A 72,089-nucleotide genomic window follows, 5' to 3' on the forward strand; every position below is an offset into this window, starting at 1 on the left:
GGGATCCCAGCTGTCCGGGCGGTTTGTGCACCTAAAAAATACTAGAGTCCGCCGTAGCTGAGTCAACGGTTCACTGCCCTGCATTTTAAATCGTAGCTCTCCTATTCAGTATAAAAATTGCAATTTAAGTTCAAGACACGTAGGCAAAGAGAGTCGTTCTCTCACCAAGTCATCTGGAAAAATTCATTACTTTTGCATAGACTCAGATACTATACTCAGTGTTCTGATTGGATCGATGCGGCCCGCCACTAATTCCTCTATCTCACCAACACCGCTTGCAGTGAAAGTCCTCAAGTTTTTGTTGCATGTATGCCATCCAGTGTCTGTCTTCCAATAGGTTTTACCTTTTGTGGCTCCATGTAGTAGCAAGGAAGTTGTTCCCTGATGACTTAACACATGACCTATCGTCCTCTACCTTCATCTTGTCTGTTTATTCCATATGCCATATACTCCTTTGTTCGTCGTTTCCGAGAAGAAATTGCTCTTTCCTTATCATAATAAAATTCTAATTTACAACATCCTTCTATAGTACCACATCTCAAGCGCCTCAATTCTCTTCTTTTCCGGTTTTCCCAGAGTCCTTGATTGACTACCATACAACACTGTGCTCCGAACGTACAGCCTCACATTTTTTTTCCTTAGATTAAGACCTAAGTTTGACACTAGTAGACTTATTTTGACCAGGGATTCCATCTTTTCTTTTATTCGTCCGCTTTTTACGTCCATCTTGCTTCGTCCACCATGTGTTACTTTGCTTCTAAAATAACAGAATTACATAAATACGTCTATTATCATCGTCTCCAGTTTTGGTGTTAAGTTTATAACTAATCTCATTTCTGCCACTATTCGTTGCTTTTGTCTTTCCTCGGTTTACTCTTAAACCATATTATGTACTCGTCGTTCATTCCGTTCAACAAGTCCTGCAAGCCTTCACTATCAATGAGGACACAATGTCATCAGTGATTCTTTTAATTGATATCTTTTCAGCCTGAATTTTAATCCCACCCTTGAATCTTCCTTTTACTTGCATGATTGATTCTTCAATATATCGACTGAAGAGCCGGGGCGACGGACTACATCCTTCTCCCACATCATTTTGAATCCGAGCTCTTCGTTCTTGGTCTTCCATTCTTATTGTTCAAGCTGGGTCTTGTACCAATCGATTCTTGTCCAAATTCTATATTACCCATCTTTCCCTGTACGTTACATCCATTTTTCACATAATTTCGAGCGTTTTCAACCATCTTACATTATTGAACGTTTGCCCCAAGTCGACAAATTCAATAAACGAATCCTGATTCTTCTTAAGTTTGGCGTCTATTATCAATCGCAACGTCATTACTGCCTCGCTGATGCCCTTACCTTCTCGCAAGACGAACCGATCGTCATCAATCAGAGCCTTAATCTTTCAATCTATAACGTGACATTAAAAGCTATAGGGCGTGGAAGATGGTACAGGATTCTGAATGGCTGACACAAATATTAGTTGCACGAACTAGTCGGAGATGTTATCATTATGAAAGGCACTTCCTAGTGGGCACTGGAGACTACTGGACGTACAAGAACTCTTTCTCGGCACTCGCAGGATGGAGAATTGGTTTGATTATAGTGGTGAAAAACATTGGTGAGATGCTGTGTAAGAGTTACCTTGCTCTCAAGGCTTTCGTTTCCCCTACTATGTAACAACTGGTGGCTTAGTTGTTTTAGTGTAATTTTTATAGTAAATGAAATGACAATCATGGAACAGCGATATGCACGTGTACAGATGACAGTAGTATCGCGTGCACGTGGTATAAAAGAGCAGTGCTTTGGTAGAGCTGTCATTTGTTCTCAGCTTATTCATGTGTAAATGTTTCAGACGTGATTATGGCCGCACGACGGGAATTAACAGGCTTTGTACGCGGGCCGGTAAATGGAGCTAGACTCATGGACCATTCTGTTTCGGAAATCGTCAGGGAATTCAGTATTCCGAGACCCACAGTGTCAAGAGGGTACCGAAGCATTACCTCTCACCACCGACAACACAGTGGCCGACGGCCTACACTTAACGACCGAGAGCAACGGCGTTTGCGTAGAGTTGTCAGTGCTGACAGACAGGCAAACGGACAGCACTGAGTGAAATGATTGCAAAAATCAGTGTGGGACGTATGATGAACGTATCCGTTAAGATAGTGCAGTTAAATATGGCGTTAATGGGCTATGACAGAAGAGACAGACGCCAAATCCTTTGCTAATAGCAGATCGCCTGCAGCACCTCTCCTTGGCTCGTCATCATATCGGTTGGACTCTAGACGCCTGGAAAACTGTGGATTGGTTGGATGGTTACCGATTTCAGTTGGTAGGTTCGAGTGTAACGCACACTCCTCGAAGCCATAGACCCATGTTGTCAACAAGGCACTGTGCAAGCTGGTGGTGGTTCCATTATCGTCTGGTCTGCGTTTACATGGAATACACTGCATCCTCTCGTCGAATTGAACCGGTCATTGACTGGAAATGGTTATGTACGGTAGTTTGGAGAACATTTTCAGCCATTCATGGACCTAATGTTCCCAAATAACGATGGACTTTTTTTCTGGATGACAGTTGTTCGGCTGGTTTCAAGAACATTCTAGACATTTTGAGTGAATGATTTGGCCACCCAGATCACGCGGCATGAACCCCAACGAAAATTTACGGGACATGGTCGAGAGGTCCCTTCGTGCACAAATTCCTGCACTGGTAACACTTTCGTAATTATGGACGCATTATTTGTGGAGGGGACTACCAATGACTTGTTGGGCCCATGCCACGTCGAGTTGCTGCACTGCGTCGGGCAGAAATGGGCTCGACACGGTAATAGTAGATATCCCATGATTTTTGTCAGCTCCTTGTACACTGCGAATTAGAAGAACACTTTTTCGATAAACTGTAATGAACTGTTATTGTCTCCTGCGGCTCGACGACGCTTCGGACAACAAGGTGTCGACACTTGCGAAAAAAATTCCATACCTCAGAAGCTCATGTGACGTATGAAACGGGTTAATGATGTCACATAGGTACCAAATTTCACCAAAATTCTGCCCAACACCACCATGGACGTGTTACACGATGTGGAGGTCGTCACAGCGCCTCTAACCTACATTTCATCCATGTGACCCTTTCCTTTGACACCTTTGGAATAGAAACTGAATGTTCGCAGTGCGACGAGTAACAGAAAGACGTTCTTTACAACCTTTGACACTACTGATATCCTCAGACGATTCAGACATTCTCTGTGGATATTGTTGGTCTACATCACCGTTGACCGTGATTGCATCCCTTTGAAGTGCAACTAAACAGCAATTTTTGCTGTCGTGTACACGTTGGAGTCACTAGGGACTGTTCAAAACCATTCGACAAGATTTGAATGTGATCCAAAGCTGCAAAGGCTACCTATGGTTTCTCAACGCTTCTGTTTCAAACCTTCCTGTGGCGTGATCATGGAGTGGTGCGGCTTTGACACATGCGAAAACAAAACGGCAAAAGGTCCCTTTAAGTCCCCACATGTTTGCCAAAACCCTCGGTGGTACCAACTCAAATTTATTGAGAATTTTAGAAACGTACCTTTGTAGAGAACTGTGAAGCATTCGGAGGCAACTGAAGGCGGATCACCACTTAACACGCCTCCGGGCTAATTAAATATGTCACATCCCTCCTGATCACGCCATAAGAGGGCATGAAACCGAGCACTGAAAATACGTAAGGACCATTTACTGCTTTGGACCACGTGAAAATTTCGTCGAATTGTTTTGAAAAAATCTCTAGTGGTCCCACGCTGTACACCAAAGTGAAAACTGCAGTCGCACAGCACTATAATGGGGTGAGATCACTTTCAATAGCAACTTAACGTCCGTCGAGAAGTGGTGAATGGCTCAAGTTGTGTCAACAGTGCCAAAGGTAGTCAAGAAGGAAGTCATTATGCTCATCGCACTGCGAATTGTCGTTTTCGACCGCGAAAGGTGTGAGAATCAACACCCCAGGGAAGGAAGGGGTTACGTCAACGCTATTTCCGCCACTCCCTGAGACATTTTCGTTTTGAATCTGAAAAACATGGTCTCTGAAATGTTCCCTTCGGGTGTTGTTGTTGTGGTCTTCAGTCCAGAGACTGGTTTGATACAGCCCTCCATGCTGCTCTATCCCGTGCAACCCTCTTCATCTCCGAATAACTTCAACCTACATCCTTCTGAATCTTGGTCTCCCTCTAAGATTTTTACGCTCCACGCTTCGCTCCAGCACTAAAATGGTGATCACTTGATGCCTCAGAACGTGTACTACCATCCGATCCCTTCTTCTAGTCAAGTTGTGCCACCCCCTTCTCCCCAATTCTATTCACTGCCTCCTCATTAGTTATGTGATCTACCCATATAATCTTCAGCATTCTTCTGTAGTACGAAGGGGTTAAAAAAGTTTTGCACAGTCGTCTCTAATTCTTTTATTTTTTGCAGGAGGAGAATGAATTTTTTGTGAACATTCTTGGAACATTTAGCTATACATTGAGCCTACTCAATGTAGCCTCCATCAGCTGTGACGCATCTGACCCAACGTTCTTTGGAAAATTGGAAATTTGTGATAAGTTCTATGAGACCAAACTGCTGAGGTTTTAGGTCCCTAAGCTTAAACACTACTTAAACTATCTTACGCTAGGGACAACACACACACCCATTAAAACGAGCAAAGAGTTAAAAATCAGATGGAGCCAAGTCCGGACTATAGGGAGGATGAGGAACAATTTACCAACCCATTTTCCTGACTTTCTCCTGCGTCATAAGGGCTGTATGTGGTTCAGCATTGTCATGGTGTAGTCTGATGAGCTGAACCTGAAGCTGTGGTCTGTGGGTCTTAATGGCACATCATAGCTTGTCCAGTGACAAACAGTAACGGTCCCGGTGAATTGTGGAACCAGGTTCCAAAAAGTCAATGAAAATTACACCACACTGATCCCAGAAGAACTAGGCCATCACTTTTCAGCCTGCTGTTCATGAAAATCTTGGTTTCTTCTTCCGAGGGGAACCCAGATGACAACAGCTTTGCATGGATTGTTTTTTGTTCTCAGGTTCGGAGAAAAACAACCATGTTTCATCCTGGGTAATGATCCCGTCAAAACACCGTTTCCACTCTTCAGTAAAGGTCTTCATGAGACCGTCGCACACATTCTTCCTCTTCGTTTTCATTTCTCTTGTCAATAATCTAGGCACCCATCGTGCACAGATTTTTCTGTGTCCTAGTGACTGTACCAGTGATACCACACTACCCAATGACAAACGAGTCATTTCAGCATGCTGTCGTGTCGTCATACATCTGCCATTCTGGATGATTTGATCAATGGTCGCGTTATTCACATCACTCACTGCCGTCGATTGTCTACCGCATCGTGGATTGTCCAATAGAGCGAAATCACCCCCTTTAAACCTCTGCAACCATCACTGTATGCTGCTGCGATCCACTGTGTCCTCCCCATTAACAGGGACAACTTCCTGTGAATCGATGTGTCACAGTCATCGCCGGTCTTGAAGAGCATCTCCATCACCGACCGTTGTCGCAACCTGACATCTACTTCACGGTCCATTATGGCTCACCTGTAAAAAGAAAGAAAATGCTTTTATACACCAACTTATAGTTAAATGTTCCAAGTATGTTCACAAAAAATTTCTTTCTCCTCCTGCAAAAAATAAAAAAATTAGAGACGACTGTGCAAAACTTTTTGAACGCCCTTTGTTCCACTTCGAAAGCTTCTACGTATTCTCTTCTAATCTAAACTAGTTATCGTCCATGTTTCATTTTCATAAATGGCTACACTCCTTACATATACTTTCAGAAAGGACTTCGTGACACTTAAATCTGTATTCGATGTTAACAAATTTCTCGCCAGCCTTGTGCCCGAGCGGTTCTAGGCGCGTCAGTCCGGAACCGCGCTGCTGCTACGATCGCAGGTTCGAATCCTTAGGTTAGTTAGGTTTAAGTAGTTCTAAGTCTAGCGGACTGATATCCTCAGATGTTAAGTCCCATAGTGCTTAGAGCCATTTGAAGCCATTTGAAACAAATTTCTCTTCTTGAGAAACGCTTTCCTTGCCATAGCCAGTCTACATTTTATATCCTCCCTACTTCGACAGTCATCAGTTACTTTGCTTCCTAAATAGTAAAACTCATCTACTACTTTAAGTGTCTCATTTCCTCGGGTACCCATAAGAATATCGCATGATTTCAGCGCTGGGTGTCACAGCTCTGACCTTCATCACAGAGGCGTCAAAACAAGTGGTAAAATGTGGGTAAGAGGAGCTGTGACGACCTTGCTGTAGTATGAAACTTCACGGTGGTCTTGCGCAGAATTGTGGTGAAAATTTTTGCCGTTTTGACATCACTAACTCACTTTGCACTGCACACAAACGTCTGAGTTCTGTTCTTTTCTCTGAGTGTATCGACATCTTGTTGTCTGAAGCTTCGACGAGCCCGATGGTGAGGTTGCAGGACGACATGCTTTTGCACCAATACAAGGTAAGGTTGTACGCATCTTTCAGCCAAATTTCAAATTTATGCGTTTGCAAGGGAGATGATTATGGGGTTCCAATGAAGTGGTCCTTTAATTCTGTTGCAAAGTGTAAATAGTGCTTCCGAAAAGTTAATCAAAATGTATTGTTGTCAGGATGTGACAATTCTGATAGAGAAACAGTCTTATCCTGACACAACTTGTTTCTTCTGGGACTGGAACCAGGTAGCGAGCTTTGCGTTTTTATGCTGATGTTGTTGCACATTCTGTATGCAGAGTATTGTGTGTATACGCTCTGCTACAGGGCACAGAGGTGAAGAGATAGGTAGAGGTCAGTTGTGTCTGAGTAGTACAAATAAAATCTCTGTCTGCTGGTTTCCATAGTTAACAGAGTCCTCAAGTGCAAGTTCATTACAACAACAGCATTTTAAATCCATAATGCACACGCCAAACACCATGGCAATGTCAATGAAGAGGTTTCTGTGTAGTACAGCAAAGTGCAAAGTGCATCGGTTGAGAGTATCTAACGATTAATATTTAATTGCGGAAAATTTCGAAAGTATTTAATAAAATGAAAATTATTTACTTTGGAAATTTTCAATGAAAGGCACTTTGAACATTGACAGTATTAAATGAAACTAACCTTGTCATGGAAATGCTCACTCATGGTAGTTATACATTAGGTGTCGAGAAACGTGTTCACGTCCAATTTATTTCACAACAGGCAGCTGATGAGTTCTGTAATTAGGCCGTGATAATGTCTTACCTGCAATGGACGTTCGTTTCTGTCCTGTATCAGCGTGACTGCCAATAGCAATGCTGTTGCGACATAACAAGCTGAAAGAGAAAAGCGCTGCGATGCTTGGTATAATTTGCCGTTTGTCAAGGAAAAGAACACCCTATCCACTTGTCATTCTACTCATTTGCTATCAGTGCACTTAGTTCTCATTGGATGTGTTCTAAATGTATGTCATTTAAGAAAAGGGAGAGGGTGATTACAAATGAAACATAAAATTAAATCGAAATTTATTTAATTTTCTCAAAATTGCAAATCTAGCATTTAAACTCCTTTTAACAAAATTACTCATCCCTTTTAACCCTACAATACACACCAAGTATTACTGAAGTATTAAATTGCTATCAGTTTTACTTTTAAATTATCATATCAAACTCTCATTTAAACTAAGAGACGTGCATTGGACATATGATTGATAAATCGTCTCCTTCACCTAACAGTCGAAATCACTGAACATTGAAAATCAGTAAATTACAATAATACTTAACTGTTCGCAAAGAAATGTGACAAACTTGTTTTGGTCGACGAGTCGTTTCTGCGTCACAATAAAAATTCCAAAACTCTTTCCTCCAATAATATTTAAATTCTTAGCTATTGTTCCTCAAAATTTCTCATTTTCAAAAGGAGACCACTTGCTCTGACACAGAGCTCGTCAGGTAAGCCAACCGATCAGCGTCACATTTCGCCCAAGACACGACTACAGCTGCCTCTCCCCCTATTGCTGTTCTATCTACCGTGTATTATTTTACTCAACGATGCGTTTCTTAATACTCAACGACAACGCACCATTTCATGTGTCCAAGCTTTACAAATGTATCTGTGAAAGGTAAAGTCTTTGCAATCGATCTGTTAGACAAATGACTGATAATCTCGTTCTGTGGAAAATTATGTCTCAGTAAATTGATACATTACCGATACAATTGACAAACTATTTTTATGAATAAAATTTCTTCGTGATGTGACAAACAGTGTGTTTCTCTGAGATTCCTCTACAATATGTGTGAAATTTATCTTTAAAATGTTCCTGTAGCATTTAAAGTAGGTGGCTTTCCCCTTATGAAAACCTTTCACGGTGCAGCTTCTACCTTCCATAAGACTCAGCATGAAGTAACTGACATTTTCCATGCCATATGGCACTAACATATTATCAAACTAAAGTCCAGTAACTCGTCATTCAGCAGTTGAAGAGGTTGCTTCCAGTTACAATAATGACTGATAGATAATATCATCGTCTAGAGGCGTTTGTTGTAGTCCAGGAATCAGAGTTTTGAAACTGTGCCTCTAACGAAGCAGGGTCACACTTCCTTTTCAAGTAGCTCTACACTTTCATTATCACCCACAGTACTCAGTTAGGTAATTCATTTTTATACAAATCATGTAACACAAATTACACTTCATTTAGCTGGTAATAAACTGAATAATTTTCAGTTTTAGACAAAGTTATATAAATAAAACAATGTTCAGTGTCACACTCAGTTTTATTCGATTCATTATGCAATTATGAAGCATCGTCATCTGTCGATTACATTGTGTTTTACATTGTTTGTTGCTTTACTTGAATACAAATGCAATAATTTCTTCTGGATCGGCTGTGTAACGGTAAGTTTCATGAATTCCTAGCAAAATACTACAGTTATTAACAGCAATAATGGACGATAAATCTGTATATACACACATACACGAGAACTTAAAGTGAGAGACAAGCATAATCCTACGGTAGCTATTTCAGCCTCCTATAAAGGTGTTAGACGTTGCAGCAAACTATTTCTGAGAAGACACGCACTACTTAATGTGTTCCTTTACATACATTTTTTTTTCATATTTCTTAGCTTGTTTGTAACATTACTGAAACATTAAAGCAATTTGTTATCATTTTTAATGCAAGCAGGATATGATCCAAAGGAATGTCGGAAATCCTAAATGTACAATATCGCGGAACATACGCAGACATTCTGCATATAATCCATTACTTTTAGAATAATTACAAATATTGTCTTTTGGATCAAGTAATCATTATTATTTTAGCGTCTCTTAAGTTTTTTTTTGAAAAAGTGTCTGACAGAAGTAATTCGTAATTTCTCACATACTAAATTCCGGTCATTCTGCTTTTCTTTATGTAAGTTTTTGTCATAGGATCATCGAAGGGCATTTGTTACTTTTCTGCAGAACTTTTCTCTATGTAAATTCTTGTCATATGATCATCATAGAGCACTTGTTACATTCCTGCGAAACGTTCGTGTTGTTCTGCATGTTTTCAGTTTTTTTCCGTAGATGTAAATTCAAATAATTACAGACTCTGTAGTGATTCTAAATATTAAAGCAGTTGCAATTAGATTCTCCAAATTATTACAATAAATAAATGGGAAAATAAAATGCTGCAATAACAGTTTGCACGTGAAAGTCGAAAGTCTCTTCTACGGACCTTGAAATAAACTGCCACTGCCGCGTTCCGGAGTTTGATAATTCTGACGTCTTCCAAGTTTTTTGTTTCCTTCATTTTTTGTGCTATCAGTGTTCATCTTCGTTCTTACATACTCGGTGAAGAAGAGGACAGAACTTAGGAAGTAACCAAGGAAGAGTAAGTAAAATGGCATCTGAAGATGGGACATAGTTATGCGTTCCGGATCAGCTTTTCCTTCACGGTTACTAATAAGCAGAAGGTCTCCCGCTGCTATCGATTCGTCCAGCGTATTTTGCTGCCACTTTTTGTAAAGCCCGGCTTCTACGATGCGCCTTATCAGCGAGTCGAATCTAGGCTGTAGCGGGGAATACTTCTGAGTAGCAAAAGCAACAACTGCAGGCAGAGGACACTCCTTCGTCAAATGCAGTAACGGGAAACCGTTTCTCACGTAATGTCTACTTCGTATCAAAAATTGGCCGACGTATGCGTTCACCAAAGCACACGTGCCGCCATCACTCTGGATTTTCTCTGGGTATCCCTCCATGTCAATGTCAGGTATGAGATTACTGTTGAGTGCATCTATCACGGGGTTCCCCGTGTCTAGTTTGAAAACGGGCAGCAGCTCCGGATGTATGAGGATCTTTAAGCCCGATCTGGACAACTGTTCCATCGTGTCGATGTCTGGCATGTACTTTGGAATTGTGAGGTAGCTCGTCAGCGATCCCTGAAACGTGTTAGTGATTATGAGACTGAAGAACGTCCACATGACGAACAGTATGCGCTCGCGGCCAACGGATGGAAGCGATGGTACAGCTACTGACAGAAACACAGAAAATATTTTAAGAAAGCTAGTAATGTACACGCACGCAAACTTTTCTGCCCTTGATGAATCACTGCCAAAGCGACGAATTAAACTCCAGAAAAAAGCTGTAAATGGCATACTTAAAAGAATTGTCATCCAGGCTATTGTGGCAAACGGCAGAATAATGTTGAGGTACTGAGGAATACGAGATGACTTATTCACAAGGATGCACAGGTCTTCTTTGTCGTGAGGGTAAGTGTACCCGTGGACTTTCAGTCTCTCAACAATTATGTACCGAGTATTTGGTGCGATGTCTGCTCTTTCAAACATGACGTCGCCATCCGTTCCGGTGTTAACAGTACCGTTCCATTTCCCAAAGCCTGACCCGTCATTTGGCAACATCACAAGAGTTGCATTCATGTATTTCGCCAACGTTTCTGTCATCTGGGCGTCGCAGCCACGAAATTTAGAAACGGTGGTATTGTCTTCAATCGCGCTGGGGTTTACAGTAAACATTGAGGCGCGAACATCGTTGCCGTTAAGATTCATGAATTTTTCGTAATAAATGTTATTCATGTCTTCGATCTCTAATAGTGTTGGGGTGTAAGAGTCGCTCCATATGCTATCTTTAACCAAAAAAGGATCATAAGTCAGAACACTTGTAGAAGAATAGTTCATTTCTCTACATGTAACTGCCACGACAATGTTTAAAATTTTCTTTTTCCAACACAGTTTAAAAATTTCTGCAATTTCTTCTTTAAAGTTAACACTACACACATCGTCACCAACCAGAAGGAACTTTGCAGCTGGGTTCCAAAGTGACAGATGTTGTAATAATTGGAAACATTCATTGAACACACTTTCCGAAAAATCTTCAGCAGTTAATATGTAAACATCTGGCTTTGAATAATTAGCTTGGTTTTCGCTAGAGTTCACCAAAGGAATTATTTCTGAATCGGGGGGTAAATACGTAACTGTCAATGACGCATTGCTGTTGAAACCGTCAGTAATATGAGAAATGATATGGCCAGCTATCTGGCTAGTGTTCAAGCCTTGTCTCATTAAAAGAACGTGACTGTGTTTGTTGAAGAATCTCGAAGAAATTTTTTTCACTATCTGTAATAATTGTTGCGTTGTACTTCTTCCGTCTTCCAGTTCAATGAAGTGTGTGCGTGGGGGCCAGGGTATTTTGGCTTCGATCAGCGATGGTGCAGAAAGCAGAAAAGCAATCAAGATTCTTCCTATAGTCTGCATGCCCTGTTAAAGAAGGGAAAGGAATAACATCATTAAACTTCACAACGGAATACTAACAAAGTCTGCCACTTACAATGCAAGTTTACCGAGTTGTGAAACTGGATTTATTTGACTATTTGTACTGACCAGATTAATGCTTCCCTCACATATACCTAACGATTCTTCATATTTTATTACTACACTCATCATGACACATGTTACAAGCTGCCTTACATTTAATATGAGATCTAATCTTAAAAACAGTTATGATATAAACAGTAAAATTGGAATGGCTCTAATGGAATAAACAGTTATGTTTGCTTGTGAACAAAAATAATAGAGATAATGCACAGGAAGTAAGAGTCGGACGATAGCCGTATGTCGTGGCAGTAATAGATATAAGAGAAGAGGTGGGACAGAGGCAGATATATGTAGGAAAGATGCAGAAAACAACTTACGAAGAAACGAAGAAAAAAATTATGTGTCGCCACTAACAGAAACACTGAGATATCAGGGTGAGTTAAATGAAAAAATTAAATATTTTTAAAAATATTATTTATTGTGCAGAAGTGGTACAAAGCTTTATCACTTTTCAACATAATCTCCCCGACGCTCAATGCAAGTCCTCCAGCGCTTACAAAGTGCATAAATTCCTTTAGAAAAAAAATCATTTGGTAGTCCACGCAACCACATATGCACCACGTGGCGTACATCTTCATCAGAACGCAACTTCTTTCCTCCCACTGCGTCTTTGAGTGGTCCAAACATACGGAAATAACTTGGGGCAAGGTCTGGTGAGTATGGTGGATGAGGAAGACACTCAAAATGCAGATTTATTATTGTTGCAGCTGTTGTACAGGCAGTGTGGGGCCTTCCATTGTCATGTTGCAAAAGGACACCTGCTGACAGCAATCCACGTCGCTTTGATTTGATTGCAGGCCGCAGATGATTTATTAGGAGATCTGTGTATAATGCACTGGTGACAGTGGTCCCTCTAGGCATGTAATGTTCCAAAATGACGCCTTTTTCGTCCCAAAAGAGAGTCAGCCTACTGATTGTTCTGCTCGAAACTTCTTTGGTTTTGGTGATGAGGAATGGCGCCATTCCTCGCTCGCTCTCTTCGTTTCCGGTTGGTGGAAGTGAGCCCAAGTTTCGTCCCCAGTAACGATTCCTACAAGGAAGCCATCACCTTCTCGTTCAAAGCGCCGAAGAAGTTGTTCACAAGCATCAATGCGTCGTTCTCTAATTTCAGGAGTCAGCTGCCGTGGCACCCATCTTGCAGACACTTTGTGAAACTGGAGCACACCATGCACAATGTTGCGTGCTGACCCATGACTAGTCTGTAAACATGCTGCAATGTCATTCAGTGTCACTCGGCGTTTTCCTTCACTATGGCTTCAACTGCTGCAATGTTCTGTGGAGTCACAACATCACCGCACTGAACCTTCATTCGTCGATGAGTTTCAATAGGTTTCACACTTTCACTACGCAGAAACCGAATAACAGAACGCTGTTCCTCCCTGGTGCAAGTCGCAAGTGGGGCGGCTGATACTGCGACGGTATGTGTGCATCTGCACTATGCTGCCACCTACAGGTCATTCTGCACGTTTTTTGTAGCACGCTTACCAGCTTACAGGATAATGGCGCGAAATTTCGATTTGTTAATACAAATTTAAGGTTTTCATTTGACTCACCCTCGTATAACGAAGCGTAACTGGAAAAAGTAACGAGGTTGTGCTTCACCGTTTGACAGAGTAAAATGGTGAGCCGTTCACGTTAATTTTCAGAGAAACATATTAATAATAACAAAAGGAAGTCGCTTTTTCTTAACATCTACTGTGTATTGACATAAACGCCTGGAGCCGGGTAGTTTCAGTCTGAGGCAGACTTGTATTTGTTGCTGTCTGTGGGCCTGTTATTAACATTACAGATCATGTTTGCAAGATGTTTAAACTTTGTTACGTGGTCTGACTGGTAACAAGGTTCTGTTTCACTAGTGCGCTACTAGTGATAATAATACAACAATACGATTACATAATAGTACTAACATTGTGTATTACCGCTATTTGTTCGCAACGTCCTCGACCAGGGTTCACTAGTTCTGGATGGACAGAAGTCGGTCGACTTCGGTCGCTAACGTTTCGTGTCCTTCCGTTGCCAACATGGCGATTTAACAAGTACCCATGTGTACCATGGCCGTTATGAGGTGTCTGTCCAGTCGCGCATTGCCAAAGCAAAAAGCACATGCGTAGTTCCAGCTCTGTGTGACGAACGCGTGTCTTCATCCCGTTGCAACTCTTTACCCCTTCAGCTGTTGATGTTTTGGGTGTCGCGCCACAGCCCCTGAGAATTCGTTCAGGACGTTTTGAACGAACTACATTAATATCAATGGAGACAAATATATGTATGTATTGGATACAGATAAGAAAGGGGAAAATTAGAAGAAGAATACACTAAACATGTGAAATATAAAAATAATAAGCATTATAGAGGCTGACAGCAGCCACAGAGTGGAAGTTTAAGATTGTTTTCCTTTTACGTGCAAGTATCGCTAGGACGTAGATAAGAAGAAATGAAGGTTAGAGTGAAACAGGACGTCGACAACGTCACCAGAGACGAAGTACAAACTCGGATAATGGAAGGACAGAGAAGGAAATCGGCCGTGCCCTCTCAACCGAACCATCACGGCATTCGCCTTATGCGACTTAAGAAAAAAAAAAAAGTACGGAAAACCTAAGTCTGGGTGGCCAGACAGGGATTTGAACAATCGTCCTCCCGAATGCGAGTGCAGTATGCTAACTACTGTGCCACCTCGCTTGGTGAAACAAGATAAGTGAGACACTGTATCGCAGTTATGATGCAATGATAGATAATTGATCTGTGATGGGAGACATTCAGAGGCACTACCACTGAGAAGCTAGTGGCGCAGGCAGACCGAATGGTTTGACGCATGTAACGATACAATACACTTGTAAGTAGACTGTTTAGGTTTTATGTTGGTAACGTCACGTAGCGCTCTGTATGAAAAGCACAGTCTGTGACTGGGTGGCATTGTTGAAATATTCGCAATTGTAGTGTTGGGCAGTTGGATGCGAACAGCGCGTATTGTTGCGCAGTTGGAGGTGAGCCGCCAGCAGTGGTGGATGTGGGATGAGAGATGGCAGAATTTTGAGAGCGGACGATCTGGACGTGTGTCCATCAGAAAGAGTAAATTTGTAATATGGACTTGACTAATGTCTGAAGTAGTGCTGGAGGGAACTGACACCATGAATCCTGCAGGGTTGTCCACAAATCCGTAGAAGTACGAGGGCATGGGGATCTCTTCTGAACAGCACGATGCAAGGCATCCCGGATGTGCCCAATGTGGTTCATGTCTGGGGTATTTGGTGAGCAGCGGAAGTGTTTAAACTCAGGAGAGTGTTCCTAGAGCCGCACTGCAGCAATCCTGACGTGTGGGGTGTCGCATTGTCCCGCTGGAATTGCCCAAGTCCGCCGGAATGCACAATGGACACGAATGGATGCAGGTGTAGTATGTGTCCCCTGTCAGAGTCATATCTAGACATATCAGTGGACTTATATCACTCCAACTGCACACGCCCCACACTATTTCAGAGCTCCATCAGCTTGAACAGTCCTCTGCTGACATAAAGGGTCCATGGATTCATGAGGTTCTCTCCATATCCTTTCACATCCATCCACTCGATACAATTTGAAACGAGACTCGTCTGACCAGGTAACATGTTTCCAGTCATCAACAGTCCGATGTAAGTGTTGACGGGCCCAGGCGAGGCTTAAAGCTCTATGTTGTGCAGTTGTGAAGGGTACACGAGTGGGTCTTCGGTTCCGAAAGCCCGTATCCATGACGTTTCGTTGAATGGTTCGCATGCTGACACCTGCTGATGGCTCAGTACTGAAATCTGCAGCAATTTGCGAAAGGGTTGCACTTCTGTCAGGTTGAACGATTGCTGCAGTCGTCGTTGGCCCCGTTCTTGCAGGATCTTTTTCCGGCCGCAGCGATGTCGGAGATCTGAAGCTTTACCGGAGTCCTGAATCACGGTGCACTCGTGAAATGGTCGTACGGAAAAATCCCCACTTCATCGCTACCTCAGAGATGCTGAGTCCCATCGCTCGTTCGCCGACTATAACACCACGTTCAGACTCACTTAAATCTTGCTTACCTGCCATTGTAGCAGCAGTAACCGATCTAAGAACTGCTCCAGACACTTGTGTTATAAAGGCGTTATCTTCCGCAGCGCCGTATTCTGCCTGTTTACATATCTCTGTATTTGAATACGCATGCGTATACCAGTTTCTTTGACGCTTCAGTGTATGACCACCACTTGCTACAAAGACTAGCACCTGATCACCAACATAAAAATATAGTTGGTGGGAAAAATTAAACTAGCTGTTATAATGGTTTACAACAAGAGTGAGCGCGATCGACCTTTGCTAATGCACATCACGCCTTTTATTCTCTACAGATACTATTTTGCGCCATTTTTCCACTAACTCTTGCACTTCAGAGTTTTATGTAGGTTTTCCCAAAACAGTCTTAAACCCTCGTGAAAGCAGCTCAGAGAATGTTTGCCGCGAATTATGCTTCGCATAGCACTCAGCAGTAAAAACGGATTATTTTATCGTGAACACTATATGCTGCAGTCAACTGGTCACTAACTCCTTCATTTCTGCGTACGTGTATATACAGGGTGTTTCAAAAATGACCGGTATATTTGAAACGGCAATAAAAACTAAACGAGCAGCGATAGAAATACACCGTTTGTTGCAATATACTTGGGACAACAGTACATTTTCAGGCAGACAAACTTTCGAAATTACAGTAGTTACAATTTTCAACAACAGATGGCGCTGCGGTCTGGGAAACTCTCTAGTACGATATTTTCCACATATCCACCATGCGTAGCAGTAATATGGCGTAGTCTCTGAATGAAATTACCCGAAACCTTTGACAACGTGTCTGGCGGAATGGCTTCACATGCAGATGAGATGTACTGCTTCAGCTGTTCAATTGTTTCTGGATTCTGGCGGTACACCTGGTCTTTCAAGTGTCCCCACAGAAAGAAGTCACAGGGGTTCATGTCTGGCGAATAGGGAGGCCAATCCACGCCGCCTACTGTATGTTTCGGATAGCCCAAAGCAATCACACGATCATCGAAATATTCATTCAGGAAATTAAAGACGTCGGCCGTGCGATGTGGCCGGGCACCATCTTGCATAAACCACGAGGTGTTCGCAGTGTCGTCTAAGGCAGTTTGTACCGCCACAAATTCACGAAGAATGTCCAGATAGCGTGATGCAGTAATCGTTTTGGATCTGAAAAATGGGCCAATGATTCCTTTGGAAGAAATGGCGGCCCAGACCAGTACTTTTTTAGGATGCAGGGACGATGGGACTGCAACATGGGGCTTTTCGGTTCCCCATATGCGCCAGTTCTGTTTATTGACGAAGCCGTCCAGGTAAAAATAAGCTTCGTCAGTAAACCAAATGCTGCCCACATGCATATCGCCGTCATCAATCCTGTGCACTATATCGTTAGCGAATGTCTCTCGTGCAGCAATGGTAGCGGCGCTGAGGGATTGCCGCGTTTGAATATTGTATGGATAGAGGTGTAAACTCTGGCGCATGAGACGATACATGGACGTTGGCGTCATTTGGACCGCAGCTGCAACACGGCGAACGGAAACCCGAGGCCGCTGTTGGATCACCTGCTGCACTAGCTGCGCGTTGCCCTCTGTGGTTGCCGTACGCGGTCGCCCTACCTTTCCAGCACGTTCATCCGTCACGTTCCCAGTCCGTTGAAATTTTTCAAACAGATCATTTATTGTATCGCTTTTCGGTCCTTTGGTTACATTAAACCTCCGTTGAAAACTTCGTCTTGTTGCAACAACACTGTGTTCTAGGCGGTGGAATTCCAACACCAGAAAAATCCTCTGTTCTAAGGAATAAACCATGTTGTCTACAGCACACTTGCACGTTGTGAACAGCACACGCTTACAGCAGAAAGACGACGTACAGAATGGCGCACCCACAGACTGCGTTGTCTTCTATATCTTTCACATCACTTGCAGCGCCATCTGTTGTTGAAAATTGTAACTAATGTAATTTCGAAAGTTTGTCCGCCTGAAAATGTACTGTTGTCCCAAGCATATTGCAACAAACGGTGTATTTCTATCGCTGCTCGTTTAGTTTTTATTGCCGTTTCAAATATACCGGTCATTTTTGAAACACCCTGTACATCCTGCTCCGACGTTCTCCAGGTTCGGTCGACGTGTATACGTGCACCGCTTGGGTTTTTCTACAGTGCTGTTGACGTCGGTCTGTGTCCTGAGCCGCCGACCTCTCAATGCTGCTGACGAATTACTTCCATACCACGGAGAACAAGGAAGTTTCCAGCATTTGTTATATAACGTCTGTGTCTCTTTTGGTGTTACAATTTGCAAGAAACCTTGTTTCGATATCTTGAACCGTTCATGAAATACGAAGATTGTCACGACCACATAAATCGTCATTCCCAGGCACGGAAACGGGCGCGTTGCGTGTCACCGTTCATCGGATATAAAAATCAATAACTCTAGAACGAAATGAGGTAACATTCTTCTCTCAATTTTAAATAAAATTGCGATAGCGTACCCACATTTTATATACTGCAATGTATGAACTAAAATCAACCACACATAACGTTCACGCAATGCGTTTTTACCTCAGTAAACCCTTTAAAATAGTGTGCAATGTATTAATTAATTTGATGCACCGCTACGATTAGTAGGGAAAAGAAAATCAGTCCTTTACCAAGTTAAGATATCAGACTGTAAGATGTGCGAAAACCGATTTATTGTCAGTGAAAAGGTTTCTTAAAATACACTGAAGAACCAAAGAAATTTGTACATCTGCCTAATGTCGTGGAGGGCCTTCACGAGCTCGCAGAAGTGCCACAACACGACGTGGCATGGACTCAACCAATATCTGAAGTAGTGCTGGAGGGAACTGACACAATGAATCCTGCAAGGTTGTCCTTAAATCCGTAACAGTACGACGGGGTGGAGATCTCTTCTGAACAGCACGTTGCAACGTGTACCAGACATGCTCAATAATGTTTGGTGGCCAGTGGAATGTTCCTGGAGCTACTTTGTAGCAGCTCTGGACGTGTGTGGTGTCGCATTGCCCAAGTCCGCCTGAATGCACAATGGACATGAATGAATGCAACTGATCAGACTGGATGCTTACGTACGTGTCACCTGCCAGAGGACGGCGGTTCAATCCCGCGTCCGCCCATCCTGATTTAGGTTTACCGTGATTTCCCGAAATCGCTTCAGGCACATGCCGGGTTGGTTCCTTTGGCAGGGCACGGCCAAGTTCCTTCACCATCCTTCCCTAATCCAATGAGACCGATGACCTCGCTGTTTGGTCTCTTCCCCAAAATCAGTCCAATCCAGCTGCACACGCCTCACACCATTACAGAGCCTCCACCAGCTTGAACGGTCTCCTGCTGACGTGCGGGGTCCATGGATTCATGAGGTTGTCTCCATATCCGTACTCGTCCATCAGCTACATACAATCTGAAACAAGACTCGTCCGACTAGGCAACATATTTCCAGTCATCACCAGCCCAATGTCGGTGTTGAAGGAACCAGGCAAGCCGTAAAGCTTTGAGTGGTGCAGTCATCAAGGGTACACGAGTGGGCCTTCGGCTCCTAAAGCCCATATCGAGGTTGTTTCGTTGAATGGTTCACGCGCCGGCCGTTGTAGCCGAGCGGTGCTTGGCGTTTCAGCCCGGAACCGCGCGACTGCTATGGTCGCAGGTTCGAATCCTGCCTCGGGCATTGATGTGTGTAATGTCCTTAGGTTAGTTAGGTTTAAGTAGTTCTAAGTTCTAGGGGACTGCCGCGCGGGATTAGCCGAGCGGTCTTAGGCGCTGCAGTCATGGACTGTGCGGCTGGTCCCGGCGGAGGTTCGAGTCCTCCCTCGGGCACGGGTGTGTGTTGTTTGTCCTTAGGATACTTTAGGTTAAGTAGTGTGTAAGCTTAGGGACTGATGACCTTAGCAGTTGAGTCCCATAAGATTTCACACACATTTGTACCAAAAAACGTTCTAGCGGACTGATGACCTCAGATGTTAAGTTCCATAGTGCTCAGAGCCATTTGAATCATTTTGTAGCTCTGGAAACCCTGTGGCCACTACCGGGAGGGTCGAACTTGCAGCCAAAGCACATCTGCTTGGCCTTTTCGTGTGTGGTGGTGTTAGGCAGCACAAGTGTTGGATATTAGCGGAATTTAGTGAAGTTTTATATGTGTGCATACACGTCTATAGCAACACCCTTACATGGATTTCCTGCTGCTTTTACATGTTCCACAGTAATGTCAAAGTGTTCAACTTCTTTTAGGCTATGTCATAGTGCGTCAGCCATTGTTTTTAACACAGTTCAAATGGTTCAAATGGCTCTGAGCACTATGGGACTCAACTGCTGAGGTCATTAGTCCCCTAGAACTTAGAACTAGTTAAACCTAACTAACCTAAGGACATCACAAACATCCATGCCCGAGGCAGGATTCGAACCTGCGACCGTAGCGGTCTTGCGGTTCCAGACTGCAGCGCCTTTAACCGCACGGCCACTTCGGCCGGCTTTTAACACAGTGATAATGATGATCTAGAAGTGTGGGCACTTAGAATATTAGAAGAAAAGTGACAAAATTGTATCAAATTGGCCCCAAAACTGTGAAACATTGCCACAAATAGCAATGGGATGTAGACGTACAATAAAGTTTAAAAGTTAAAGTCTTGGAAAACCAAGACCTCGTTTTTGGGATATCAACTATAGCAATTAATATAAGAGTGACCTAAATATAGAGGCAGCCATATTTTGACAGTGGGTATTAAATAATATGAGTGATGTAAATATAGAGGCAGCTGGTTTTAGATAGTGGTCATAAAGTTATTGACAGAAAAAAATTGCATCAGAAAAAAATAATCACTGTGGAGTAACTAAATTTTGGGAATACAATAGTCTAAGCAACATATTTAAATGATTAACACTGTAAAATCACAGGTTAATGTAAGTGCGAGATAAGCCATTGTAAATGTGGAATGCTGGTACATTAATAATCCATGAAACTGCCAGAACGTTCAGTGCAAACACGCAAGCGTGCGTGCTTTGTGTTGTACAGCTGACGGCTGTCAGTTTGTGGGATGGAGTTTCATGCCCGTTGCACTTTTTCGGTCAGTACAGGGATGACCAATGCTGGTTGTGATGACACTGGAGTTGTCGTCCGATGATGTCCCATGTGTGCTCGATGGAAGACAGATCTGGTGATCAAGCAGGCCAACACAACATATTGATACACTGTATAGCATGCTGAGTTGCAACAGAACTATGCGGGCGAGTGGTGTCCGGTTGGAAAACACCCCCTGGAATGCTGTTCACAAATGGCAGCTCAAGAGATCGAATCGCCAGATTGACACACAGTTTGCAGCCAGGGTGCGTGGGTTAACCACAAAAGTGCTCCTGCTGTCGTACGAATTCGCACCCCACACCGTAACCCCAAGTGTAGGTCCAATGTGTCTAGCACGGAAACAGGTTGGTTGCAGGTCCTCAACTGACCTCCTTCTAACCAACACACGACCGTCAGTGGCACCGAAGCAGAACCAGATTTCATCAGAAAACACAACAGACCTCCACCAACAGTCCGTTGTATAAGTGTGGTGCCAACTGCCGCTGTTATTGCTGTTGTAGATGCAGTATGATGTGTTAGAGCCATAAGCCAAACACAATGGTCCTCCCTGTTGATAGTGCCACGTGGCCATCGAGCCCTCTCTTCTTGCGACGATGCATTCAGGTGATCGTCGTTGCCAGCAGTAATCTACTGTGGCTTCATTCCTGCTAAGCCATTCAGCAGTATCGCAGAAGGAACATTCAGCTTCTCGTAGCTCTGTTACACAACCTCGTTCAATCTTAGTGAGGTGTTGATAATGGTGCCTTTTTCGCCTTAAAGACATTCTTCACTAACATCAACGCTTAAGTCTAACCTCAGAGGTAACTAATGCTAACGACGGTTACAGCGTGTATTTAAAGTAAAACTAATTCACATCCTCACAGAGGCACCACTCTTATGCTACAGGCGCGAAATTTGAATAGACATCATTTTTCAGATGTAGAAACACACCTGCTAACTTTCCTTTACGTCACGCAACTCCTTCTTGGTGTTACGATCTTGTTTCCGTCTGTGTTAATTAAGGTAAGTGGGAAAATATTCTGTTTCATAAATAGTATTCAAAAATGGTTCAAATGACTCTGAGCACTATGGGACTTAACTTCAGAGGTCATCATTCCCCTAGAACTTAGGACTACTTAAACCTAACTAACCTAAGGACATCACATAAATAGTATTAATTAAGATACAGATAACATACATTATAATCACAAGCTAAGTGGGTAATATAGGTGACCACCGTAGGCGTTAGGCCATAGGATAATGCTGCCTTTGAATTTCCCGTCTTTTTTTTTTTTTTTCAACCAATAAGAAAATAGGAGTGGTAGAGACCCGTGGAGGGGAGGTTCCAGGTGTCAACTGAAAGAGATAAGACGGATAAACATCCGGGACTAAAATAAAAAAATAACAAGGCCACTAGGGGATGGTTTCTTTACATTCGGGTCATAAATTACATTTGCATAAACGTAACAAAGATGTCATTGTTTATATCAGGAAGACCACATGTGCCTGATTTCTTTACATAAGGCCTAATTCCTTGTCATTGTGTACATAAGAAGAATACTCGGCTGTTTCAGCCAGAAAGCACTCAGACCCTTCTACTATCGCCCGGTTGTGAAAGGATAATTTTAGTTTGAGTGAGGAACAAAATGAGTTGAGGGTTGCCAGAAGGGCAGAAACCTCATCGCTGCTAGTCCATCTACCCCACTACTGGACTTCCCTGTGTTAATTTTGATCTCACTGTTTCGTAATAAAACCGGAGAAGACATCGGGGTTTTTCTTTGAAAGGCGCTAAGATCTTGGTTAAATGGTTGGAGGACCGATTACAGAGTCTAATATGGTTAAACTCGGCAGGCAATGCGCGTATGTACATATAATATCTAGAGTAGCTAAGTGACGTGGAAACTACCGTGGATTTACAAAGTGGATTGTTTGAACACTTTCAATCAAACTGCAACACTAACCTACACAGGTAATTACTTAAACATCTTGATAAATCATAGGAAAGGGTACCGAGGAATTTGCAGACCATATTCGCAAAGTTAATAAGAAAATACACTCCTTATCAGGAAATGTATAAGTGGATCAGACAGCAGTCCAAGAATGCGAGCAACACGCTCTGGACGCATTTCTGTGCAAATTACCAGGTGAGGTGTCGAGGAAAGTGCGAATGGGTTACCCCAACGTCTGGCAGATAACCTTCCATTATTAATCTGGCAGGGGTAGAACCCATCACACGGCTCTGAGAATATGAAGTGACTTGCTAGCACTACCACATCAAGATTGCAGAGCGTCACTGTGTGAGAACTGTGGTCAGGTGGACATTGCTGAGGTCCACATATAGCAGACTACCTGGCAGCATGCATGTATAAAATGCACATGGAAGTGCTGTAACCTCTGCTTTGTGCTTCTGGTAAATATAGCCACTGGCCAGCACTGGCAGGCTTTCGTGTGAATGGCGGAATAAGATGTTGGCGAGAGAAATTTTTATTAGTGCCAGTTATTAGTCGCTTTTTTTTTTTTTTTTTTTTTTTTTTTTGTCTGACATTATAGGTCCTCGCTGCACATTTAATAGAGTAGGTGGAAACGTTGTAAACTCACTGGGGTCTTCAACGGTTACTTTTACCTTGGCCCATCCTAACTTCCAGGTTTAGATTGAAGTACTTCTTATTCTTGGCTTAGATTCTCTCTCTCTGGCTTTGCATTACGAAGTAGCTGACGCGAAGTGACACACTTTGGATATCAAATAGACGCAAGATCTTGTGAAAGACTTACAGTCATAAGCAAACCGCGATCATGGTCACTCACGTTCTGCTGGACATGGAATTTGCAGGTGTAGGAGAACTTGCAAGTTGCCGTAACGAAGAAATAGGTATCAAGAGAATCTTTTGTGTATTGTATGTGTGGCTTCTAGCGCGAAGAAACCAGGTATTATTCAACAGTTATGGAAGTTACTATGAGCGTATCTTATATCTACATATGTTGAATGTAAACTTCACTCAATAACTCATAAAAGGAAGAATCTTAAGACAAAAGTTTCTCGGGACTTTTGGTATGAGGAATTGTCACCCATAGTTTTGAAAAATATTTCAGATAAACTTCGTATTAATAATCTGATATAAACATTACATAATTTTATAAATCATCAGGTTGACTAAATTCTCCAATATGAAGAAACCGAAATAAAATGTTTCATAAGTTGAAGCGATTCTAAAAGCTGTTTTTCAAACTGGAAGGCAAAATTAATGTGAAATATAAAATAAGCAGTTTATTTTCTTTTAACAAAAGTAGCAGTCCAGGTTTCAGTAAGCATTATCTTTCATTTCGGCTGTCGGTTTCGCTCCTGTATACCATTCTCCGACAAAAATTCCAGATGTCGTGAGAGCCTGAATTAAAAACATAATATACTGTCATTTGCACTGCTACTTTTGTTCTAAATTAAATAGGATTGCTGTGATCTGTAATCATGTCAACCTTTTTCTAATACACTAATTATTTGTTGTTGAGGAGGACAAGACCTGATTTAAATGAATGTTCGGTATCTGGATCTTACAGATAGTCGAAATGACTCTCTCATACATCTCTAAAGAGGTCTTGCGTTACTTCAGATTTTGACGATGTAGTTCTAGTCAACTAGTGTTGATTTCTCAGTTTGACTAATTTAACTAATGTAAACGTGTTTGTTTTTGACTTACTGCGAATAAGCTCCTTTTATGTCAGGTTTATGCAGTAAATACGTCACTCAGAATAGATACCATCAGCTTTTCTCGTGACATAGATTTTACAGCGTTGCACTGCATCACATCAAACGTGAGACACTGCCAATCTGAAAAAAAATTAAAATTCATTTAGACGTCTGCAAAAAGAACAGCCTAGGAAAAGTAGAAAATGCTTTAATAAAATATACACCTACAAAGCTGAGAACTGTAGGCCCTACTAAAACGATGTTCTAACTTAAAATAATAAGAAACAATCGGTTTCGGGTCGTTTAACTTTGGTATTAAGGATAGTATTGAAATGACAATAAAATGGATTGGAGATATCCGTCACCTTTTTATAATACTTTCTGCAAGACATGTAAATTTTTGTGTACGTGTCATACATTATTTAAGTTCAAGTAGGTCTCTTCCCAGCAAGTCCTTCATCTGTAATAGCATCGATTTTTTAAATACAAATGGTTTTATTCACTTTACAGGAGATTACAAGTGACAGTGAAAAATCGAGAGCTGCATTAGTTCTATTAAGCTGAAAGCTTCACTTCATTGAAAATATTGTAGCCAGCATTTCTGAATTTTTTATCGCGTCACGTTTTGTCAATGACTGCCTGTTACTTTACTGTGAATTTAAGTTCACTGTTAGAGTAGTTTCCCAACCAAGTCCTATAATCGTGTTGTGATCTGTCTGTTACGCCTCTGCGTCATTTTCGAATAGCCTTTATTAGTGTCTGACACAAGAATATACAAACACTTACTCTCAGAATGAATTAATTGTTTTTATAATTTTCTACAAGCAAAAAAAAAAAAAAAAAAAGGTTCAAAAGGCTCTGAGCACTATGGGACTTAACTGCTGAGGTCATCAGTCCCCTAGAACTTAGAACTACTTAAACCTAACTAACCTAAGGACATCACACACATCCATGCCCGAGGCAGGATTCGAACCTGCGACCGTAACGGTCGCGCGGTTCCAGACTGTGGCGCCTAGAACCGCTCAGCCACCCCGGCCGGCTTCTACAAGCATAAAATTTTATCTACAGACTATTTTGCTTCTTTTAACATAAGTTTGTTCGTTCTGTGGACGAAACCAGCCATTTACTCAAGCTACCTCATTTGATTACGGTCTGTGGTTACGAAGGAAGGAAGATTACCGATGACGCGCTTTTTACAGGCACGATGCAAATGCGCTCAGGGCAAGAAAATGGGAGGAAATCATCGATAACCTCTTCTAAAGAACTATCTCGGTATTCAGCTTAAGCTCTTTTTCGAATCATCATCCCGCCATGAATTCCTCTCTTGTGCTAAACTCTTCGTCTCGGAGTAGCACCTGCACAATACTTCCTTAATTATTTGTTGAAAGTATTTCAGTCACTGTCTTCCGCTGTTCCCTCTAGTACCATGGAAGCTGTTCCCTGGTGCCCCGTGTAATATCATTTTGTCTCTTCTTCTTGTCAGTGTTTCCCGTATGTTCTCTTCCTCGCCGATTGTGCGGAGGACCTCCTTGTTCCTTTGTTTATCAGTGCATCTGATTTTTAATATTTTTTATAGTACCACACCTCAAACGCTCCGATCCTCTTCCTTTCCAATTTTCCCACAGTGCATGACTTACTGCCTTACAGTGCTCTGCTAAACGTACATTCTCAAAAATTTCTTCCTCAAATTAAAGCCGATGTTGGATACTAGTAGACTGCTTCACTTTCACTGAAGATGGTATAGTGAACTGCTACGTCGTAAAGAAAAATTAATTAACTTGACCTTTGCCTTTGATACAGGTAAGACAGATACTGCGTTTAAACTCTCTTTTGACTTTTTTTGCTTAGATGCACAGATTTTAAAAATTTTACCTGTCTAATACAAAAATCTGTGAAAAAATTTGACTATAGATAAAATATGTTTTCTTCGTGGCTGCTGTAAGGAGAGAACGGGTTAGGTACAGGATGAGTTGGCGGTCGGAGGTTCCCGTTTCTCCCGTTCTCAGAGAACGCCAGGCAAAGTCGGAGCAAACTGCTACAACTCGCTATGAAAACTCTGTCTCCCGTGGCAGCCAAAGTACGCACAGTCGCCATAGGATTTTCTGTAAACACTTTCAGAATGAGAAGGTTGAACAATAGTGGCAGTACGATATCTTCTTACTGACAAACTGGTCGCTGATGGAACGTCTTTAACAAACAAGCTGACGGCGAAACATTTCGCGTTGTTCGGACCGTGACAGCAGCAGATTCGCCCAGTATTGTTACTTTGTGAAGAAATCACTCTGCCCTGGACTGCTAAACACACTAATCGTTTTATGAAGGTCCGGGTATTTAACATCGAACAAATACTCGTAGACGATATTTACCTTCATTTCCACAAACTAAATTTGTTATTCTTAATAACTGCGCTTACAAGTTATTTCTCTTGTGCACTTCAGATTACGTCTATATGCAAACTTATCTGACCCCCCCACCCCCCTCCAAAAAAAACAATGTTCAATGGGCATTCCTTACGTTCAACAATTACAAAAAATATAGATGCTCTTTTTTCACAGCAAAGAGTATTGTCGTCTCAATTACGGTAGCGCATCATCGCTGGTACTCTCAGCCGGAATATTACAAAAATATTACATATTTCAGGGACATTACAATACCTACGTCATGAGCAAATTTCAAGATGAATTTTATTCAAGCTTGAATTTCAACCCTCAAAGTGGGAAGTCCTTGGAGTCTCAAGAGGCACCGCATCGAAGACTCATACCGCAGACAGAGGAAGCGGCAAATATAATTAGTTAAATCACAAAGCAGACGAAAGTGTGTGTTGAATAATCGTGAGAGAGGATTATGGCGAAAACTAACAGGAAGAAAGCGGTACAAGTCAGAACGGAACCGAATGTCGCGCTCAGGAGCCATGTCAGCACCAAAATAATACGAAGGGAGGTCCATAAGCGTGGAATCACAATTCCAAAACCACACATGAATGACACAGATTCCCTTAACAGGAGAACGTAGTGCCGAAGCCACAAAACCTGGACCATGGAACAATTGAAGAAATTCATTTGAATGGATGAGTCTTGTTTCACACTGTTTCCAACTTCTGAGCGAGTTTACGTCTGCCATAGACCGTCCCAAGCCTACGATGCAGACTGCTTGATGCGAACACTGAAACATGGTCAGCTTTCGGTAATGATTTGGAGAGTCATATCGTGGTATTCAGTGGTTACTCCGCAAGATCGCATTACTGCCATGGATTATGTGATCATTTCCACGGATCAGGTCCATCCCATGGTAGAATATTTGTTCCCGAGTGGTAAAGATGTTTTCCGAGACGACAAGACCCTTGTTCACACAGCTCGCATAGTCAGGGGCTGGGTTTGTGGGCACGAGGGTGAATTGTGACGCCGCCGCAATCAGCGGATCGCAGTATAAGTGTTGTATAAAACATTATCGGACTCCTTCCCGCGTCGGTTTAGGGTAAAATCTAGAGCTTTCAAGGATTTTCACCATCGTCATCGCCAGGAGCAACTGATTGTCAAAATCCCTGCTGTCGTGGCCTTATGTAGCCCAAAGACGGCTTCTGATTGGTCGGGAGTTACGTCAAGCTGTCACAGATGGTGTCAACGTCTGCGCGAGTGGCGCCATCGCTCCAGCCGTTGTCTAACCATCTTTATCTTATCGCTATGTTGACGATACGGCGTAGGAGCTCTTGAGCACTTACAGGAACATATGAGCAGCATGCATCCAAACATCGATTTCACCGTCGGGACAGAGAAAAAGGAAAGGCTGCCGTTTTTAGATGTTATGGTACGACGAATGTTGAATGGACGTCTTGGCCAGTTAGTGTACCGCAAGCCGACGATCACTGATTTGTATTTGAGCGCCCAGAGTTATCACCATTCAGAATAGAAGAGAACGTCTTTAAGTACACTGGTACAGACAGCAAAAACCGTATCTGAGGAAGACGAGTTGGATTCTGAAATCAGTCATCTGGAGTATGTGTTCTGGAAGAACGGCTGTGGGTTACAGGATATCTAGTCAACATTCACCAAGAAAAGCAAACGTGAAAATGTTGAACACTCATGTGAAGAGCAACCAATTTCATTCCTTCCCTTTTGCGGAGTTACATCCTGCAAACAAGGCAGAGTCCTGGGAAAACGAGGTATCGGATCTGTTTTCCGACCTCCTAAGAAGATAAAGCAGATGCGACGCCCTGTTAAAGGGCATCTCGGGCTCAAGATTCCTGAAATTTACAACAATCTATGTGATTTCGAAAGCAATTACATCGGCAGTCCATCCGCACCGTTTCCGACCGCTGTACAGAACATCAACGGCATATTAAAAATCCTTAGCTGGAGAAATCCGCAGTTGCTGAGCACACCCTCACAAACAAACATAAAATACTGTTTGATGAGACAAAAAAGTTTTTCCCAGGCTCCCACATACTGGGACTCTGTAATTAAAGAGGGTGTAGAAGTAATGTTGTTGTTCTGATCTTCAGTCCAGAGACTGGTTTGATGCAGCTCTCCATGCTACTCTATCATGTGCAAGCTTCTTCATTCCCAAGTACATATTGCAACCTACATCTTTCTGAATCCGCTTTGTGTATTCATCTCTTGGTCTCGGAACATGTCCTACCAACCGATCCCTTCTTCTCGTCAAGTTGTGCCACAAATTCCTCTCCTCCCCAGTTCTTTTTATTATATCCTCATTAGTTACATGGTCAATCCACCTAATCTTTAACATTCTTCTGTAGCACCACATTTCGAAAGCTTCTATTCTCTTCTTGTCTAAACTATTTATCGTCAACATTTCACATCCATACATGGCTACACTCCATAAAAATACTTTGAGAAAAGACTTCCTGACACCTAAATCTATACTCGATGTCAACAAATTTCTCTTCTTCAGAAACTCTTTTCTTGCCTTTGCCAGTCTACATCTTATATCCTCTCTACTTCGACCATCATCAGTTATTTTGCTCCCCAAATATCAAATCTAATCTACTACAAGTGTCTCATTTCCTAATCTAATTGCCTCATCACCGCCCGATTTAGTTAGACTACTTTCTATTATCCTCGTTTTGCTGTTGTTGCTTTTCATCTTATAGCCTCCTTTCAAGACACTGTCCTTTCCGTTCAACTGTTCTTCCATGTCCTTTGTTGTCTCTGACAGAATTACAAGGTCATCGGCAAACCTCAAAGTTATTATTTCTTCTCCATGGATTTTAATTCCTACTCCATATTTTTCTTTTGTTTTCTTTGCAGCTTGCTCAATGTATAGACTGAATAACATTGGGGATAGGCTACAGCCCTGTCTCACTCCTTTCCCAACCATTGCTCCCCTTTCATACCTTGTATTTGACCCCTGGCTCTGAGCACTATGGGACTTAACATCTGAGGTCATCAGTCCCCTAGAACTTAGAACTACTTAAACCTAACTAACCTAAGGACATCACACACATCCATGCCCGTGGCAGGATTCGAACCTGCGCCCGTAGCCACCATCAGATTTTGAAAGAGATTATTCCAGTCAACATTTTCAAAAGCTTTCTCTAAGCCTACAAATGCAAATCTATCTTCTAAGATACGTCGCTGGATCAGTATTGCCTAATGTGCTCCAACATTTCTATGGAATCCAAACTGATCTTCGACGTCGGCTTCTACCAGTTTTCCCATTCGTCTGCAAGGAATTCGTGTCAGTATTTTGTAGCCGTGACTCATTAAAATGATAGTTCGGTAATTTTCACAGCTGGTAGCAGTAATATGTGAGAAAATCTTCAACCGTGACGGCGGATATAATCTTAGCTGTGCATGGAAGCGAGCTCTCGATGCAGAGAAGAGCCAGAGATGTTCGTCGCAATGTTTACACTACGGCGAGAGCGGTGGCGCCACCAGCGCAGACGTTGACATTATCTACGACACCACGTCTCAACTACTGACCAATCAGAAACCTTCTTTCGGCTATACAAGGCAACCACAGCAGCGATGACTACGGTCGAAATCCTCTAAAGCTCGAGATTTTACCCTGAAATGACTCGGTAAGAAGTACGAGAACTTTTCATGCAAACAGTGCCGTCGTGAAAGACTTCGGTGTCAGTCGATATTACTGTTTGTGGTATACTTTGGAGAGAAGGGAATGTGATCGCTATCCACCTCCATCATCATTACTTCAGCTTGCCACTACTTGTAGGAAGAGTGGTATACGATTCCCTTGAAAACCATATAGCAGCTATGTTTATCCATTCCTAGACTACTGGAAGCTTGAAATGCCATCGGTTTTCGTACACGGCAGGAAGCTTGACAGTGTGTTGTGATTTTCATGTTTCTATGTTTTTGTCCGCCCCCTGGATTTCCATCATTGGGTCTTTGACGTACAGAGACCCGTCTGGATCAAGTGGTCCCGGGTTCAATTCCCAGTCGGGTTGGGGACTTTCTCTGCCTGGCGACTGGGTGTTTGTGTTGTTCTAATCCTTTCATCATCATCATTCCTGAAAGTGGTAGTTTGTTGTTGTTGTTGTGGTCTTCAGTCATGAGACTGGTTTGATGCAGCTCTCCATGCTAATCTATCCTGTGCAAGCTTCTTCATCTCCCAGTACCTACTGCAACCTACATCCTTCTGAATGTCCTTAGTGTATTCATATCTTGGTCTCCCTCTACGATTTTTACCCTCCACGCAGCCCTCCAATACTAAATTGGTGATCCCTTGATGCCTCAGGACATGTCGTACCAACCGATCCCTTCTTCTAGTCAAGTTGTGCCACAAGCTTCTCTTCTCTCCAATCCTATTCAATACCTCCTCATTAGTTACGTGATCTACCCACCTTATCTTCAACATTCTTCTGTAGCACCACATTTCGAAAGCTTCTATTCTCTTCTTGTCCAAACTATTTACTGTCCATGCCTCACTTCCATACATGGCTACACTCCATACAAATACTTTCAAAAACGACTCCCTGACACTTAAATCTATACTCGATGTTAAAAAATTTCTCTTCTTCAGAAACGCTTTCCTTGTCATTGCCAGTCTACATTTTATATCCTCTCTACTTCGACCATCATCAGTTATTTTGCTCCCCAAATAGCAAAACTCCTTTACTACTTTAAGTGTCTCATTTCCTAATCTAATTGCCTCAGCATCACCCGACTTAATTCGACTACATTCCATTATCTTCGTTTTGCTTTTGTTGATGTTCATCTTATACCCTCCTTTCAAGACACTGTCCATTCCGTTCAACTGCTCTTCCAAGTCCTTTGCTGTCTCTGACAGAATTACATTGTCATCGGCGAACCTCAAAGTTTTTATTTCTTCTCCCTGGATTTTAATACCTACTCCAAATTTTTCTTTTGTTTCCTTTACTGCTTGCTCAATATACAGATTGAATAACATCGGGGACAGGCTACAACCCTGTCTCACTCCCTTCCCAACCACTGCTTCCCTTTCATGCCCCTCAGCTCTTATAACTGCCACCTGGTTTCTGTACAAATTGTAAATAGCCTTTCGCTCCCTGTATTTTACTCCTGCCACCTTTAGAATTTGGAAGAGAGTATTCCAGTCAACATTGTCAAAAGCTTTCTCTAAGTCTACAAATGCTAGAAACGTAGGTTTGCCTTTCCTTAATCTTCCTTCTAAGATAAGTCGTAAGGTCAGTATTGCCTCACGTGTTCCAACATTTCTACGGAATCCAAACTGATCTTCCCCGAGGTCGGCTTCTACCAGTTTTTCCATTCGTCTGTAAATAATTCGCGTTAGTATTTTGCAGCTGTGACTTATTAAACTGATAGTTCGGTAATTTTCACATCTGTCAACACCTGCTTTCTTTGGGATTGTAATTATTATATTCTTCTTGAAGTCTGAGGGTATTTCGCCTGTCTCATACATCTTGCTCACCAGATGGTAGAGCTCTGTCATGACTGGCTCTCCCAAGGCCGTCAGTAGTTCTAATGGAATGTTATCTACTCCCGGGGCCTTGTTTCGACTCAGGTCTTTCAGTGCTCTGTCAAACTCTTCACGCAGTATCGTATCTCCCATTTCATCTTCATCTACATCCTCTTCCATTTCCATAATATTGTCCTCAAGTACATTGCCCTTGTATAGACCCTCTATATACTCCTTCCACCTTTCTGCTTTCCCCTCTTTGCTTAGAACTGGGTGTCAATCTGATCTCTTGATATTCATACAATTGGCTCTCTTTTCTCCAAAGGTCTCTTTATTTTTCCTGTAGGCTGTATCTATCTTACCCCTAGTGAGATAAGCCTCTACATCCTTACATTTGTCCTCTAGCCATGCCTGCTTAGCCATTTTGCACTTCCTGTCGATCTCATTTTTGAGACGTTTGTATTCCTTTTTGCCTGCTTCATTTACTGCATTTTTATATTTTCTCCTTTCATCAATTAAATTCAATATTTCTTCTGTTACCCAAGGAGTTCTACTATCCCTCGTCTTTTTACCTACTTGATCCTCTGCTGCCTTCACTACTTCATCCCTCAGAGCTACACATTCGTCTTCTACTGTATTTCTTTCCCCCATTCCTGTCAAATGTTCCCTTATGCTGTCCCTGAAACACTGTACAACCTCTGGTTCTGTCAGTTTATCCAGGTCCCATCTCCTTAAATTCCCACCTTTTTGCAATTTCTTCAGTTTTAATCTACAGTTCATAACCAATAGATTGTGGTCGGAGTCCACATCTGCCCCTGGAAATGTCCTACAATTTAAAACCTGGTTCCTAAATCTCTGTCTTACCATTATATAATCTATCTGATACCTTTTAGTATCTCCAGGATTCTTCCATGTATACAACCTTCTTTTATGATTCTTGAACCAAGTGTTAGCTATGACTAAGTTGTGCTCTGTGCAAAATTCTAACAGACGGCTTCCTCTTTCATTTCTTAGCCCCAATCCATATTCACCTACTATGTTTCCTTCTCTCCCTTTTCCTACTGTCGAATTCCAGTCACCCATGACTATTAAATTTTCATCTCCCTTCACTACCTGAATAATTTCTTTTATCTCATCATACATTTGTTCAATTTCTTCGTCATCTGCAGAGCTAGTTGGCATATAAACTTGTACTACTGTAGTAGGCATGGGCTTCGTGTCCAGCTTGGCCACTATAATACGTTCACTATGCTGTTTGTAGTAGCTTACCCGCACTCCTATTATTTTATTCATTATTAAACCTACTCCTGCATTACCCCTATTTGATTTTGTATTTATAACCCCGTATTCACCTGACCAGAAGTCTTGTTCCTCCTGCCACCGAACTTCACTAATTCCCACTATATCTAACTTTAACCTATCAATTTCCCTTTTTAAATTTTCTAACCTACCTGCCCGATTAAGGTACGGCTGTAGTTTCCCCTTGCTTTCAGCCGTTCGCAGTACCACAACAGCAAGGCCGTTTTGGTTAATGTTACAAGGTCAGATCAGTCAATCATACAGACTGTTGCCCCTGCAACTACTGAAAAGGCTGCTGCCTCTCTTCAGGAACCACACGTTTGTCTGGCCTCTCAACAGATACCCCTCCGTTGTGGTTGCACCTACGGTACGGCTATCTGTATCGTTGAGGCACGCAAGCCTCCCCACCAACGGCAAGGTCCATGGTTCATGGGGGGAGGAAGTGATAGATAAGAGTGTGAAAAAAATTGAGCTATGTGGAAATTGGGACTTTGTACTGGCGCTGATGACTGTGCAGTTGAGCGCCCCACAAACTAAACATCATCATCATCGATGTACAAATTGAACAGTTGGGGCGAAATTCTACATCTGTCGTACACACTTTTTAATCCGAGCACGTTGTTCTGGGCCTTCCATTCTTGTTGTTACCTCTTGGTTCGCGTATACAGGGTGTTTCACTAAATGTGTTTGCCTCTGTAAGTTACGAAGTAATAGGCGACGGAAAAATTTATTGCGGGAGGTCACCATAAGAAACGTTACACAGCCTACGGAGCTATGAACATAGTATATTGTATTATTATCCAAAGAGTTACAGCAAAAAGATACAATTTTTGAATGAAACAATAGTTGTTTCTATCATGCACTGGAATCAGTAACACCAGCTGTGTATACATCAATTTAAATTACATTCCTATCATTTTACTTTGGGAGTTAAAACCCTTCAAAGTTCCTGGAGCAGATACCACACACGCTGTACATAAGACATGGCTGTGTGGTGGGTGATAGCTGCTCTGGCGGTGGGAAGTTGATTTAAATGAAATGTTCAAATGTGTGTCCATGTTCCTGAATGCACACTGCAATGCGCCTTCTACAGGATCTGCGGACGAGATGTAACATCGCCGGTGTCACGGAGCAACATGCGTCTTCGATGCACCGTTTTAGATCATCTGGGGATGTGGGCTCAGTGACATAAACACGATCCTTTAGATATCCCCACAAAAAGAAATATAATGGTGTTAAATCGGATGACCTTGCGGGCCATGAATGAGGACCATGGCTCCCCGGCCACCTTCCTGCAAACCTGTTCTTCCACAACAGCACGCGTAAAATGGGCTGGGTGACCATCGTGCTTCATTCACATATGGACTCTCGTGTGTAGACACATATGTTCAAGGAGACCACCCAAACTGTCGACAATAAACGCGCGATATAACTCACCTGTCAGTGTACCTGCCGCTTGGGTTCTGAGGCCATCCTTGGTTCCTTCCGGCGGCTGGCTGATTTGGTGAAGACAACCAGCATCGCACGCGGAGTGCAAGCTGAGCTTAATATCTGCAGCATAGTGCCCAGAGTCGATCGCGGTCCTCTGGTTTGGAGCCGTGTGGAGGGTCTAAACCAGAGGCTCAGACGACTCTGCGACCATAATGGTTGCAAATTCATCGACCTCCGTTATTGGGTGGAGAACTGTAGGGCCCCCCTAGACAGGTCAGGCGTGCACTACACACCGGAAGCAGCTACTAGGGTAGCAGAGTACGTGTGGCGTGCACACGGGGGTTTTTTAGGTTAGAGGGACCCCCCCTTGGGCGAAACGATAAAATACCTGACGGCTTAGCAGAGAGAACATCAGCATCGTTGATAAAGAATGTCCGTCCTCAGAGACCAAAAACAGGAAAAGTTAACGTAATATTGGTAAACTGCAGGAGTATCCAGGGCAAGGTTCCTGAATTAGTATCGCTTATTGAAGGAAATAGTGCGCATATAGTATTAGGAACGGAAAGTTGGTTAAAACCGGAAGTGAACAGTAACGAAATCCTAGACACAGAATGGAATATATACCGCAAGGATAGGATAAACGCCAATGGTGGAGGAGTATTTATAGCAGTAAAGAATTCAATAATATCCAGTGAAGTTATTAGCGAATGCGAATGTGAAATAATCTGGGTTAAGTTAAGTATCAAAGGTGGGTCAGATATGATAGTCGGATGCTTCTATAGACCACCTGCATCAGCAACCGTAGTAGTTAAGCGCCTCAGAGAGAACCTGCAGAACGTCGTGAAGAAGTTTCGTGATCATACTATTGTAATAGGGGGAGACTTCAATCTACCAGGTATAGAATGGGATAGTCACACAATCAGAACTGGAGCCAGGGACAGAGACTCTTGTGACATTATCCTGACTGCCTTGTCCGAGAATTACTTCGAGCAGATAGTTAGAGAACCAACTCGTGAAGCTAACGTTTTAGACCTCATAGCAACAAATAGACCGGAACTTTTCGACTCCGTGAATGTAGAAGAGGGTATCGGTGATCATAAGTCAGTGGTTGCATCAATGACTACAAGTGTAATAAGAAATGCCAAGAAAGGAAGGAAAATATATTTGCTTAACAAGAGTGATAGGGCACAAATCGCAGAATATCTGAGTGACCACCATCAAACGTTCATTTCTGAGGAAGAGGATGTGGAACAAAAATGGAAAAAATTCAGAAACATCGTCCAGTACGCCTTAGATAAGTTCGTACCGACTAAGGTCCAAAGCGAGGGGAAAGATCCACCGTGGTATAACAATCATGTACGAAAGGTACTACGGAAACAAAGAAAGCTTCATCATAGGTTTAAGAGTAGTCGAATCATAGCTGATAAGGAAAAGCTGAACGAAGCGAAAAAGAGCGTAAAGAGAGCAATGAGAGAAGCATTCAACGAATTCGAACATAAAACATTGGCAAACAATCTAAACAAGAACCCTAAAAAGTTTTGGTCATATGTAAAATCGGTAAGCGGATCTAAATCCCCTATTCAGTCACTCGTTGACCACGATGGCACCGAAACAGAGGACGACCGAAGAAAGGCAGAAATACTGAATTCAGTGTTCCGAAACTGTTTCACTGCGGAAAATCGTAACACGGTCCCCGACTTCAGCCGTCGCACGGACGCCAAAATGGAAACTATTGAAATAAACGATATCGGAATTGAAAAACAACTGCTATCACTTAGTAGCGGAAAAGCATCCGGACCAGACGAGATACCCGTAAGATTCTACAGTGATTATGCTAAAGAACTTGCCCCCTTTCTATCAGCAATTTATCGTAGATCTCTGGAAGAACGTAAAGTACCTAGCGACTGGAAGAAAGCGCAGGTCGTTCCCATTTTCAAGAAGGGTCATAAATCAGATGCGAATAATTATAGGCCTATTTCGCTTACGTCAATCTGTTGTAGAATAATGGAACATGTTTTATGTTCTCGTATTATGACGTTCTTAGATAATACAAATCTCCTTCATCATAACCAACATGGATTCCGCAAACAGAGATCATGTGAAACTCAGCTCGCCCTATTTGTCCAAGAAATTCACAGTGCCGTAGACACTGGCGAGCAGATTGATGCCGTATTCCTGGACTTCAGGAAGGCATTTGATACGGTTCCGCACTTACGTTTAGTGAAAAAAATACGAGCTTACGGAATATCGGACCAGGTTTGTGATTGGATTCAGGATTTCCTAGAAGAAAGAACACAACATGTCATTCTTAACGGTTCAAAATCTGCAGATGTAGAGGTAATTTCGGGAGTACCGCAAGGAAGCGTGATAGGACCTTTATTGTTTACAATATACATAAATGACTTAGTTGACAACATCGGTAGCTCCGTGAGGCTATTTGCAGATGACACGGTTGTCTACAAGAAAGTAGCAGCATCAGAAGACTCGTACGTACTCCAGGAAGACCTGCAGAGGATTAATGAATGGTGCGACAGCTGGCAGCTTTCCCTAAACGTAGATAAATGTAATATAATGCGCATACATAGGGGCAGAAATCCATTCCAGTACGATTATGCCATAGGTGGTAAATCATTGGAAGCGGTAACGACCGTAAAATACTTAGGAGTTACTATCCGGAGCGATCTGAAGTGGAATGATCACATAAAACAAATAGTGGGAAAAGCAGGCGCCAGGTTGAGATTCATAGGAAGAATTCTAAGAAAATGTGACTCATCGACGAAAGAAGTAGCTTACAAAACGCTTGTTCGTCCGATTCTTGAGTATTGCTCATCAGTATGGGACCCTTACCAGGTTGGATTAATAGAAGAGATAGACATGATCCAGCGAAAAGCAGCGCGATTCGTCATGGGGATATTTAGTCAGCGCGAGAGCGTTACGGAGATGCTGAACAAGCTCCAGTGGCGGACACTTCAAGAAAGGCGTTACGCAATACGGAGAGGTTTATTATCGAAATTACGAGAGAGCACATTCCGGGAAGAGATGGGCAACATATTACTACCGCCCACATATATCTCGCGTAATGATCACAACGAAAAGATCCGAGAAATTAGAGCAAATACGGAGACTTACAAGCAGTCGTTCTTCCCACGCACAATTCGTGAATGGAACAGGGAAGGGGGGATCAGATAGTGGTACAATAAGTACCCTCCGCCACACACCGTAAGGTGGCTCGCGGAGTATAGATGTAGATGTAGATGTAGATGTAGTGTGGACCGATGATTTCATCCCCAAGGATTCCACACCATACATTAATAGACCACCTACGTTGACGATCGACAGGTCGCACCCAGCGAGAATTGTCTGTGGCCCAGTAGTGCACGTTATGGCGATTCACTGCACCATAATTTGCGAACGTGGACTCATCACAGAACATAACACCCTGTAAAGACTCCAGCGTGAAGTACGCATGGCCCATTTACGAATGTAACTCTCGCACGGAAATCGTTCCCATGCAGCTCCTGGGTCAGTGACAGGAGGTTCGCTGAAACCCGTGTCCGTGTACTATACGCCACACAGATGTGAGACTGACACCAGCGACTGCAGCAACGGCTCGTAAGCTGACATGAGGATCGTGGTGTTCTGCAGCTAAAACGAACACCTCCGTCTCCTCACTTCTTGCAGCTCTTCGTCTGTTAGTGCGGCGAGCTACTAAGCTGCCTGTTTCCCGAAGTCGTTGTTCGGCAGGTAAGAACGTAATGGCTGCCGGAGCTCTTCGCCTAGGATATCTCACGGCGTACGCCATGGCTGCTTCAGTGGCATCGTGTCGTCACTCGCCGAGCATCAGCAAAATGTCAACGTACTCGTTGTTCGTGTATGCAATCCTCATCCGATGTCAGCTACTGTGGTATATTGAGCCCCGTTTGTTTGTGTGGCTCGAACTGTCGGGTATACGGCCGTGTGCGGCGACGGTCGGCAGTCTAACAGCGCATCGGGGAAGCTTCTCGCTCCGTGACACCGGCGACGTTACAACTCGGCCGCACCACATTTAGAAGGCGCATTGCGTTATGCGCAGCATGTGTGGTATCTGCCCCAGGAACTTTGAAGGGTTGTAGCTCCCAAACTAAAAGTGATAGGAATGTAATTTAAATTGATGTATACACAGGTGGTGTTACTGATTCCAGTGCATGATAAAAACAACTATTGTTCCATTTAAAAATTGTATCTTTTTGCTGTAACTCTTTGGATAATAATACAATAAACTATGTTCATAGCTCCGCAGACAGTGTAACGTTTCTTATGGTGACCTACGGCAATAAATATTTCCGTCGCCTATTACTTCGCAATATACAGAGGTAAACACATTTAGTGAAACACCCTGTATATTGGATATTACTCCTCTCTCTCTAAAATTTACTTCAATTTTTCTCATAATTTCGGTCCTCTTGGACTGTGTCACATTGTCTAACGCTCTTTTTAAGATCGTCAAATCGCATGAACATGTCTTGATTTTCCTTAAGTCTTGTTGCCATTGTCAGTCGCTGCATTCGAAATGCCTCTCCAGTGTCTTTACCTTCTCGAAAGTTTAATTTCTACCAGCTCTTTGACTTTCTGTTCCAGTGACCTACAGAACAAGAAAAAAACATAAATTTGCATACCTGTATGAGATTTGAACCCTGCTTCTGGATATGAAAGCAACTAGTTTTTTACTCGTCTTTATTACTGTTTTTATTACTTTTTTCAGTTCAGTTTTTTGTATTAGCAGGAGGTAGTTTAACACGTATTTGACTTTAAGATTTAATCGAATGTCTCTACTACAAACGCCATTGTTGCCTGATCCAGTTTTTAACCTCTGAATGTCAAGTAATAGTACCATGTGAGCCCCCAACAAGTTGGCATTAGTTACTTTGCAGAACACGTGCAATGACAGCAGTACTAAGAATGTGGACGAGGTTACTTTAGATACTTCTTATGTTCTTATGCGTGAGAGTGAAACCTAGTTAGCTTTCGGAGTGGTTGGCGCTTTTAATTTCTGTGCTTACTTTCTTATTCGTAGGAGATACAGTCGTGTGAACCTTTCACCAGTGTATATGGCTGGAGATTGTGGGCATTGCGGTGTCTTGAATGGAGTGCTCTCTGCCAACAGTTTGTAGCAGCGTTCTCAGTTTGTGGGTTGCGCCGTTTCTGTTGTGGTGGGGCGGTCGCCCGTCATCGCAATCGCGTGTCACATTGAGGAAACTGTCAAGCTCTCCGAATACTGCTGCAGTCCGCACACAACCCCAATGTGCCAGCAATCGATCATCTAGCAGTGGCTGTTGCCAGATGTGCCCAGATCTGGTATACTGCAAAAAGCAAGAAGTCTGGCACCACGCTTCCAGCAAACAGGTGGTCTGATGCATTACCTACCGCTGAGTATAAAACGCAATCGACTGGCCAGGTCTCCACTGTTAGAACAGAGCGAGCAGACCCAGCGGTAAAATGCTGGACTTGCATTAAGGAAGCGAGATGTTTCAAGTCCCCGTCTTCCCATCCACCTTTACCTTCCAAAAAGCGGCATAGGCAAAAGCCAGAATGGTTCCACTGATAAGATCATATCCGATTCCCTTCCTCAAACCCCCTATTTCGGGTGTGCACTATAAAGTCCTCTCTTTCGACGTCTCTGTTTCTATTCTCACATAAAAAGCGAGCCCCTATCAATAGATTCTCAAATCCACAACTCTCATAGATATACGAGGGGCGTTTGAAAATTCGGTGCAAAGTCCGAGAGAGGGCACCATCGGCGCGTATCGAGGTCATGTTGAGTTAGTAGCATCTTTGGAAAGAAAGCACACTGCGTTTCAGCCATATTGGTCTATTTCTTTGTGTTTGGCATTCGTGTGAATCTAGGAAGTCGAGTGATTGTCAAAAAAAGGACGAAAAATAATTGCGTGTGGTGATTAAACATTACTTTATGAAAGGCGAAACGCCTCAGGACACTAGAGAGAAGCTTGATAAACATTACGGTGACTCTGCAACTTCGATTAGAACAGTTTATACGTGGTTTCAAAATTTTCGGAGTGGCCATATGGGCACAAATGATGCTGAACGTTCTAGACGCCATGTGGAGGTTACAACTCCAGAAATCATTGATAAAATCCATGATATGGTGATGAATGACAGAAGAGTTAAGGTGTGTGAGATTGCTAGTACTGTGGACATCTCGAATGTACGGGTACATAATATTTTGCGTAAACATTTGGACATGAGAAAGCTATCCGCAAGATGGGTTCCGCGATTGCTCACGCTCGACCAAAAACGGAATCGTGTGAAGTGTTGCGAGGATGGTTTGCAGCTGTTCAGGAAGAATCCGCAGGACTTCAAGCGTCGTTTCGTCACTGTGGATGAAACATGGATACATAACTATACTCCTGAGACCAAACAGCAATCTAAATAATGGGTTACCGAATGAGAATCTGCACCAAAAAAGGCAAAGACCATTCATTCGGCCGGAAAGTTTATGGCGACTGTCTTTTGGGATTCGCAAGGGATAATCCTCATCGACTATATGGAAAAGGGTAAAACTATTACAGGTGCACATTATTCATCGTTATTGGACCGTTTGAAAACCAAGCTGCAAGAAAAACGCCGGCGATTGGACCGCAAAAAAGTCCTTTTCCACCACGACAATGCACCAGCACACACCTCAGCAGTTGTGGTCGCAAAGTTATTGGAAATAGAATTCCAACTTGTTTAACATCCCCCCTATTCTCCAGACTTGGCTCCCTCGGACTACTATTTGTTCCCCAATTTGAGGAAATGGCTGGCGGGACAAAGATTTTATTCAAACGAGGAGGTGATTGCAGCAACTAATAGCTATTTTGCAGACTTGCACAATTCCTATTATTCGAAAGGAATCAACAAACTAGAACAGCGTTACACGAAGTGTACAAAGGTGCGATTCCGAACACGACCGCAGACCGCAGACTGCTCCGACCGGCTGCAGGCGGCACCACTGGTTGCCATTGTTTGCAATGGGAGGCGTGCTGAACGCGGCGGCAGCAGACCTGCTTCGGCGGCAGACCGCACATCCGGTCAGGGACCAGTGGTGCCGCTGCCGCCGAACCGCATAGCCACCGGAGACTGCTTTTACTGGCCGAACATACCCAATTCAGTGAAAATGAGTTTCTCAGACTCCGATGAAGAAAAGTTAATTAACAGTGTGGTGAAACATTCTGTAATTAATTACGCAGGGCATGAAGAATACAGAAATGTTTTAGTGAAAGATAACGTCTGGAAATCTATAGCACATGAGTTAAATAAAACAAGTACGTATATTCAACCAATTATTTACTAACAAATAGATCCGTATGTGCACTAACAGTTATTATATGAAGATGTTAAAAAGGCAACAATATATATGTTTCGTCTTACATAAATCATTATTTACAATCCATTGTTATTCAAAACCCGTTGTTAACTGTTGCCTCTTGCCACGCCACAGAACCGTATTTACTGGAGAAAAAATCTTTTAAGTTTGTCTCTAATTTCAAAACCACTGCTGTTAAGAAATACTCCAAAACTAGAAAAGCTATGCTTGTTGTTTTGGCTGGTTGCTTCGTTAAAACTGTAGCTATAAAATGGAATACCATTTTCTTCAAGATAACCGTGTCGTAGCAAATTGTGGAAACAACATTCCAACAAAACGAGGTCGTCAGCCACTTCAGGCGCCACGGCAATAGAACTACAAAATACCCTAAATACATGGCTTAACAGCCCAAAGGCGTTTTCTGACACTCGACGAGCACGGCATAATCTATAATTATAGATCAGTTTGTCTCGATGTGATGCAGCAACTCTTCTGGAATAAGGTTTCATCATACAATCACTGAGAGCAAACGCTTCGTCTCCCATCAGGAAATGTGGTAATATCACATTTGTGCCTGGCAAACATTTTGATGGAGGTATATTAAACTCCTTTGCGGCTATTTTCTTGCCCATAGCCGTTATCAGACTCTTTTCCTTAAGCGCCGACATCAACGCTAATTAATTTACAATTTGCGTCCACAACAGCCAGCAGAACAATTGGAAAAAAATCTTTGTAATTAAAAAACAGAGATCTACTTTTCTCTGGTGCCCTTATGCGAACATGTTTTCCATCTATAGCGCCTACACAATTAGTTATATTGCATTTAAGCCAAAATTCTTCTTCAATACGTCTGAAATCTGATTCAGTAGAAGGTGGCATCAACATGGGCAGCAGCCTTATTCTTAATATCTTCAAAACATTTTTAACAACTCTTGAAATGTAAGATGGTGATATACGATAGGCAAATGATAAAGACCGGTAACTTTCACCTGTGGCCAAAAATCTGAAACAAACGAAAACATACAGCTAATATAATCTCCATTTACAGGTGATGACTGTAAGAAGTGGAAATTTTTAAGGGACGGTTACCAGAGGTTCAAGAAGAAAAGCAAATTAGGAACGGGATCTGCTGCCTCAAAAAATTCAAAAACAAAACGACACGAACAGCTATCGTTCCTTGACAGTGTTGCACAACACAGATCTGGAGGAACAAGTATTACATTGACATTATCACAGACAACAATACAAGAAAGCCAAGAAGACAGTGGAGATCGAACTCGTCAACTGGACCTTTCGGCATCACAGGAAGAAGATACGGTAGAAACACATACAATAGGAAATAGTGGTGAAACATCTGTGGTAACAAACGATGAACGTTATGTGCCAGCACGGAAAAGAAAACGCAGTAAAGTTCGTAGTAATGATGATACAATATTAAAAATGTGGAAAGAAAGGGACGAAATTAGGCAAAATTTACTAAAAACGTTTATGGAACACAAAGATGATGATATTGACTTATTTTTCCGTCACTTCAGCACAGTTGTAAGGAGTTTACCTCCAGTTTATAAGGCAGAAGCCAAAAGAAATGAAATAATGGATGCACAGTGCAACACACATCAGCCAAGTGATAACAGCAGCCCTTCAACCTCCACAACTTTCTCACAAAGTCTTGGTACTGCAGCACAATCTAATAATGTATAACATTTTGTGGACTTACCTCAGCGTCAAATATAAATTTTTTTCTGCGCTTATTGCGTTTCTTAGGCACTGTGGCATTATGTCATCTTTAATAAATCTGAGCACGAAATTAAACTGTCTTTTTATACTTATTTGCTATCATTCAGCTCGAAACAAAAACGTCTGTTCCACTTTGACATGGCGTCCACAATTTTGACACCATAGTACTTAGTGGCATCGAATCATCTGAAATTGTTGTTCCAATCACACTGGTAATAACTGGCCTAACTCACTGAATATTTCAGAATTGTTCAGAACACAAGTGCTGATCAACAGGGTGTGGGGGTCGGAGCTTCGTAGGCGTCATGATACTTCTCACAAACTAACATTTTACTTGAAGTGTTGTAGTTAATTTTCCGTAGATAAAGCAGCATGAGAAAAGTCTCAAAAATGGAACCAATGTAAACAAATTATTATTATATTAAAACACTTCATAGATTTACATATTTTTATACACTCCTGGAAATGGAAAAAAGAACACATTGACACCGGTGTGTCAGACACACCATACTTGCTCCGGACACTGCGAGAGGGCTGTACAAGCAATGATCACACGCACGGCACAGCGGACACACCAGGAACCGCGGTGTTGGCCGTCGAATGGCGCTAGCTGCGCAGCATTTGTGCACCGCCGCCGTCAGTGTCAGCCAGTTTGCCGTGGCATACGGAGCTCCATCGCAGTCTTTAACACTGGTAGCATGCCGCGACAGCGTGGACGTGAACCGTATGTGCAGTTGACGGACTTTGAGCGAGGGCGTATAGTGGGCATGCGGGAGGCCGGGTGGACGTACCGCCGAATTGCTCAACACGTGGGGCGTGAGGTCTCCACAGTACATCGATGTTGTCGCCAGTGGTCGGCGGAAGGTGCACGTGCCCGTCGACCTGGGACCGGACCGCAGCGACGCACGGATGCACGCCAAGACCGTAGGATCCTACGCAGTGCCGTAGGGGACCGCACCGCCACTTCCCAGCAAATTAGGGACACTGTTGCTCCTGGGGTATCGGCGAGGACCATTCGCAACCGTCTCCATGAAGCTGGGCTACGGTCCCGCACACCGTTAGGCCGTCTTCCGCTCACGCCCCAACATCGTGCAGCCCGCCTCCAGTGGTGTCGCGACAGGCGTGAATGGAGGGACGAATGGAGACGTGTCGTCTTCAGCGATGAGAGTCGCTTCTGCCTTGGTGCCAATGATGGTCGTATGCGTGTTTGGCGCCGTGCAGGTGAGCGCCACAATCAGGACTGCATACGACCGAGGCACACAGGGCCAACACCCGGCATCATGGTGTGGGGAGCGATCTCCTACACTGGCCGTACACCACTGGTGATCGTTGAGGGGACACTGAATAGTGCACGGTACATCCAAACCGTCATCGAACCCATCGTTCTACCATTCCTAGACCGGCAAGGGAACTTGCTGTTCCAACAGGACAATGCACGTCCGCATGTATCCCGTGCCACCCAACGTGCTCTAGAAGGTGTAAGTCAACTACCCTGGCCAGCAAGATCTCCGGATCTGTCCCCCATTGAGCATGTTTGGGACTGGATGAAGCGTCGTCTCACGCGGTCTGCACGTCCAGCACGAACGCTGGTCCAACTGAGGCGCCAGGTGGAAATGGCATGGCAAGCCGTTCCACAGGACTACATCCAGCATCTCTACGATCGTCTCCATGGGAGAATAGCAGCCTGCATTGCTGCGAAAGGTGGATATACACTGTACTAGTGCCGACATTGTGCATGCTCTGTTGCCTGTGTCTATGTGCCTGTGGTTCTGTCAGTGTGATCATGTGATGTATCTGACCCCAGGAATGTGTCAATAAAGTTTCCCCTTCCTGGGACAATGAATTCACGGTGTTCTTATTTCAATTTCCAGGAGTGTATCTTCTGGATAGGTCAGGTATGCACTGTGCACAGGTTCATGAAACGCCCACTATGGTGGCCTAGTACGTGAGGAATACGCGTGTTTTTTTTTATAATTCAGGTTAAACCACGTTTGTTTTCTATGGGGGGAGGGGGGGGGGAGGCGCTTGGTCATTAGTCTTCCGACTGGTCTGATGCTGGCCACCATGGGTCTCTCTCTGGTGCCATCCTCTTCACCTCACAGTAGCAGTTGCATCCAGCTTCCTCAGATATTTGTTGGATATATTCCAATCTCTGTCTTCCCAACAGTGTTTCCCCTCTACAGCTCCTTCAAGTAGTATGGAGATTATTCCTTGATACCTTAAAATACTTACTGTCATTCTTGTTGTTAATGATTTCCACATGCTCTTCTCCTCCTTTGTTCCGCAGAGAGCCTTCCGATTTCATGTCTTATCGGTCCACTCAACTTTAACATCCTTCTATAGCCCTTCTTTCCGGTTTCCCCACAGTCCACAAGTCACCTCCGTACAGTGCTGTGCAACAAGCGTATATTCTTAGAACTTTCTTCCTCAAGCTAAGCCCGATGTTTGTTGTACTAATCTACTTTTTATGCCCATCTTGCTCCGTCCTACATGAGTTATTTTGCTAGCGAGGCAGCAGAATTCCTTCGCTTCCTCTACTTCGCGGTCTCAAATTTTGTTGTTAAGTTGATCGCTAATGTCATTTCTGCTGCTCATCGATCCGCAGTGTGTGCTCATTAGACTTTTCTTTCCATTCATTAGATCCTACGAGAAAGTCAGACAAAAATCCGCTATCCGAGGAAGGGAAAAGAAGCATTGGAGACAAAGCCCCATCGACGACGAAGGCCATTAGAGACAGAGCACAGACCTGCCTTGGGGAAGTGTGGGGAAGGAAATGAGCCGAGTCCCTCTCAAAGGAACAGCGGAAAACCTAAATCTGGATAGCTGTGCGAGGGTATGAACTGTCATCCTCCCAAATTCGAGTCCCTTTCCCAGCACACGGCGCCAACATTCTCTGCACTTCATATCTGAAGACTCATTTATTAAATTCGGTTGAATACCGAATTTGAAAAGTGAAAATATTAAAATATTAGTTAATTACCGCTGCGTTTGTAGTAAAATCACAGAACTCACCTGTGTCTAAGGAAGTAGCTGCCCTCTTATATCACGATGAACTGAGTGTCGGGTGAAACGCTGGGAAGACTTTGAACAAATCACCGAACGGCTTTCTGAAAGACTGATTAGATTGCTTGTGAGTTTGAGGGTTTATAAGAAGAAGCTGAAGGAGCATTAAGGCTAACGACTTTGCAATGAGAAAGGTAAAGGGGCGCGGCAGTATTGGTTTGATGTTTCTAATGGCAGGGAGATACAGATATGTTTATCATAGAGTCTTTTGAAGATAGTCTACACTCGGTATTACGGAAAGAGATCAACCATACGGTATTAGTAGGGAAGGAGGCTAGCGGTTGTGGATGTGGGTGGGTGGGGGAGGGGGGAGGGAGAACTCTAACTTGCGTAGCATCGACCGGGAAAATTACGCATACATTACTGGACAAACAGTCTTGTGACGCACTACTGAACGCATTATCAGATAACTAGTCTATCAAATCACACGCACGTGAAATATTATTAACGCCGCTGACCTTATTCCCTGAATTTCTTACACTGAGGACATTAGTCATCCTATTACGCTTTTCTGGGTCACAACCAATATTACCTTTGTCATCCAGTATCCGACTACCATTTAAAAATTAAAATTTACTTCAGTTAATCACAATTTTGTAGTACAGCCCCTAACGTCATGGCTACCAACCAGCGCAACTGAACGAACGTATGAAGTCATTAACAGGAAATATAAACGGAAGAGAAATTTGTTGGGTAAATTCAGGGAAAGAGTGGTTTATTTATACAGGAAACCCCATGCAAGGTGCCAGTGTGAAAAATTTTGACGACTGTTCCAGCTAGCGGCATGAGACAAGACATCAAACGAATTCAGATACGGTTTGCAAAGGTCGAAATAAATCAGCACAGCACGAAATAAAGTGCAACAAGGATGCACAGCAAGCTTAAATGAGAACCTGAGACGAAGACGATGTTGTCCTCGTGAAATTCTGTTGAATACATTTAGGGAATCAATATTCGAGGAATATTGTGCGACAGTTCTGCTGTATCGCTTGCGAGGACCATGGGATTAAGATGGGCCAGATTGGAATATGCCAGTGAATATGACAAAAAGTCGCTAATAAAGCAAAAGCTCTCCATTCCATTCACAACACAGTAGATTGCAGAGTTTCCACAACACGCAGATATAGGTCAAGAACCACTGGTCTACAGCTATCGGTCAGATGCTACGAGACAGATGACGTGCGATGGGCACCTCTAAGGATTTTCCAGCCTTCTAATCCAGCCAAGTGTTAACTTATGATGGAGTGAACGCCCGACTACTCTGATAAGCTCTAAATGTAAATAGACTGCTAGGTATGGTGGTTTATCATGAACTCCTTTTGAAGAAGTCACTGTTCTAGGCTTGACTGGATCTAAATTTTTAGCTTCATTCAGTAAGTGGTGTAGTGTGTATTGTTCGCCAGTCAGTTCGCGTTGTTAGCGTAGTGACTTCCCATGGTGAATAGCACTGCGTTACTCATACAAAAATTTAAGAGACATTTACGTCGTTAAATTAGTTTTGCTGCCCCTTCAGCATTCCACCATGTTTGGAATGTATCTGGTGAGGTTGAAAATACTAAGCCGTTGTAATGAAGCATCTGATTACTAGAATAATAGTCATCTTGAGCTCATTCCATCGTGTGAGTAGACAGAGGCAATAATCAGAAGATGTACAATCAGCGAAAGCAAATGGGAGACCTAAATATCTTGGAAGGTTCTGCGAAAATACATGAGTGAAGGGAATCGCATGCAAGACACTAATGCGTAAAATTTCAGAGTACACAGTATCCAGAGTCCTTGCCAAGTAGATATGTCAACATACATTGAACGAATTCGGCTTTTGGGATAGGATCTCACAACCTCTCACTGATAATGCCAATGCGAGTTACCGAGAGCGTGCCTCTTTCCTCAAACTGTTTTGGAAATTGAGCTCCCTGAAACCAGCCCGCGATGCTGCTAGGACCTTAATTGACTGATGTAGACCATACGAAAGTGTAGCAGAAAGACACGCAAGACGGAGAAGAAAAATTTATTTTAGGTAATGTTTCGAATCATGGGACTAACACATAATTTCGATGTGACCCCTGTTCTTTATTTCACATTGTCAATATCGTAGTGAGCAGCGTTGTCTCCTATGCTACATGTTTACCCTATTTTGTTGTACGAGATTTGCTTCAGCTAGTGCATGATCAGACTCTTTTTGTTTAGCTTTGTCCTTTGCTGCCGCGCGGAGTGGCCGCGCGGTTAGAGGCACCATGTCAGGGACTGCGCGGCCCCTCCCGCCAGAGGTCCGAGTCCTCCCTCGAGCATGGGTGTGTGTGTTGTTCTTAGCATAGTTTCCTTTAAGTTAGTTTATGTAGTGTGTAAGTCTAAGGACCGATGACCTCAGCAGTTTGGTCCTTTAGGAATTTACATACATTTGAGCATTTTTTTGCCCTTTGTTTATGCGATCATTTCCTTTTCGCTACTCTAATGGGAAACTGTTGAGCTTGGAATTCTATATTTGTCGGATTATTGGTTGTAATGGCATAACCTGTTAACACGATCGTTTGACGACTTGCTAGCTGTACGTTACGGGAGATTTGCATGTGTGCTGTTGGACTGCACCTCCCCCACCGCGCTGTGGCAATTCAGGTGGAATTCCCCACCACTACGTGTCCCCACCTATACCACACCATCTTCACAGACATGGGCCAATTTAAGTAGCGAGCAGTCTACCATTGGGCCACACAAGCAGTACAGAAGACGACAGTATTTGTTGTATGAAGACAATGAAGAACGCAGTTCAGCCACATCCGTTCGGAATTTCGGTGACTTCTTCTGGATATTATCGAATCAAGGCATTCAAGAAAATGAGTAAGTGAACTTCCACACGAAGGATGTAATACACAACAATCTCATGCTTAGCTTTGATTCCGATGCAGTTAATGAACTCAAACATCTCAAAGTGAGAGCATTTACGACATCGCCATCAGATGTGTCACATGTCATACGGCGTGGACTACACGGTATGTGCAATAAATACGAGCAGCGTCGTAACTGGAGGTGGCCAGGGACGCAACGTTTTTGAAAAAAAAAAGTTCAAATGGTTCTGAGCACTATGTGACTTAACTTCTGAGGCCATCAGTCCCCTAGAACATAGAACTACTTAAACCTAACTAACCTAAGGACATCACACACATCCATGCCCGAGGCAGGATTCGAACCTGCGACAGTAGCGCTCGCGCGGTTCCAGACTGTAGCGCCTAGAACCGCTCGGCCACTCAGGCCGGCAACGTTTCTGAAGGTGCACATTCGAAGTTATTGTGTTGTTTCTCTTCCTAGAAAATAAATCTTGCGAGACGCGAAATTCATATCTCGCCAAGGGTACTCATGACCCTAGCTACTACGCTGAGTACTAGTTCAAGCAGTTTCTTCTTGCTCCATGTGTCGACAGCTTTGACTCGACAATGACAAGCTTTAATCACACTGTTTTTCTAGTGCATTACCTGTCTTGGGACAATAGGTCTGTTCCTAGTTTTTTTTAGAGTATTTTATTATGAGTTCTGCATCGTATGTATCAAGCAAGCAAGCGGAATAATTTCTTTTCTGTACTCGCCACTAATTCCTCTCCTGTGCCAGCCTCTTCATCTAAGAGTAGCAGTGAGCTCCAAGTCTGTTTTTCTCTACACTTTCTACCCGCTACAGCTCACTCCAGTACCATCGAAGTTATTCTCATACCAACCTGTCCCTTCTTCTTGTCAGTGTTTTCCATATCCTCCATGGAGCGAGGTCGCGCAGTGGTTAGCACACGTGAATCGCATTTGAGAGGACGACGGTTCAAACACGACTCAGGTCATCTTGATTTAGGTTTTCTGTGATTTCTCTAAATCGCTTCAGGCAAATACTGGGATGGTTCCTCTGAAAGGGCACGGCTAACTTCCTTCTCCATCCTTACCTAATTCAATCGGACCGATGATCTCTCTCTGTGTGGTCCCCTCCCCTAAATCAACAAACTAACCAACCATGTCCTCTTTTTCTCGCAGATTCTCTGGTGAACCTCCCCATTCATTACCCTATAAGTCGGCCTAATTTTCTACTTTCTTCTGTAGTACTGCATCTCAAACGCTTCGATTCTCACTCTCTACGATGCTGTGCTTCACGCGTACATTCTCAGAAATTTCTTCCTCAAATTAGAGCCTATGTTTGATACCAGCAGACTTCTCTTGGCCAGGAATGGCCTTTTTACCAGTGCTAGCCTCCTTTTGATGTCCTCGTTGTTCCGTCCGTCACTGGTTATTTTGCTGCCTAGGTTGCAGAATTCCTTCGCTTCATCTACTTCGTGTTCACCAGTCCCGATGTTAAATTTCTCGCCATTCTCGTTTCTGCTGTTTCTCATTACTTTCGTTTTTCTTCTATTTACCCTCATTCCACATTTTTTACTCGTTAGATTGTTCATTCCATTCAGCAGATCCTATGATCCTACTTAACTTTCAGTGAGGATAGCAATGTCACCAACGAATCTTATCATTGATATCCTTTCATCTTGAATTTTGATTCCACTCTTGAACCTTTCTTTTGTTTCCTTCTTCTTATACGGATTGAACAGTATGGACGAAAAACTACATCCCTCTCTTACACCCTTTTTAATTCAAGCACTTCCTTCGTAGCCTTCATCCCTTATTGTTCCGTCCTGTCTCTTGTACGTATTGCATATTACCCATCTTTTCCTGTAGCTTACCCCGATTTTTCTCAGAATTTCGAAAATCTTGCATCATTTTACACTGTCGAACGCTTTTTCCAGGTCGACAAATCCTATGAACGTATCATGATTTCTCATTAGCCTTGCTCTCATTATCAATTCCGACGTCAGAATTGCCCCTCTGGTGCCTTTACCTTCCCTGAAGCCAAAGTGATCGCCACATAACACATCCTCGATTTTCTTTTCCATTCTTCAGTTTGTTATTCTCGTTATCAACTTGGATGCATGATCTGTTAAGCTGATTGTGCGATAATCTCGCACTTGTAGGCTCTTGCAGTCTTTGGAATTGTGTGGATGATGTTTTTTCCGAAAGTCCAGTGGCATATCGCCAGATTCATACATTCTACACACCAACGTGAATTGTCGTTTTGTTGCCACTTCCCCCAATGATTTTCGAATTCTTGTGGAATTTTACGTATCTCTTCCTCCTTATTTGATCTTACGTCTTTCAAAGCTCTTTCAAATTCTGATTATAATCCTGGACACGCTATCTTTTCCATATCAGCTCCTATTTCTTCTCCTATCAGTCATCAGATAAATCTTCGCTCTCTTAGAGGCCTTCATTGTACTCTTTCCACATGTCCGCTCTCTCCTCTCCATTCAACAGTGGAATTCTCCTTGCATTCTAAATGTAACCACCCTTGCTTTTAAATTCAAAGATTGTTTTGACTTTTCTGCATACAGAGTCAGTCATTCCGACAATCATTTATTTTTCGCTTTCTTTCCATTTTTCAGGCAGCCATTTCGCCTTAGTTTCCCTGCACTTCCTATTTATTTCGTTCCTCAGCGACTTGCATTTTTGTGTTCCTAAGTTTCCCTGAACATTTTTGTAATTCCTCCTTTCATCGATCAGCTGAAGTATTTCCTCTGTTACTCATGGTTTTTTCACATTTACCCTCTTTGAACCTATGTTTTTCTGTCCATGTTCTGTGATTGCCCTTTCTAGGGATGTCCATTCCTCTTCAACTAAACTGCCCACTAACCTATTCCTTGTCACGATATCTACAGTCTCAGCGACCTTCAAGTGTTTATTCTCATCCCTTAGCACCAGGTGGTTATAGTTAAACTCTCGCTGTTTAACACGTGAGAACACGGAAACTAATTACCGTACGAGTACCAAACTTAGTAGCATTAATGTCCTGAGTATGGGGTGCATGATTTCCATGCGTCACAGCGCCACCGTCCAGTTCCAACTATGTCCACCAAGTGCTGTGATCAGTCATCGTGAATTGTAGTCTCACACACCTGACCAGTCACAGTGCGCTTGTAGACGTGTCAACATGAGCTTGGACAAAAGGAGCAGGGCATTATTAGTGCGGCTCTAGTATCAAAATGACAGAAATGCTGCAGCTGCACTTAGAGAATATCGCTGGCTGAAAGGATTACGTAAGGGTCCTCGAACTTGAGACCTTTGCCTTTCGCTGAAAAGTGCTCTACCAACTTTTTTATTGATTTTTTTGATCGTTATTGTTCGTTGTATTTTGGTCGCAGCAGACGACCAGAGACCAGGCAGCTTTCTGACCGAACACGTTGAGCTACCGTGCCGGCTAAATGAGCTACCCAAGAACGACTTACTAAACTAACCTAACCTAACCTAACGACCAGTTCAAAAATGGTTCAAATGGCTCTGAGCACTATGGGACTCAACTGCTGTGGTCATCAGTCCCCTAGAACTTAGAACTACTTAAACCTAACTAACCTAAGGAATCACACACATCCATGCCCGAGGCAGGATTCGAACCTGCGACCGCAGCAGTCGCACGGTTCCGGACTGCGCGCCTAGAACCGCAAGACCACCGCGGCCGGCTAACGACCAGTCCTCACAGCTCTACTTCCGCCAGTACCTCGTCTCCTACCTTCCAAACTTCACAGAAGCTATCCTGCGAAACTTGCAGAACTAGCAGTCCTGGAAGAGAGGATATTTCGGAGACATGACTTTGCCATAGCTTGGGGGATGTTCCCAGTTTCATATCAGCGCCACTCCGCTGCAGAGTGGAAATTTCGTTCTGGAAACATCCCCCAGGCTGTGGCTAAGCCATGTCTCCGCAATATCCTTTCTTCCAGGAGTGGTAGTTCTGCAAGTTTCGCAGGTGTGCTTTTGAAGTTTGGAATGGAGGAGACGAGGTATTGAAGAATTAAAGCTTTGAGGACGGGTCACGAGTCGTGTTACGGCAGCTCAGATTGTAGAACACTTGCTCGCAAAGGCAAAGATCCAGAGTTTTCGAGTCTCGGTCTGGCACACAGTTTTAATCTGCCGGAAAGATTCCTATCAGCGCACACTCCGCTGCAGATTGGAAATTTCATTCCGGAAACATCCGCCAGGTTTTGGCAAAGCCATATCTCTGTAATATCTTTTCTTCCAGGAGTGCTAGTTCTGCAAGTTTCGCAAGAAAGCTTCTGTGAAGTTTGGAAGGTAGAAGACGAGGTACTGGCGGAATTATAGTTGTGAGGAAATGTCATTTTATTAGAAACAAAGTAATAAGCTTACATGGAATCTGATTTAGTCTCCATCAAAGTACTGCCATTGGTTAGCAATGCACTCATCCCAACGTTGAATCCATGACTAGAAGCATTTCTGGAAGGCTTCTTTTGGAAAGGCGTACAGTTGCTCTGCCGTGGCCCTCATAATCAGGAATAGTGTCAAAACTCATCCCTTTAAACACGCTTTTAATTTTTTGGAGGAGCCGAAAGTCACATGGTACTAAATGTGGTGAGCAAGTCGAATGTGGAGAGGCAGGAACACTTTTCCCTCCCAAAAACTCGCGAATGAATAGTGAGCTGTGGCATGGCACATTGTAGTGATGCACGAGGAAGCAATTGGTTCATTTTTCTAGTATTTCGTCGTTCATCGTTTCGCAAACGTTGCAGTGTCCCCTTGTAAAATTCACCGTTTATAGTTGTTCCCCTTGGAGAATACTCTGATCGTTCTATGCCCTCAGTATTGAAAAAAAACTGTGAACATGGCTTTGATATTCGATTTTGAATGACGTGCCTTTTAGGGCGAGGAGATTCACTGTTTTCCTCTGGAAGCTGTGAATTTTCATCTCATCTCCAGTTGATTGTCATGAAAGCAACGTGAAATGTCCTTTAAGACTATTTTAGCAAAATACTGTCTAATAATGTTTGGCAAAACTCAAAGACATCCTGGTCATATGTAAAGACTGGTCGTGGCACCAAAGCTAGCATCCAGTCACTCACAGATGAGACTGGAACTAAAACTGAGACTGCCAAAGCCAAATCAGAAATGCTTAACTATGCCTTCAGATGTTTCTTTACAGAGGAAAATTCAGGTGAATCGGCCCAATTTAATCTTTGTGCCACTGAAAAGATGAGTGACATAAGTGTGAATGTCAGTGACATTAAGAAACAGCTAAAAATCATTGAAACTGAACAAATCACCATGCCCCAGTGCAATTCCTATCACATTGTACACCAAATTTGCAGTCCTTCTTTTATTCATAATGTATGATAGATCCCTTCAACAAAAAACATGGGCCCAGTAGTTGGAAGAAAGAGCAGTTCCCACACACTTACAAGACGTGGTATAGAAGTGATTAGCTTCCTCCATCCCAGCCAACATTTATTCTGAGAACATCGAACATGTGAAACCAAACTCTCACTTTTCTCACGTAACATACTGAAAGCTTTTGTATGAGGGCAGTCAGATAATGGCAAACTAAACTAAACTTCATCTGAACAGGCCTCGGGTGGATCAAGGTACTGACTGGCCACTATGTTATCGTCAGCTCACAGGCGTCACGGGATGTGGATACGGAGGGTTATGTGGTCAGCACTCCGCTCTCCCAGCTGTGTGTCAGTTTACGAGACCAAGTCAGGTAATGCAGTATTTTTTTATTTCCAAAAAGCATTTGGCTCTGTATCACATCCATGCTTATTATCAAAAGTACAATCATATTAGGTCTAAAGTGAAATTTGTGGCTGGCTTGAGGAATATTTCGTAGGGACGACACAACAAGTTATCTTCATTGTAGAGTCATCAACAGCTGTAGAAGTAACATTAGGTGTTCCCCAGGGAAGATTTGATACCCTTGCTGTTCATATTTTATATCAGTGAACTTGAAGACAATGTTAACTTCAGATTTTTTGTAGGTCATGCAGTTATCTACATCGAAGTACTGTTTCAAAGAAGCTGCTTAAATATTTTGTCATATCTCAATAAGATTTCAAAGTGGTGCAAAGATCAACAGATTGATTTAAATATTCAAAAATTTAAAATTGTGCACATCAGAAAATGAAAAAATACGGTAACCTAAGTTTATAATATCAGCGAGTCACCTGTGTAATTGTAAGCCCATACAAATATGTGAGTGTAATACTTTGTAGGGGTAACGAAATGGAATGAGCACATAGGGTCTGTCATGCATACAGCAATGTGTTGATTTCAGTTTATTGGTAGAATACGGGGTGGAAATGCAATCAACCTTCAAAGGGGATTACTTACAAATCACCTGTATGACCCATCCGAAAATGCTGCTCAGGTGTGTGGGACAAATACCATTTAGGACTAACAGGAGATATTGAACACTTACAAAGAAGGGTAACATGAATGGGAACAGTTTTGTTTGTGCTTCAAATGATGAGTGTAGGAATATACCATGAACTCCTACATACTGCCCACAAGAGGATCAACAGGACAACATTAACACATGTGGATGCAGTTGTATAATTATTCTTCTTGTCTCCCATACATGAATGGAATGGAAAGAAGCTCTAATTACTGGTACAATGGGATGTGCCCTCTACCATGCACTTCACAGTGGTTTTGCAGAGTATAGATTTAGATGTAGAAGATGTAGATGCAGATGAAGAAATGTGTAAGTACATGATCTGAGAAGTCTAACTCTATTTGAACTTTTCAGGTGGATGTCCACAGGAGAAAAATGTGCAGTATCAGACTTTGAGTAAGAATAAGTGTTATAATGAGGGACATAGGAACATCACATTAACAGATCACACAGATAGTTGGCTGTGATGCGGTGACTGCAGATTGAGTGCTGATGAGATGGGCTCGGGACCATCCTACTCACAATGTTTCAAGAACCAGTGTTAAGTGAGGAATTTAGGAATGTAATATGGCATCCTACAAATTGCTTGCACAGGGGCCACAAATACAACATAGACTAATTACAGCAGTCATTCTTCCTGCACTCCATATACAAATGGAAAGGGTAGAAACCCTAGCACATGGTATAATGGGAATCACCTCAACCATGCACTTCAGAATTTGTTTACAGATTATAGCCATAGATGTGCAAGTAGATGCCATTAGTTGCTGATGTCATTCTTAGCTTTCTGTTCTTGAGATATTACATCACCCATGCTAGGAGTGCCATTAATGCTACAATGTTTCACCTTCCCTAAAAAAGTTTATGGTCTACACAGTTAAGGGCACGTACAATATCAAAGAAATGTTAAGATAATAATCTGTCTATAATCTGTCTAGTTGAATTTACTATAACTGACTTTGCAAGACTACATACTGGATTCTGTGTAGAGAATCAAACAATGAAAAGCCTACAATGGAATAACAGCAGTGTTATGAAATGGACACTTTGCTACTCACCATATAGGGGAGATGCTGAATTGCAGAAAGGCACAATGAAAGGGTGTGTGTGTGTGTGTAAGTTGTGCATGTATGAATGTATGTGTGTTTTCTGCTTCAAAAGAAGGCCTTTTGACCAAAACCTAAAATGTATAGCAGCCTTTTTCATTGTGCCTGTCTGTAACTCAACATCTCCTCCATATGGTGAGTCATCTTTTCATAATATTGTTCTTTGTAAAGAATCCTTGACACAAGATAAATAAATCCACTGTTTAAAGATCATTCTCAGAAAAGTAGTTCATTGTCCTGTTGTGACATTTTAGTGGGCTGTGTTTTCTGCTGTTAGGCAGAAGTCAACACATTTAAGCAGCTAATGATTTGAATCTAATTTTATTTGTCATATAAATAGAGTCGACAAGGTGCTAAATATCATTTGCCTTGCTGAAGCTTGCTTAGTAATATTCTACATGGTATAATAGATTATTATACAAAATTTTCATAGGTCACCTAATTCCTTTTTTTTTATTGATTGGCGACTCCATGTTGTCTTGTGCACAACGAACAGATAACAGGTATACTTGAAAAAAGAGACAGCATTGGTCGTATATTTTTTTTTACTATTGCAGAATCGATTTTCTGTCACTGAGTGACCATCTGCAGTGCTATATTGTATGTGATCGCCGTAATGCATAGTGTCAACAGTGCATCCTAATTTAAGTTATACAATATAGCACTGAAGATGGTCACTCAGTGACAGAAAATCGATTCTGCAATAGTAAAAAAAATATACGACCAATGCTGTCTCTTTTTTCAAGTCACCTAATTCCTGTTGGCAGTATGTCAATTCTAACAGGTGATTCAAAAAGAAATAACAGATTTCAGTTATTAATTTCAAAATAACTATAAAAGATAGAAACACATTGTGCATGTCACTGAATAGAGGATGGTTCAAAGTTTTGATACTGCTGTGCCATTGCTTGTTTGTAGAAACATATTTTTTATTCTGGAAATGGTGTGACATCAGCCCATTGTTCAAGTACAATGAGCATTCCACCATTAATTTAGCAAGAAGCCACCTCTGCACAAGCAGATTTATTGCTGACACGCGTAAGTCTAGGAAGCTGGTTGCATATGCAAAAGGAAGAGCCACAAATATCTTTGGGGATTTGCCAAATAATATTAAAAGTCTGACAGATTGCGAACCAGCATTTAAAAGCAAATTAAAAGAATTTATGAATGACAACTCCTTCTAATCAACACATGAATACTTAGATATGAAGTAGTACCATAACTGTAAATATATATATTAATTTGTGTACAGAAAACTTATGTTAAAGTGACACATTCCACATCATTACAAAATGCCATATTCATAATCTATGGAACAAGGATAAATGTATGTATGTGCATGTCTTGTGAAAATGGCATGTGTATCCGAGATGCAATTACACAGAGCCCTCAAAGTCCACAAGATTGGCAGGCCAGGAAATTCACCTTCCACAAACAAAAGAGGTGTGTTTTGAAATGATGCTTGCATATGAAGCCTCACTTTGAGCTTGAATTGTGGCATTATCTTAACAATGCTATCCTACATTGCTGGACTGGAAGAGGTGGCCAACAAGATCTTATTTATTGCTTTTGGCATCCCAGGTCACCAAACCTCACAACTTTCCAATTTTTCTGTGAGTGTACATAAAAGGCAGAGTTTCTGGTTTACCTACAGAAACTACTCTTCAGGAGAAACTGAATTGCTGAAGCTGTCAATTCAGTAAACGAGGACCTGTATTGTTGTATGTAGAACGTGTTGACATAACACCAAATGCAGTTTTGAAATGAAACATTTATTCAAAAAATCACAAAAGTGTTACAATATCACAATACCATCAGTGAATAGCAAAAACACTCTTTACATCACAAACAGCCATTAGATACAACTGAAAAACCAAAGAACAAAACAACGATACCTTGTGAGAGACAACTCCAAAGACTAGTAATACACATATATATGACAACAACATTGGAAACACTAATACTTTCACACATTCCTGCAATGTTTATATATCTATGATGAAGTAGACACTATATCAACAAGTTTCTTCATCATCTGTAACTTTGTAAATAGCAATCTTTTTGTCTTTTGTCAGAATGTCTGCTGCCTGTCTGTTTGTTGGTGTGTAATCCACTCTAACCTTCTTTTCTTTAACTAGTTGATGAATGTAATGATACCTTGTCTCTATGTGTTTTGATCATTCATAAAATCCTGATCCATTAATAAATGTGATAGCACTTTAGTTATCTATTTGCAAAACAGAAAATGAGAAATCATCAACACGTGCAGTTCGTTTCAGTAATTTGCAAGCTTCACTTGCAGCCACATATTCTGCCTCCATAAAAGAAAGAGCAGCACACTACTGTAACTTACTTTTCACACAATTGGCTTTCCATCAAACTTGAGTAAGATGCTACTTGTTGATCATCATGTTCTTCTGCACCTACCATGATCAGCATCACTATAAGCTTCAATATTACAATTTTCATTCTTGTCAAACTAAATGCCATCTGTAGTTGTTGATTTAAGATACCTGAATATTTGCTTGAGCAATGCAAAATGCACCTTTGTTGCCGAGTCTTGACTCTGGTGCAACATTAACAGCATATAACAAATCTGGTCTTTTACCATATGTTAAATACATCAAACTTCCGACCATTTCTCCATAGAGTCTAGTATTATTAAAAGGAGTGACACAGCCAGTATCAATCCTGGTTCAATGGATATAGATAATGGTTTTGCATCCATATTCCCATGTTTCTCTAAGATTCTCTTCACACAAGGAGACTGATTTATTTGACGACTGTTGTCAAATTTCTTGATTTGTAATCCCAAGAAGGAGTCAACATTTTCTACAGTGATCTCAAAATGTTTACCCAACTGTTCAATAAACTTGGTTGTTGAATCAATAGAGCTTATGGAAAATCCATTATCAACATAAAACAGCTGTGCCAGCGTTTCACTACAGGACATACATGGATCTGAAGAGCTCTCCCTTAAACTATGATCATTAGGAAATTTAACAAAACATTCATAACAGTATTTATAGGTCCACTTGAAACCATGCAGACTTTTCAGCAATTTACATGCACATCATGTAACATTGTCAAAGCCCTCTGGTTGATACATGTATATTTTCCCCTTTATAATACCATTAGGGAATGCTGTCCTTACATCAAATTTCCTTGTACACCAGTCATGCTGAATTGCAACACTCAACACAGCTCCCATCATCTCAGATCTTAAAGCAGGGCTCAACTTGCTAATATAATCTATTCCAAAATGTTGATTATGTCCTTTTGCCACCAGTGTAGCCAAACATCAAACTACTTCATTATTTGCATTTAATTTTGTAGCAAGGAGCATTGATTTTCCATTATCTTGTTTGTTTTACCTCTGTGAACTAGTTCCCATGTTTTATTTCCTTTTATAGCACTCATTTCTTCCTCTGTTGCTTTCTTCCATTCTTTAGATTTTTCTGACTATACTGCTTCTTTACAGTTCCATAACATAATGTTTTTTTCAAATGTTGCCATTCACATAAACTGTAGCTTCCTCTTTCTTCATTTCTTGCCTCCAAGTTGCTCTCAACTTGTCTTTCAGTATCATACAGATGATTAGTAACCTTCTCACCACTTATTGCTATATCTTGGTTCATACAATCCCATTGACTATCCTCTTCAAAATCAGCAGTTTCATGTTCATTTTCTGTAACATTTTCATTTTTATCTCCATCTAAGATGTCAACAATCCTTTTAGTGTCTTGAGTAAATGATTTCTGTAATTGTTTGCAGTTGAATTTTACATCTCAGTATACATACACATACATTGTTTCAAAGAAATAAACATGATACCCACAATCATCATAGCAACAACATATCCTTTTAAAATTTTGGCATGAAACTTCTTCTGTTTTTGTGTAGGAATTTCATTGCATTCCATACCAAAAATCACCAAATTATCCAAACAGCCTTCTATCTTCAAAAATATTTCCATTGGAGTTTTACCTTTAATCTTCATGGGACCATATTGATTCAAAGTGTATGTTGCAGCCAGAACAGCCTTGCCCCACAATGCTTTTAGTAGACATTCAGCAGAGCAGAGCCATCTCACAAAGTATTCTATTTTCCTGCACAGCAACTCCATTCTGCTGAGGAATATATGGTGCAGTAATCAAATGTTCTAGTTCAATTGAGTCAGAAGCCTTATTTACATCTTTTTTATGGACTCCTTGCCACTTTCTGTATACAATTCTTTCAAAGTAACATCAGCTTGAGCCTTTATCATTTTAATGAAGAGTGGTAATTTTTCTTTCATGTCATCTCTGTGTCATGGAAGGTATTTTACTTTAAAACTGGAAAAATCATCCTTAAAAACAGCAAAGTATCAGTTACCCCACAAATCATTTTCTTCCATTGGTCCACAAACATCTACATAAACTAATTCTCTAGGTTTTGTGGGTTTCTACACTTTGTCACCAAATGATAGCTGATGATGTTTACCATAGACACATCTCTCACAAAAGTTACTGTCAGTTGTTGTTTCTATACCATGGTCCTTCAAAATCTGGTGCTCATAGCATTTATTTTGATGAAACTGTCGTCAGTTTCAGCAACAACTCCAGATTTCTCTTGACAATCTTCACAGCTAAATGAGAAAGTTCATTTTTGCCACTGCATATAGCAGTAGGAACTGGAATATTGTTTTTGAAACATACTCATGATTTGTCATCATTTTCAAATATTTGGTGCTGCCTCTGGATCACAGGGTCCTGGATTCAATTCCTGGCTAGGTCAGGGATTTTCTCTGCCCGGGGAATGGGTGTTTGAGTTGTCCTCATCATCACACCATCATCTCATCATCATTCAGGATGTGGTGAGACTGGCAATGAAAAGATTGGGAATTTGTACAGATGCTGATGACCATGATGTTGAGCACCCCAAGAACCATCATCATCATCATCATCATTATCATCACCATCATCAGTTATTTGATTTATTCCTTTTTGTGCAGCTTTTTTAACAGACAATGTGCCACAGGATCCATCAGGGCAAAACCAAACATCTTCAAAATATTGTTCTATCCATATTCATCCACTAAATACCTACATCAATTAAACTTGTACCATATTGTTCAATTTACACACCATTCGTGGTACTCATAATCTTCCTTGGAGTTTTGAGTGGTTAATACATAGTGTGCAAACCATGTTGATTTCTTATGTGATGTCATACAATTGTCAATGTACCACTCATCACAGTCTAGTGAATTTACATCTACAAAAAAATTGTTGCATCCCACCATTAAAACTCTTTTCTCAGTTTTTGAAGTAGACCTATCTGTGCAACTGCAACTTCCTGTGTGTTCCACTGATGTTACACCTTTCGACAAAATAGCACAGTCTTCTCTTTTGTCTTTGTAGTACGTGCATTTGACTGATGGACCATTTCGTTACATTTGAAATAAACCAACCCTGTTTTACATTGTTTTGATAAGTGACCTGCTTTACCACATTAAAATCATTTTCTGTCTTAATTACTTTTATAATGAGATTCTCAATGTATCAGCTTTAGATGAAGATTGTTTGTGTCTTGGTTGCTGTTTGTTAATTTTCATTTTCATCATCACTGGTGTAGCAACACTTTCATCATTATGATATGTTATTCTCAGTTCATAATATAATCACTGTTTGTGTAACTTTTCCATGTCTTCTCTTTAGCAGGTAAATCATACCATGTAATAGTAATGTAACTGAACTCTTTGGGAAAAGTTTGCAAAAACTGTGCACAATGGTCACCAATGTCAACTGGCTTGTCTAAAATAAATGTTGAGGTTGCATTTCATCAAATTTGGCTAAATGGCCTTGTATGCCAGCAGATGCTTCCCACACAATGTTATGAAATTTGTGTCAAGGCAGATAAATGTTTTTGGTTGAGTGAACATCATAAGTTTTATGTAGCTTATCCCAAATCCCTTTAGCAGTTTTGTATTCTGCAACACAACGTAAAGGCATGGTGCAAGCAATAGAATTAGCCATTCCCTTGCCTTTGCATTAGCCATTAAAATGGAAATCTGTCCACAGTATAGGTGCAAGCAGTATAACGAAGCTGACAAAATGTGCAGGAACAGCAACACACTGTTAACACAGCTCATCATCAGTGTAGCCCTGTAGTTAGCACTGTGAGACTTCCTGCGTGGGATAATGTTCTACAAGGACATGCATGACTTATATTACATGCTGAAAGCCTCTACCCATTGCACTTGCAGTGAGGGTAACATTTCTTTATTATAATAGTGATGTGTAAAATGAGTGCTTTTTTGCCACTCATGGTGTTCTTCCAGCAGAACTATTCATGGACAGTGCCACCTTCATGAAGGAATGTTTCAGTGACATGTATAATAATCACTGATTATTCTTAAATGATGACATGATGCATGTACTAGAAGAACTGCTAGTTCCCAACATAGAGACTGTTGTCATCATACAGGAACACACAGGTGTACTAACACAAGCAACACAAGATATTCTATCTAATAAAACTGATTTGAACTTTTTCTGAGTGTATTGCAAACTGCTGAATTTTTTATTTTTAGTAACTTGAATGGATGACCTCTGCTTTGAGAGACAATATTTCTATGTCAAGTGCTTGGAGATGTGATATGACAAGTTTGTCATCATGTTATAGCTGAAAGAGCAATATTTTTAATACCAACATAAATGCCAAAAAAACTGAATTTATTATTTGGAAACATTTTGCTGTTGGTTAGGTGTGTGGAGGCCAAAGATTTTGTGTTTGTCAAGGTACATAGTTGAAAGAGTAAATACTGGATTGTTAACATGAACTGTAACACAAAACTGAATCTACTAACTTGACAACAGTTTGCTACTGGCTAGTTGCATGCAACTGTGAAGTATGCATAGTAGAACTTGAGAGTATATTGAAGGGTGTTGTTGGTGTTGTCAGAGAATGAACTATTTATGTTTGTTGCTTTTCAACAAATGTGTTGCAATTTCTGCAATTATCAATGAAGACTTAAGAACTAACAAGACAACTTTCTCAAAGACTTCAACTACAACATACATTGCATGATACAAAAAGTGAATCATCCATAAGACATGGATTGATGTCAAAGGAACTTTGTATGTATACATATCACTGGCAGGTATGTAAATGATTAGAGTTGCAATACTCTGTGACAGGTACTAAGTGCACCAGAGTGCATTAATAATGATCCTAATTAGTGTATTTCTCAAGTCTGGTAGGATATATAAGGGTCCTGAACAGCATCAGATGGTGAGTGATCACTGTGAAGGACACAGAGACTCTGCATACTCATGTGATATAGCGATATCAGTACCTCACAGAATCTGAAATGGGCTTCATCATACATCTCCATTTGGGTATGTGTTTGATGTGTGCAGTATCCAAATTTGTGGAGCATTTGGATGTGACAGTGACCTGATATTGGACTGCTTGGGAATATGAGGACAAGCATACATATGTAGATGGTGGACCTCCATACTGTGCATAAGACACATAATAACCCCATGGCCTCTGTGTCTGCCATCCAAGAACAGGTAACAGACTCCTGGAGACCCTCTGTGTCATTTCATACCAATCATTACGGAGTAAAATCAGATGGACTAGGAAATTACCATCTCATGACAGACTGCGAGTTAACACGACAACACAAACGGCTGTGTTTGGAGTGGTGAGGTGATAAATGACATTGCAGTGAGGCAAGCAATGAATTGCAGTTCTGTACTATGCTGGATGACCATTGTCAGTGAGTATGGAAATGCCTTGTGGAGAGGCCTCACTCTTTCAGTACTGTGTTGAGCACAGTGGTGTTACTCTTTGCATCATGGTATGGGGATCCATCAGGTATGACTTCAGGTCATGTCTGGTAGTGATTGAGAGAATTCTGATGGCAGAATGGTATGTCCTAGTTATCCTGCATCCACATGTATTAACTCACATCCAACAGCTTCCACAGTGAAATTTAATTATGCGTGCATTATGTTGAGATAATCCTGTAGCCAGTAAGATATCTAGATCTGCTCCTGACATAATGTGCGCAGCCAGCTCAGAATTTAATTCTGTCAAGGTGCTAGTATCCAGGAAATTATAAGCAGTTACAACAGTCATGGACCAACTTGTTTCAGAAGGGGATACAATGACTTTGCAACATTATACAGGTAAGAGAGCTCATAATGCCAATGTCTTTGTGAATTTGACTCAATTTTTTGACCACTGAAATAACATCACGCACCCTCTTGTCCAATTAAGTTTAAGTTTGTTTCTGAATCCCCTTCTTGGAGTTTCGTTTGTTCATCAGGTAGTATCAACCACACACAAAATATTATGAAGTTCTTTTAAAAGACCATTAGAGTTCTTAATATATCTTACAGGCCACCCATTACATGTAACTGAATGGCAAGTATAAGTCTACACATTTCTGTCAATTTCCTGATTTAATAATCAGTCTCTTGTATTAGATTCACCTTCAAAACATTTTAAATGCATGATAGAAAATAAGCTCCTGCTACTGTGTCAAAGTAAGTTATATTCAATTGCATAAAGCAAAAGAAAGGAACCACTGAGGAGAGTATGGATGAAAGTTAACAGTTAATTCACAACATTTGAGAAGTTATGCTGTTTCCCATTCCCAAGAATTTAAATTGGAAAAGCACATTACTAGTTTCCTGAGACAATAGTTTTATCTCTTTACTTTTTATTTCATGAAAAGTTTTGGGAATAATTGCATATGCACATGAACTTCAGTATATTAAATAGTCATAATTTTTAGTGCTGCTAATGTTACAGATAGGGGAAGATAGATAGATTGATAGATAGATAGATAGATAGATAGATAGACAGATAGAGAGAGAGAGAGCACAGTCGAGACAGTAAACAGATTTTTGATATGTTTTGCTACCTTCGTGTCAAAAGGAAGTTATTTAGCTGTCATAAAACCCTTATAATATAGGCCTACTGATAGAAAGAATATAACAAATAACAAAGCAAAAATAGCAATAAAAGTAATTCCTTCATGGAAACTTCTCATAATCCACAGATGATTTTCTTTTTGGAATTAAGTAGTGTACTTAGTGAAAGATTAAGTGCAAATACATCAGTTTTAAATTAAGTAGCCTGCAGTGTTTTGTGCAAAACATCTTAACTGTATTTTGGAGATGTTATGTTCCATTTCACTGGCATATGACATTAAGAAAAAATGAAACAAGAGGTCTGCTAAATAATATTCTACTTGGTTTGGCACCCAAATGACAGATTAAAATACTTTTCTATTTTTGTGGGAAACAGTAGCAATCTAGTTTTCTCTTCGCTTAAAACTTCCAGGCTGATAGGACGTGGTCGAAAAATAAAACTCTCCCCTGATGTTTTGTGTCCGACTGTGGGAGACATCCTCGGAGGTACAGCGGCGAACTGTGAAGAGAACTCGAGAAAGCGCTGATTATATAGGCAGTACAGAGGGCACCACTGTTGATCATGTGGCATTGTCTATGAGATTGCCTCTGGTAATGCCAACATTCACGATTGAAAGTAATCGATCGTCAAGCTTGCGGTGCAACACTGACATTCAAATTTTGTCCAGTTTAACACCTTCATCTTTCCTGTTAAAATTATTATGGTGTTTATCAATCTCAATAGCCTCTCTATACATGCATGTATAATAATGTGAGGTTTTTGATATGACACTCATCTCGCTGAATTTTATTTCGTGATCACCTTCCTGGTAAATATGTTCTGCTGCGGCCGATTTATCCGTGTGACCCAGGCGGCAATTCCTGTTATGTTCAACAAGACGGGTGTTCACACTTCTCTTTGTGGTACCGATATAAAACTGTCCACAACTACAAGGAATTTTATACACCCCCGGTGTAGTCAAAGGGTGTCGTGCATCTTTTGCTGATCTTAAATATTCTTTTATTTTCCGGGTGGGTCTGAAAATAGTTTCCACCCCATACTTGCTTCAAACTTTCCCAGTGTGATCTGTGACCTTACTAATGAAGGGAAGAAAAACTTTGCCATTGTGCGACTGTTGTTCATTGTTGTTCCTGATGCCACACATACTGATCGTTATCTGCATAAAGATTCAAACCACCACCCTAGACAAAAAAGAAGTGTAATGAAAACCTTGGCAGACAGGGCATACAACATCTGTGAACCTGTTTATTTAAAAGATGAGATTGAACATCTAAGGTCAACTTTCATGCAGAATGGCTATTCTAGCAAGGATATAGATCAAGCCCTTCACTTTAGGCAGAGAATCAGGAGCAACGATGAACAACGGTCGCCCAAGGACAAAGTTTTTCTTCTGTTGATTAGTAAGGTCACAGTTTTAAGCAAGTATGGGGTGGAAACTATTTTCAGACCCACCACGAAAATAAAAGAATATTTAAGATTAGCAAAAGATGCTTGACACCCTTTGGCTACACTTGGGGTATACAAAATTCCTTGTAATTGTGGACAGGTTTATATCAGTACCACAAAGAGAAGTGTGAACACCCGTCTTGTTGAAATAACAGGAATTGCCGCCTGGGTCACATGGATAAATCAGCCATAGCAGAACATGTTCACCAGGAAGCTGATCATGAAATAGAATTCAGCGAGATGAACGTCATATCAAAAACCTCGCATTATTATACATACATGTATAGCAAGGCTAACAAGACTGATAAACACTGTAATAATTGTAACAGGAAAGACAAAGGTGTTAAACTGGACAAAATTTGAATGTCAATGTTGCACCGCAAGCGTGACGAACGATTACTTTCAATCGTGAATGTTGGCATTACCAGAGACAATCTCATAGCCGACGCCACGTGATCGACAGTGGCACCCTCTGTATTGCCTATATAATCAGCGCTTCTTCGAGTTCTCTTCACAGTTCACCGCTGTACCTCCGAGGATGTCTCCCGCAGTTGGAGACGAAATGTCAGGGGAGAGTTTTATATTTCTACCACTGCCTATCAGCCTGAAAGTTCTAAGTGAAGACAATACTGACCATGAAAGCCTACATTGTATGAACTAGTTTTCTGTGTTGTGTTGGGTATTGATGTTTCTTATCAGAATTATTAAAAGGAAGAAAGTAAAAAGACAGCAGTTTAATGCACTGTGGAATTTATTTCATGTCCCTTATTTTGGATCTGAAGGACAAAATACAGAACTGCAAAATTAATTTATTAAAAATTTTTAATCATTATCATTTGAATACTGGGGTCTACAGATGGAATGAGTTTCATGTATAAGAACATTATTCTTGCTTAGGCTGCTATTAACTAGCCTACCAAACCAACAGTGACTGCAGTATTTGAGAGTAGTATGCATATACAAATTCCTCCTTAAGTCACAGGACAGCATTTTGTGGCTAAAAGTAGCTTTTGCAGTACATGTACACTACTTCATGCCATCATATACCTTGCTATCAATTTATAGGAACACTACCAAAGTGCATGTTCATGTAATATTCATTTTATGTAGACCTTTAGAATGCAGTAGACATAAGTAAGTTACACATTTACAACAGTATCATTCTTTGACAGATGCAAATTCTTTTATACAAAGAGACAAGACAGCAGTTGTGGTGCACCCTCCTGTGTGCTATTTCCTATGGTTTTTCATGTGATTCTGGTCCCTTAACTGGTAGCGGTACTGGTGTTTGTGGGCATTGGTCACATGTTCCATTCCAGATAAAGTTGTAATCTGAAACACAACATGGATGCCACAGTAGTAACAAAACCTCATTGCAGTACAGCAATTTTTAATGTTTGTAATTAAAAGAGGATAAATACTTATTTAAACAATTAGTGAACAACAGCATGAGCAAACTCCATAACAAAAATTTAAATTTATATCAGATGATTCTCTTCTATATTTACCACTATTTCCCAAAATTGTCAATAACAGTAATTTCATTCTGCAAACAATTAATAAGGGACATAAATGGAATATAATGTTAGAACAGATAAGGATGACAGTAAAAATCAGTTGTAATTGTTGTAAAGAACCCAATCCAGCATCTACCCATTGATATTAAGGTAATCTCTGAAAAGCCTAAACCTTGATGGCCATAGAGGGATTTGAACTGTCTTCCTCACAAAGTGTGTCCAATGCCTTAACACTATGCACCTCAGTAGATAATAATATAAAGAGCGTACATTATTGCTAGAAATCATAGCTGTTTCCTATAACCCAGATACTCGTATGTTCAATGTTCTTAGTTTTCAATATCATTTTACTGTAATTGTTTTTAATATATTGTAGTTACGGTCTTCTGGTCCTCCACAATAGTATTTCTTGTGTGAGCTTCTTCATCTCTGCATAACGACTTCACCCTACATCCATTTGAACTGCCTTACTATATTCAAGCTATGGTGTCTTTCTACAATGTTCACACCCCACACTTCTTTAAATTACTAAAGAAATGTATCCTTAATGTCTTGTGACATGTCCTACTAACATATCCCTTCTGTCCTTGGTCATACTCAGTATCCCTCCATTAGTTATCTGATCTACCATCATTCCTCTGCTGCTCCACATTTCAAAATTGCCTTTTTTCACCTTGTTTGTGTTATCCATCACACAGTTAACAACCATGTAAGCCCACATTCCAGACACATACTCAGACAAGGCTTCCACTCATACCAAGGACAGTGGCTGAGTGGGAAGACACTGGACTTGCATGATCTAGGACAGTGGTTCAAATCCCTGCCCAGACATCTGGATTAAGGTTTCCCTTAGTTTCCCATACATCATGTAAGTCAAATTCTGGGATGATACCTTTGAAAATGACAGGACTGGTTTCCTTCTCCAATCTGAACTGGTGCCACACCTCTAATAACTTTTATATCCTTGGAAAAATTAACCATAATCTCCTTCTTCAACATATGTCTCTTTTCTTGCTATTACCAATCTACATTTTATATCTTGCCCTCCTCAGTTATTTAGTGCCTATGTACCAGGACTTGCCAATTAATATCAGCATCTTACTTCCTATCTTACTCACCTACAGGGTGAAAATTATAGAACAATATGAAAAAAATGTAAATTAATTACAGACTACAGTATGAAAACACTTTATTCAACATGTAAATATCACTACAGATATTCAAATTTAGGTTATTACATGTTAGATTTGCCTGCCATCATTGGCAATTATATGGCACAGACAAATAGTAAAATTTTGTACGACCAGCTGAAGTGTCAGCATATCGATGCTGTTGATGACCTCCTGAATGGCTGTTTTAAGCTCAGCAGTGGTTTTGGGGTTATTGCTGTAAGCCTTGTCTTTAATATAGCCCCACAAAAAGGAGTAGCATATGTTCAGATCCAGAGAATATGGCGACCAATCGAAGCCCATGTCATGGGAAGCCCAGAACCAGAATATGGTACCCAGAGTGCTCCTCCAAGACAACAAACACATAATGGGGTCGAGCTCTGTCTTGCATGAACCACATCTTGTTAAAATCAGGATCACTTTGGACAGTGGGGATGAAATCATGTTCCAAAACCTTCACGTACCATTTAGGTCACCATGCAATCAAGGAATATAACATCAGTTATTCCCTGACTAGACATTACACACCACACAGTCACCCGTTGAGAGTGAAGAGACTTCTCAATCATGATATGTGGATTCTCAGTCCCCCAAACATGCTAATTTTGCTTATTGATGATCCCATTCACATGAAAATGGCCAACAACAAAAAGGTGCCTGCAAATGCACATACAAATTCTCATCATGCCCCACAGAAAACTGTGCAGTTTGAGAGTCCTAACGCAAACTGTTCAGAAGTTATGACAATTTTACTTCATACAGTTCAATAACTGTCACCCTGTATCACCAGAGGACTTAATTTAATTATATCCCAAAGCACTGTTTTTTATCTTTGTACTGGCCAACTGGGATCAAATAACAACTTTACCTTGTATTCTTTCTTTGTTATTTCCTATTCTTCCAGTACTCCACCTCCTCCCCATGTTGTCTGTTCTTTTCTTCTGTTCTTTTTTAATTATTTATTTCTTCTGCGTTGAAAGCATTCTAAATTTAGTATTTTCTCCTTAAAAGTGTTTATTTCTGTTAGTTCTGTTTGCCTCATGTTTTTTCCTTCTAGTTCTTTTCTTATTTCTGTCACCCATGCTACTATTGATTTCTTTTTTTCCATGAATACAGAAATACTTTTTCATTTGCTGTTCTTTTTTATTTGGTAGAGGTGTCCAAAGAAGACTAATTGTTGCTTTGCCATTACTTCTGATTTTTCTCTATATTTTTGTGTATCTCCTCATTCTTTCTCATTTTACAACCATACATGAATCATTGTCATGCATATAAACATTCTGGCCT

At 41.6% G+C, this 72,089-nt stretch overlaps 2 protein-coding genes across 2 annotated transcripts in view; both read right to left on the reverse strand.

The window, feature by feature from the left end:
- Window positions 1–9,712: 9,712 nt before the first annotated feature.
- Window positions 9,713–60,169, reverse strand: LOC126260496 (ionotropic receptor 21a-like). The gene is made up of 3 exons (XM_049957825.1): window positions 60,093–60,169; window positions 43,436–43,590; window positions 9,713–11,307 (listed from the first exon to the last, which is right to left on the reverse strand). Exons 1-3 carry the CDS (start codon window positions 60,167–60,169, stop codon window positions 9,713–9,715), a joined length of 1,827 nt encoding a protein of 608 aa, XP_049813782.1.
- A 9,147-nt stretch (window positions 60,170–69,316) lies between these two features.
- The window catches only part of LOC126259847 (uncharacterized), a 695,000-nt gene continuing 692,227 nt past the window's right edge, over window positions 69,317–72,089 (reverse strand). Inside the window, exon 5 of the mRNA XM_049956902.1 lies at window positions 69,317–69,448. Within this exon, the coding sequence (XP_049812859.1) occupies window positions 69,347–69,448 (102 nt within the window). The 3' untranslated portion in view covers window positions 69,317–69,346. The remainder of the gene's footprint in view (window positions 69,449–72,089) is intronic.

This window comes from Schistocerca nitens, chromosome 5 (assembly GCF_023898315.1).
Source record: "Schistocerca nitens isolate TAMUIC-IGC-003100 chromosome 5, iqSchNite1.1, whole genome shotgun sequence".
NCBI lineage: Eukaryota > Metazoa > Arthropoda > Insecta > Orthoptera > Acrididae > Schistocerca > Schistocerca nitens.

Bases quoted from the DNA above. Each gene is read 5' to 3' on its own strand.
- LOC126260496 (XM_049957825.1), bottom strand. From the start codon at position 60,169: ATGGTAGGTGCAGAAGAACATGATGATCAACAAGTAGCATCTTACTCA. The intron at 43,591-60,092 runs GTAAGTTACAGT...CGTTTGTTTCAG, and splicing joins GAAAGCCAATTGTGTGAAAA to ATTTTTGGCCACAGGTGAAA. The intron at 11,308-43,435 runs GTATTGAAGAAG...TTTGGAACCCAG, and splicing joins TACTGAATCAGATTTCAGAC to CTGCAAAGTTCCTTCTGGTT.